Source organism: Anarrhichthys ocellatus, unplaced genomic scaffold (assembly GCF_004355925.1).
Source record: "Anarrhichthys ocellatus isolate YVR2014 unplaced genomic scaffold, GSC_Weel_1.0 scaffold10, whole genome shotgun sequence".
NCBI lineage: Eukaryota > Metazoa > Chordata > Actinopteri > Perciformes > Anarhichadidae > Anarrhichthys > Anarrhichthys ocellatus.
This window is the reverse complement of record NW_022280040.1, coordinates 9,904,542-9,967,824: the sequence shown is the minus strand read 5'-3', so window position 1 is coordinate 9,967,824 and position 63,283 is coordinate 9,904,542. Positions and strand designations below refer to the sequence as shown.

The 63,283-nt window shown below is 41.4% G+C and overlaps 1 protein-coding gene across 1 annotated transcript; it reads left to right on the top strand.

Annotated features, from left to right (window-relative positions):
- Positions 1-20,494: 20,494 nt before the first annotated feature.
- On the top strand, positions 20,495-47,372 carry LOC116384980 (cadherin-10-like). The gene is made up of 12 exons (XM_031850112.1): positions 20,495-20,657; positions 25,830-26,172; positions 32,864-33,158; positions 35,595-35,714; positions 36,919-37,086; positions 37,790-37,971; positions 38,723-38,976; positions 39,903-40,039; positions 40,180-40,301; positions 40,968-41,076; positions 41,963-42,214; positions 46,040-47,372. Exons 2-12 carry the CDS (start codon positions 25,954-25,956, stop codon positions 46,528-46,530), a joined length of 2,349 nt encoding a protein of 782 aa, XP_031705972.1. The 5' UTR covers positions 20,495-20,657; positions 25,830-25,953; the 3' UTR covers positions 46,531-47,372.
- The last annotated feature ends 15,911 nt before the right edge of the window (positions 47,373-63,283 follow it).

The window sequence follows — 63,283 nt, the reverse complement described above, 5'->3', positions numbered from 1 at the left end:
ACACATATACACATATACACATATACACATACACACATATACACACACATATACACACACACACACATATATACATATACACTTACACACATATACACATACACATATATACACATACACATACATACATATACACATACACATACACACATATATACACATACACACACACATACACATATATACATACACATATATACATACACATATATACATATACATATACACATATACATATACACATACATACACATACACATATACATATACACATATACATATATACATATATACATATATATATATATATATATATATATATGTGTGTATAAATATGTGTGTATATATATGTGTGTATATATATATGTGTATATATATATACACAAAAAACACTACCACAAACACATCTAAACCCAATTTCACTAATATACCTGAGGGGTGTTCCCTTTAAATCCTGTTTGCATGTATTAATGTTATATTATTTCTGATTTCTGATATCGGAATTCAACAAAATTATAACTTTGGGAAAGTAATAAAAAGAACAACATATTTCAGAGTGCACTCAAAAGTATTTTTGCTTGTTAGTTTCAGAGTTGTGTTGAAGCTACCTGCAAAGATAGTTCATATGTGAGGACCAATTATGTTTAGATGCTACTCGTTTTTTTTCATAAGGGTAAACAAGAACACGTGTTTTTGAAGCTCAGAGATCGTGTCGGGAGTTGATGGTGGTGATGGATGTCGAGTACGCGTGGTTAGGGTGAAAGCGCTTTGGTCAAATGAAATCTCATAGCGCTTACGTTTTGAAATATTTGGCCAAGACAACCATGTTTCCATAACCATAAGTGCTTTGAGTGCTTAAACATTCACTTAAATGTATGAATCGTGCCTCAGCAGCAACTAGAGTGACTATTACGTTTTCAGTGAACATTCTGCCGAAACTTTCAGCATCAATATTTTGGGACTTTGCCGGGACGCTCAGTAAATATATCAATATATTAAAAAAAGTGCAATATGTTTCTTCCATAACTTATTTCCTGTTGAAAATTAGAAGTATACTTGCTCAGAGAAGTGGTTGGTCAGTAAAGAACCAAAGCAACTGCTATATATTTTCCTCAGCAGTATGTTCATACACGTACAATGTGGCGTCGGCTTCATCTTCCACTACTGCATATTGGAATGATACATTTGCAAACTTGTTAATCAGCAGGAATACTTGCTCCAACTCCACAGATGCAGGTAGGACTGGAGTAGAGTGTGCAGCATCCGTCCCTGGTTGATGTCCGACTGCTCTGGAGGCCACGCCAGGAATCCAGGAAAAGAAGCGCTTTAGTTTCCCCACTGATGATATCGCTGGCAGCTAAGTTTAGGAACTGCTCACAGCTCACCTGATAGAAAAACGGAACTATTCTATAATTAAAATGAGTGAAGATATATGGAGATTAAATATGCAACACTTAATGACATTTGCTGTTAAGCCGTATCAGTTAAAAAAGTCAAGTTTAACCCGTAAGCAGCCTAATAGCGGAGGAAATAGAATAATCACCTCTAAACACATTAGGGCCACATATCTTCCACTCACTAATGGATCCAGACAGCTTGAATGAGGATAGATATGCCAATCAGCCCCGCCTGACTCACAATGATTGATGACTGTCATTTTTCTCTCCTTGCAGGTAAACCTACCTGAGGGGTCTAACCGAGTCACTGCAGCTCCACACTACAACAAGTTGAGTCTATAATATTGCTTCAGTACTATTTAGATATGTACTGTCGGGCTCATACTAATACACACAATCACAATTGTTTTGTTTCTCTAAAACGCAAAAGAAAACAAAGTATTAAAAAGGGCACACAAGACTGTATGATCCATTAGGGATTAAATGTAAAAGGGATCTACAGCCAATCATTAAAAGCTTTACTGCGTTTGCCTCGTATGCTAATCAGAATCAGAATCAGCTTCATCAGGGAGCACAGACATCTTCTATCAGTTTGTACATCACCACATTCCTACAGTTGTCCCAATACCGATACCAGTATTGGAAATACCTCCCGTGCAGAATACAAATGGTGGATCGGGTATATTTATTCCATTTTACATCCCTTATAGGAGGACATAAATGGAGGGAAGTAATTATATTATATCTTAACAAGACATGAATCAATACTGTATTGACATTGCATACCTTTCTTGGATTAAGAAAAAAAATCATTCTCACAAAGAATAATGACGTCTGTGGCCACCTGCTTTACGTTAAATACTGTGTAGAACAACGGTGCAAAGATGCTGTCCAGCTCAGAAAAATAGGGCGACGGTTGAGTTTGAATAATCCCCTCCCCTTCTTCTTGCACCTTGAAAGTGCCATTTCCTAAAATGCATATTAATGAGGGCAAAAGGTTAATATCCATCTGCGGCTGGAGCCAACCTGGATTCAATGCACTTGTGCATAGAGGTTGATAGAGCAGCAGATATCTTTATATTTGCAGATACATTAGCGCCACTTCAGATACATCAAAGCTCAATGTCAGCAAAATGATGAGATTCACATACAATTTAAGAAGCTTTATGCTTTGTTGGGCAGTTTTCTCTCGTTGCATACATGGTTATTGGATCGCACAGCACTCAGATGTGGTCACTTTGCTGATGCATTCTTCTGTGCAGAGGGAAGAGATGATGCACCAAACTTCAGCTAATCAAGGCCTCTCAGTCTAGAAGAAAGGACGAGGTGGTCGTCCATGCACATGTTGTCCGTTGAAGAGAATAACACAGGACACTTTTGCTTTTGGACACGGTCATCTGGACAGCTACGCCATCCAAGGATATTTTTTTTCCAGCCAAGGTCATGTCTGATAAGCCGTATATGATGGATTAGAAGCACTAGTTCGAAGAACAACTCCTCTGCAATCCCCCCGTCAGTAGGCCTGTTCAGAGTGTCTATGCTGCGAGGCTGAGCTTATGGGATTACAGTCAGAGTTCAGTGGCAGCTAATCAGAAACAACCAACAGATACTCTTAATATCCCACTGCGCTTGTTAAAACATTGTTGGGAACTGCCACTGCAAATGTGGATTAAGTAGTGAGTGGGTTCAAAGTTGGGAGACAATGCCTTCATAAAACGCTCTTCATCTTTTCTTCATTTGAATATTTTGACTGTGATCAAACCGACAGAAGGTCTACAATTCTAACAATTATGTAAAAGAGCAGCGAAAAAAATACATAATACTTTGTGTCACCATCTTCAAATGCGACTTCCTGTGACCCTTGACAGCTAATGCACTGACAAGGAAATAAACTGTCACGCTGTTTGAAACAATATGGCCCCGAAACAAAGCACTGGTTTGTTTATTTAGTCGAAAATTATAAGGAGAAATAAAAACAACGCTCTTTTTGTGCAGTGCAGCTTGTGACAGACTGATAATTGTAGGTTGTTGGCCAATGGGGGACAAACGTATCCTGATGGTGAACAAAATGAATGCAAAGCAAGACATTCTTAGCAGTTTCAAACAGGTTTTTTAACGTTTTGTATTTCTTAAAACACAATATCACCTTCAGTTCCACCAAATAGCAATCATTGGATATTTAAAAAAGACAAGGTGAAAAAGAAAAGAAGGTGTGCACAACACAAAAGCATGTTTTTATTCTTTTCATTGTCGATGTGAAGCGCAGCAGTAATCTCGACTCAGTATTAGACAGGGTTTGTTTGTTAAACAATGTGCTGAGTACTGAACAAAGCTGTGGATGTCAGTGGGATCAGCGGAACAAGCAACAATTTCATATTGGCACTCACAAATTGAGTAATAAAGAAAGAGAACGATTAGTCATGACGACCATTTTTGATGTTTCAACTAATAAATCCAAATCATGAGTCTCAATAGAATAGCACTGGCTTTCTCTTGACTAGGGTGACTTCACAGCCAGTCCAATTTTAGCTCGCTTGTGTTAAAATGATGGATTTTTGATGGTGTAGCAGATTATGCAACATGACGATATAGATGTTAGCTGTTAGCATGTGTTTATATCATGCGGGCTATGACTCCCTAGGGGTTGGTTAGCTTGCTATTGATTTATGCATCAGTATATTCATGTATATATATATATATATATATGAAAGGCCTGGTTCTGCCCCCTTATTAATCGATGCACTTAAATATCTTAAGAAGAAGAATAAATAAATAAACAAGGAGGGGATTGCTGACAGGTCACTCGACAGTCACATAAATTGTCCCTGCTCTCTTTCCCAAAGGTCCACGCTGAATTATGTAAAAGAGCTCTGCGGTCTGCACGGTACAGAAGAAAAAAAAATAATTAGTGCATTCAAATTGGTAATGTGTGCTCTCGATTTAAAACATGCCTGCTCTTGATTTAATAGCATATTGTGTTCGGCGTTGGACAGCTGCTTTCAAGCTCGGCCTCTCACTCTCCAAACAAAGCCGCATCACCACCCCTTAATGAAAAAAAGATGTACAGTAGCCACATGGTGAGCGAGGCGGCCTCCGCAGACAGGGCCGCGCCTGAACGTCCACATTCAAGCTCCAAGACAAAAGCAACAATCCACGAGGCTTCAGCTGCCCGAGGCACGCGCACACACAGACCTCTCCAAACTACAAAGCGCCTTTACGAAAAGCCTGATGTGACAACAATCAGGGCACAGGTATGAATGTGTACTAAGAGGTGATATTGAAACGTTTGTCTCGACGCAATGCATTACTGTCTCTTTCGAGGGCGCAAATTCAAAAGAGCACATGAGCAACAGAGCCACGGTCTGCTATCAACACGGGGGTCACAAGACCCCATCCCCTATGAGTATCACCAGGAACCCCGCCGGTCAGAGTGACCGCCGGGTGGCCAGCGGTTTACTGCATTGCTGAGGGTCCCGGGATCAGCACCTGATTTATGATCGACCTGTAAAACAGGAGGCGGGGATGACTCCTGATCTATTGATCGTCTTTCGCCTTCATCCAAACTGATCATTGTAAAACATCAGCAAAGCTTTCAGTTCATCGTAGGCGTGTTATCCAAAAGCCTGCAGGCAACCTGAGATGGGAAGTAAAAAACACACGGTGGACATAAGTGGGTCAATATTGTCTTGAAAACAGAACAAAGCTTTCAAACTATTTGTAAGCAACAGTGTTTTTCTTTTTTCTATTTCCTGGAGAAACTTGCAATCTCTTTGGTACAGATGATCTTCCTGAAGTGTAAAAGAGTACGGAACGCCAGGTGACGGCTACATATATTTAATAATCAAAATAAACAAACTGATTATTCGGTGACGTGAACATATTTGTAACATTTGCTAATCTAACAAATTACAGAGATTGTAGAGCAAAGTGAAAGTGCAATATCCCAAAGAGATTGTTAAATCAAGGATGTTTGGTTTTTTTCCACAATGAAACATTCTCGGCTCTTGAAGCTCATTAAAATAATATTTAAACAGAAAGATACATTTCCCAGACAATAAGGAGCTCTTGATGAGTTGTTTTTAACATTGAATGTACCATGCCATCCTTTTATTGCTAATTTGTTTTTGCTCATGAACATTTTACCAATGTCCTTATTCTGCTGACGGATTAGTTAGTTTATCATTTAAGAAATAACCAGTTCGTAAAAAAAAAAGGCTTAAATTAATTTATAGTGAAGGGAAATTAAGTCTGTTTAAACATTAGCATTTGTCTCAGGAATTGTAAAACAGTTAACAAGACCATCAATGTAAAACACCCAAAAAGTAATGATGACAAATTCATACACGTTGGGAGCCAGTTTAGGTGGATGTTTTGTATTGTATTGTAGAGTCTAATTGTGTTTGAGGTGTTCATTATTTCACTCAGTGTAACAAAAGCTTAGCACCAGCTATCACCTACTTTCTGCAGCATCAACCAAAAGTTCTTGTTTTTTCTGGACTGGGATAACCTCTCATGTATTATGCAAAGTTGTCACTTCAGATTCGAAAAAGTTGTATAATTCATCAACTTCACTGAATATAAATGTGTCCCAAAACCTAGCTGAGGAGTCAACTATAAAATTTTAATTATTCATCTGCTAAAGTGTCTGACATGATTTCAGTTGTTTGGACGCAGTTTGACAAAAAAATCTGCAAAACAGAAGTTATTTGTTTCTCAGGGATGGAGAGAAGCGTTCACCTTCATGTTTGTTTGGAGAAAAACAAGTATCCAGAAAAGTGAGGCGCAATATGCTGTTGGTCATGTTGCTCTTATCTTATGTTCTTCTTCACAGTAATAAACAGAGATGTGGCTGTGGTCTCATATAATGTCATGTCCATGCTGCTCTCTAGCATTGTGGTGAACTGCCACAATGCAGAGCACAATGCAGACAAAGACCAACAGTGATGAATGTACAATGTAATAACAGAGGTGAAGAAGAAAGTCCACAGTAGTGTACAATGTGCCTCTTGTATACTTTGAAGCTTGTGCAGTAAACATCGCTCAAACTAAAGGACAAGCTGAACTGAGGCTTGAGCTCACTGTCAGTTCTACCAAAGTACTCCGAGCTACATAGTTTATGTACTTGACTCAACTGTGTATGTGTGGGTATGCACAGGTAACCCAATAGCCAAACATGGCCTCCACCGACTACAATGCCATGCGACACGGCGGACAAGTGGCTTGGATTTTTGGATCACCATTTCCTGAGGCAGGAGCAACCTTTGACCCTGCTTGTATTGATCAGGTTGGTTGGTTAGAAGTGGACAGAAGGTAAACTAGATCAGTGTTACACAGGGCTGTCACATGCAATCACACTCATTGGATTCATTTTATACATTCATTGTGTTTGTGTCATTTTGAATGCATATCAAATATCTCAGTACTGAAAATGTGACCAACAGTAAATTAGGTTCTTTGAAATTCTTCAATATTGATGACATCGGATTGTAACTCCTATGTAGTGTTCTTTTGCTTGCTTGATTTCTGGCACTTGTATACAACAGACAATGGGGGTTTTTACCGCTCATGCCAAATATTCCATACTTGTATCAGCTATTGAGGGCAGTTCACACCATTTGAGAACATATTTTACCAGCCAGTGCACTGCGTGTTCACACAGAACTCAACGATTGGAGGCTGGTACTGTGCTGAGTGCTGTGGAACAACCTGTACTGTGGCTTCTATGAATTTGATCTGCGAGTTCCGCACATTTTCCTCAGCAAACCAACGCAGCAATTTCAGGTAGGCCCTGCCCCTTTGTCCTCCATCTACAACTGCCTGTGCTCTTCGTAAGAGTTTATTAAACCTCGTCAGTAGTCCTTGGATGATGAAAGAATAAGATGAAAGCTTCATGTAGTATTAGGGTTACAAACTTTAATTGGGGGAAATTAACACAGGTAATTAACTTAACATTGCTAATTAGATAAACTTTTCCTGAAAATGTAGCCTGGTTGCCTCAGAAATAAAAACAAAAAAAAAAAACGTTGTTTCAACAAGATTCTTAACCGAAACAACTTTTATTTTCATGTTTATTCCACTGAAAACATTAATACAAATGTGTTGGTTTGACTGCACTTCATGTTGTCTGAAAGGTTTTAGTTTTGTATAACTGAAATGTATTGGTATCGCTAAAAAATGCATTGGTTGAACTTAATAAGGGTGATTGACCACCAACGTATTAGAATGAAGATAAATGTCCAAACAACTGAAGATTATTAGCTTGCGTAACTCAGCATTTTGATGCTGTTGAAGCAGCTTGTAGGGAAATTAGCTAAAGCCTCATTTTCCCTTTGTGAGTAGGAATAGTTTCAGCTGCCCAGTGGTGTCGTACAATAGCATGTAAAGTTGTGTCTTCTCTTCAGCATGTGTTTATCAGTTGTATCAGCATTTACTGAACATTTAGCAGCCGGATAACCACCATCAATCGGCGAATGGTGTGATTATAAGTGACATTTCCCTGAGCCACTTTTCTGCTGTAGTTAATGGATTTATATGCATTTTAATCAATGTCATACCTATTAGAATGCATCCGTAGTCAAAGCCAATACTTGACATTCGTGTGTTAGATACCTCAGAATGAAGACAGATTTTTCTGTTTCAGGTTAAACATTTTTATACAACTCAAAGAACATGGCAGTGAACTTTACAGTGTGATTGTGAAAGTTTGTAAGAACATCATTAGCTGATTACTGCTCATAATCAGAGCATTGTAGATGTACTCATTGCATTACTGATCCATGACTTGTGGAAGAACTTGAAATACTAACATCCCAGTTCTCATCTCAATTACACTTCCGAGTGATTTCTATGCATCAGCCGTCTGATGACATGTTTTCAATTTGTGCCTGTTTTTGGCAGCAATGCTTCTTTTTTTTTGTCACTTTCTCACCGGATGTAAATAAATGTCAGTCCTTCTCTCATGTCTGTTAGGTTTCTGCCTTTGTCATCATCACGTTCTCAAGGGTTTGTTTTTAACTCCGTTATAATGACACAAATACATTTTCGATAATAACTTTCCAGACTGTGCATCATTATGATGAACTGTGCTAACACAGCAGCCACAATATCACCAACAAATTGCCCTTGAGGATTGGATGTTCTGCAATATATCCTACAACGAAATAAAAAAAGGAGCCATGTAACACAGACTTAAACTCATTGCCTAAAGAGTATCCTCACTAGGAATACCCCTGAGCCAAGGAAGCATCTGGTGGAGGAGTTAAATCCTTCCAGCAGGCACTGTCAGTGCAGGTCCCAGTGGGCCATGTGGGAACCAGTGATAGACGTCCACACCTCTAAAACACCTGGGTACATTCTGCCGTTAATCACGAAGTCAACCCACAATCCCCAAAACCAAAACAAATAGAAACAACTTCGTGAGTAAAGTAAAACAACTGGAGTCCAGCGTTCTGTGATTTTAGATAACACGGTGTGCTCACGGAGTCACAGTATTCTTACCAGCAGAGATGTGAATTATTCATGCTTCTCCTAAATCAATGAGTTATAAAACAATACGTTGAGTCAATGCTATTGTTCTTTCTTTATTATATATTTACTTACAAAATTTCAGATTCAGTTCTTGATTAAAACGTTTTTCACAGAAGACATTTAAAAACAACAACAACCTCAACCATACAACAACACCTTCACTGTGATACAGTGCATTATATACTGAATTTATTCAAATGTCTCTTCATTTTAAATGCAGACTCTGCCGGCTTGAATGTCCCTGAAAATACTGGAAGAGTAAAAGCAGACAGATGTCTCTTTTGTCGACATTTGTGTTAAAACTTTATAAGCGATGGCCATAAATCTAAAAGCAGTGTAGAGGATTGAATATATTTTTACACCTGAGCAGTCACTACAGTGATCCCTTTTTTCTTCTTCTCCTAGATAACAGCCATCTACCGCAGGTAACAATACACCATAACATACAGCCAAACTTGTCTCCCGCGTTGTCAGAGAAGCCCACTATTTGAGAACAGTGCTGTTCGATACGTCATGATATGATTTCTCTGCGTTTCAAAGAGAAATACTGAGACAGAAGAGAATGTTGGCAGCCTGGAGCAGAGAAATGTGAAACCTCCTCCTTAATGGGGGAGGAAAGATCGACAGTTACTGTGTCACCACTTGTCAGAAAGAGGAGTGGAGATATACTGTGGAGCTCGAGTTGCTCTGAAAGTAGTTTTACATGGTACCTTCTGCTAGCTGTCGGAGGGATGCTCGGGGAAAGGGGGAGTTCAATAAAGGATGTAGACTGTTGGCCACAGCAGCTGATAAAGTGAGGAAACAGAGCTGCAGTGGGTGTCAGACCTTATTAATTATTTCTCAGCAGGACTTCTTTTTTTAACTACAGTACAGATTATGGAGCGAGCTTAGATCACATACTGTTGTTGACTGGGGACCGAGCATGTTGTCACAATTATACATGATCCAAAGGTGTTCATGTATTTAAGTGAGCTAAATGTAACAGCAGTACCAGGACAGGTTAAGTGACCAATTCACTTGTTCCTAAAATGTTTCAAAAAGTTAATTTAAATAAAAAATTTTAATAAAAAATGATGACTTGCTGATTTTAGAGAATTGTTCATAAATTCAAAATATATTTGTTGATGTTATTCAGCCTTTCTTGCAAAGAACCGTCTCCGATGGTCCTGCACATGCTAAGGATATTGATTGATGTTTTGTTTACAGCTTGTTTGCGCATCCCCAAAGCAGCCAAAAGAGTAGTTATTACAGGTTTAACGTGTAGTATATTATTATGGTAGTATTGCCTCACAATGGTACATGCTCAACTGGCTGATACCACTACAAACCACAAACATCTGTAATACATTTAGTCAACTATGGATTTGATTGACACAGCAGCATAGTTTTTAAATACACTTTACAGTAGACATTACAACGTTCTACTGGACTTCTATGATGACGGCAAATGTGGTTGCCCGGGGATGTGTGTGCAAAGTCACCATCAAATTGTGAAGAAACAATGTCACAGCATGACAATCTGTTCAAAATTCCAACATTGCCATTGCATCTGTTGCTCGGCTTCCTTTTGGATTGTGTTCAGACGTAGCACATGTAGCCTAACTGTATACGATTCCTACTGTGTATATATGCTGAATGATGCAGTTGAAGTTCTGAAACATCCACAAGATAAATTATTGGACGAACAGGAAGCTTCACTCTCTTTTTAGCTTCTGGAAGTTTAAAAGGTGTTGTTAGTGTAAACACTTTGTCCGGTTAAACAACTCTTTATTCATAATCCATGTTTAGCGTTGGCTCATATAGGAAATCTCCGATGAGGGAATGGTACCTTCTTGTTTCTGGCCATGGACCAATGGCTTGCATTGGGAGACGCAACTATTTGCATATGGGATTGGTTAACAGTGAAATGTCTTGTAACAATAAAACACACACGGCCTTGCCTTTTTAGAGACTTCCATTGCTGTGCCACACTCTAGTCATTAATAAGCAATCGTGGTAATGATGGAATCCTCTGTTTTCTTATCGTGCTTGCTCTGACAGAGGGCAAGATCGTTAAGGAAGAGAAGTGGAGATTTTGAGAGGTTGGACTAAAGGTCTTCGCCATTGAAATGCCTCGCTTGTGTGCCCATAAAGGAATACCTCACACCCAAAATGATCATTTGTATATCGATGACTCACCCCTATTACTTTGAAAGTGTTAAGAATTGTTTTTCCTCCACTGTAAGCTAGGAAGAATAAAACATAGAAACACTTCAGTATAAACAGGCAAGCTACTCATCAGTGCAAGTACTGTTCATGTGAAAGGGTTTTAGTGAAAATGCATGTGTTTGGGACGGAGTGAGGACACGACGATAAAAGAGACCCGGGTTTATTCTTCACGAGTTGTGTGATAGTTTGTAAATGGATGTCTTAGCGTAGTTTTGCTGTTGTTTAACACAGCCCCCATTTACTTCTATTCATTCCCTCCGTCTTTGAATTCTTTGTTCACCGTGGAGGCATGCACGAATTCAAGGTAACACGGGCCGAGTAATTGATATATTCAAATGATCATTTAGTGGGTGAGGTATTCCTTTAAGTAATCGTAGGTTATCAAGCTTTATTCTGTGGAAATGCTTGCGTCCTTCAGGCAAAATGTGCTTGTGTGTGCGAATCTGTAGAATGAGTTTATTTTGAAAATAATTACTTGTAAAATAGGACCGACAGATGTGATTTGCACAGTCCGAATAGATTTTCCACCTATGAACGTTGTGAAATGTTAAGAGACAAAAACAGATCTACATGTCAACATTTCAGAAGCAACATTGTCCCTTCAGAATTCATTCTATTCTTCGAAAGCCAGGTGGTGAAATAGGATATGCCATTGCTTCTTTTAACTCCGTGCATGTCTTTGTTTTCCACAAAATACCACAGGAATAGGCCTCACAATCCATAATCATTTCATTTCATGTACTGTAACCTCTCCAAATTGTGCCATGGCAACACTGTTTCCATGTAATCCTCATGGGAAAACATGGAGCATAGAAAACAGAATAAAAGCAGGTTGGATACTATACAATGTCAGAGGGGATTCTTGTCATTATGCCATTGTGGATGTATAGTAACTGAATGCATTAGCCCCTCATATCGCCATGTTTGTGTGGTGAGTGTTGGTTAATTGGTTGTGGAGAATTGCAGAATTAATTAGAAATTGAATAACCTGGTGAGGGAAAAAGGTCTGTCGCATGTCAGTGTCACTTTTTAGAGTCTTTAAGATAACTGCAGCATCGGCAAACAAAAGGAAACAGCTAACGTCAAACCCACAGTGATGCACACGACTTCTGTAAAACAAATAATTGTTCGCTGGAAACAAAAAATAAGATGAATGGTTGTATTTATAATAGCCGCCCACCATATAGGCTGCATGCAGCCTGTCCATGTGAACAGTACAGTTCCCCACAAAGGGACGTTACGTAACGCAAAATCCACTCGATGAATAATAACAAATAAAATGATATGTGGGTCAGCCAATGCAGAAAGGGAAGACAGGGGAGAACTCCAGTGTCCTCCGTATTATTTATTCATACATGGACGAGATAGGACACGAAGCAGACACAAACACGGGTAGTCATGAGCATGGCACAAATCCATTTCCTGACTCATTTAAGTGGGATAAGCATATTAAAATGATTAGTCCACCCTCGAGCTATAGAGACATGCCTTTTGTGGATTTATAAGAATGAGCCGAACTAAACTTTGTCAACCTGTTGAACTTGACACAACAGCTGTTAATCCATACCGTACATATGTTGACATTTCAACCTTGGCCTGGAGAAAAACTGAAATACACCAAAGTGTATTTAGTAAGAAAAGACATTCCGGAGTCACTGGCTGTGAGTCTAGAATGATCACATTTCCTTTGGGCACTTTCCAAGAAGTTTCAAAGTCGTTCATTGGCATGGACAATGCAAATTCCCACATTCGGACACAGCAGTTGTTAAATACCATTGCTGCTGTCAATTCCCGCTCAGCTGGTTAATTGTACATAAATGAAATATAACTCAAGAAAAGGAATGTCAATATTGATTCTGCGAAACCCAACAGTATGTTGAATGACACGTAATTTGCATTTTTTGCGTTTTAACAATGACTATTTCTAAAAACAAGGAAACGACCAAGGTAAATATTGTGGAATAAAAGCTGTGGTCTAGGTTTGGTTAGAGTTGGGCAACAAAAACAACTGGATAAAGTAAGAGAAAGATTGTGTTCAAGGTTAATCGCAAACATTAATTGCAGGTCTGTGACGGGAGACAATTCCGGTCGACCTTCATTAAAGTCTGATTCGTAACGCGCCAATCAACCATCCGTCTACACGCTCCATGTCGGCCTTTTTTCTGAAACACACCCTGTGTTGGTGATAAAAGTTTGCTCTGGACGTAAATCACCATGAGCAGAATCATCCAATATACATTTGATTCCAACAAAAAAAATTTTCTTTTCTAAAACTACGTGTAGAATCAGAATGCGCATCGCAATGACACCAACAAACATGCTATTGATCCTATCAATCCATACATGTTCCAGAGCTTATCCAGAACTGTGGTCCACCCTCTCCCCTCATCTTGTAGCCCTTCTTGGGGATCCTGGTGTAGTCCTTTAGATGGGCTTTACAATAAAATCCATCCAGTGTGCTCTGGGCTTTTTACAGTCTTTCTTCCCGTTGGGACACTCAGGGTTCCTCCTTGTAGAGAATGGATGCCGGAGAACCATCTCAACTGATTCCTTCAAAGCGACAGCGATTAGGAATTGATTGAGCTCCGTCATTGCCTAAGTACCTCTAATATTGATTTGTTACATACTAGATACATATGACAGTAAAACAAAGCATTGGGCTTTACAGGCTCCATGTTGGCATTGTTTAGGTAGCACTGCATTACAATATGCATGCTCCCTTGCTCTAGTGTTAGACACACTGAAATTCTTTAAAGTGAAAAGAAAAGGTTTTTGACATTTAAATTATGGAAAGTACCACAAATCACAAAGTAAATAATATAAAACTAATTGGCAATCATAGTTGAGTCTTTTGTTGTTGTTTTGTAGCATACAAGGCCCCAGACTAACTTTTTTCAACATGATAATTTCAACCTTCCTAAATGTTATCCTTTGATCTTGTTATTGTCATCTATAGAGGGTATTTGCATAAAGACATTATGCAATTGTGACATTGCTTTGATTAAGAAATGCCCCTGGTAATGATGTATTAACATCTGCTTAGAGCTAGTGTTAAGAAGTTAGGTCATAATTCCATCTCTTACATACGGCTCTTATTACTGCGAAAACATCAACAAACAACTGTATTCATTCAGGTTTCTTGCCAAAAATAACATTTTCAAGTTTATATTTGAACATATCATGCTAGCATTATACTTTATATTTGCCCAATACTCATTTTTACTGAATAGAGCTGGGAAATATTTTTACCATTATACCATGAATATTGCCCAATCGTACTGGTAATGCCAGCACCATGTACAGATGCTCAGATAACGCTCCGTAGTGTAAGTCATCCCATTCTACTAACAACCGATTGGTGATAAAAACAATAATAAAAAGCTTTAGGGGGTCCTGGGGCTCTCCACTGGGAAAGTTGAGGATGCATTTATTTCTGAGTTCACCCTTTAGGGCTACATGTTCAACTATAGTTGGCAGCGTGTGTATTGTTTGTATGTCTTTCTGGTAACTGGCAACAATATAATCTGATAATGTGGGAAAGAGCAGGAGAATATTGGTAATTGAAGTTGTGCGTTCCCCTCTTGTTTCAACCACTTTCCAGTTACATAATGCATCTTCAAACATGGACTGAATTAAGATAAATATTAACAATTATTCTGCCTTATTCCACTTCCAAAGTTTTTTTAACAAACGTGTACAATTGCATGGGTAAATACCATCTGATTTAATTGTACTATTTACCTATAAGAACATTTGGTTTACTTGTCATTTGACAGATCCATTTTTGGATGTGGTTATGTGGTCCTGATCAGCAAAGAAAACCTGTCGATGTGCAGATTTCAGCAGCAAACAGGTCAACGAGCAACAGGTCAGTGAAACAGCATTATCGAAATTGAGACAATCTTACTTGGATAATAATGGAGTCTCTTCAGGCTCTATTTTCAAGAATGAGTGTGCGGTCAAGAGGAATGTGGTGTAACAGAGTTGGAGGAATACATTACTAGAGGGTTGTGTAGAGGCTAGTCTCAGTCTTGACCAGTTGAATGGCTTCTTATTCCGGCCCTTTGAAAGCAGTAATTAGGACTCCAACAATGAGATTGGAGAGAATGGTCAGGAGGAGATTTGCCACAAAGCCATCTTCCAAGATGAAAACAACATCCGTGGTGGGAGGTGTAATGTCATGACGAAGCACATTGGAAGGGGATTTTGTTGGACACATTTATTTTATTGTTTTGCCGTTGGTCCCCGGAGATTCACTGCCTGACAAACAGAACAATACAATTATGAAATGGGTGAAATGGGTCAAAGAGGCAATAAAGAACTGGAGGTGGACTCACCAGACAGTGTGACTGAAGGAGGGCTGGCGTCCGATAGCATTCGCCAGTCCCTCACTGCTATATAGGATACAACCACCTCCATAGTTCACACTATTCATGACGCACAACAACTAAAAATGCAGCACCATAATTAATCCTTCACACTGTAGACTCTTCCTAATCATTGTATTGTTACACCTTTACATATCTCAGAATAGGATGGACTCCACACCTTGTGATCTTGACCTGTTGCAGTTTAAGTGTATTTACAAATCCACTTCAAATGAACATGTCATCCACAGAAAGGTTGGAAGATTTTGAGCGTAACATGGTAGAGCCACACTTACTACACAGTAGGGCTTTGATAATTGATCATTTTTGATATTTGATACATCTGTCGATTATTACTTTGATTAATTGATTATTATTCAGATAAAAAAAGAGCTGCATTGTATTATTTCCAGCGTTTTAGTCAGAAAATAAAACCTCTTCCTTTTCTTCTTTTACAAAGTCCTTTAACTTAAGAATGAAAGAGAACTTATATATTTGATCAGATATTGCTCAAGTTTCCTTCATGAAGAAATAAAGGATCTGCCTTCTGTCTCTTTTGGGATGGCGATACTGTTATATTTAAAGTAGCTTTATCAGGAACATTGATCCATCACCAAAAAGAGATAAAGGTTGAGGAGATTATTTGAAGATGGGGATTATTACCATACCTTATGTTGTTTTTTAAAAGTTGAATCAGCATTTGCGCCTGCATTAGTCCGGAGACTAAGGAGGGAAAGTCATTTCCTGTAATTATTCACGTGACCTACCTCCCCATTGGCTACCCCCACTTACTGCCCCCACATGACGCTGCTGCAGCGTGTGCTGTGCATGATGAAATACACCCAACTAAGAGATGATGAAATTCATTGCCAGCCATTTTTTATAATTCATTTGAATGAGATGACACAAGTGCAACCCAGTAACCCTTGACATCTAAAATTGTTTCCAAGATTGCTATTGACATAACCCCGACCGGTTCTCCCACTTCACTTTGGTCCAGTTCAAATTAAACTGCAGAAATATCATTTACATGCAAGACAAAAAAAAAAAAAAAAAAGATAAGTTTCAGGAAAATACTCCCGACTTGGTGCAAACAATCATAAAGTGTAACTCTCCATTCATTCTCAGTGTGTTTCTGTTGCTGCAGTTTCCAACACAAACTTTCAGGATGACCTTGTGTACAAAATCAGATTTGTGAATTTCAAAGGGAGCCCTTCATGACAATGGTTGGCTTACAGAAAGGCATCCATCCATCCATCCATCTGTTTTCGACCGCTTATCCGGGGTCGGGTCGCGGTGGCAGGAGGAAGAAAGGCATGTTGAGGCCAAATAAGGGGTTGGGTGCTGCAGTGAACGAGTAGAAAGGAAGCTTTATCATTGGTTGTTACAGTTTCAATGACAACATTATTACGGACATATTTCTAGTAATAACTATGTGATCGCAGCGAGTTCCTTGTCAACTATGTTTCTTCAATATATTAAAACTATTGATTTGTGCTTACTGTTAAGAGAAAGATGTGACAGAAAAACGCATTAAAATACAGAGACACTACGCAAAATCAGCAGAATTATTTCTCCAGTAATGCATGAATCATTTCCCCAGCTGAGCGCTGCACTACAACATTCTGGTAAATGCCCACGAGGAGGGAGTGTACTGTGACATTTTTATGATGGTGGATATTTAGTCAATAAAAGCAGATGTGCCGCCTGCTGAGCACTTCCATAAGAACGTGTTCACAGACTGAGTGACGTGTCACCACGTTGGATGGGACAGGAGAATCCTCGGGGCTTTTCTTGTGAAACCATCATCTAACACTACTTCCCACACACCACCTCGCTCCACACCAATGTCACTGTACATTAGTGTGGATTTGTGCCCACCAGTGATGGAAGTTTCCTCCAAAGTAACATTTGACAGATCAATTGCCAGGAGTTATACGATACAGTTAGTTTTACACAAACACAAACGCACACTACCGGTAAAGACTTGACTCACACATTTGACTGAAATATCAGTTGAACATGAGGTAATTATTATTGATATGAGGAAGTGGAAAAAAAGTAAAGGCTATTCTTTTTTGTCTACAGCTAACCTTGAATAACAATAAATGCAATATAATTAACTAGACAGAAAAGTAAGTAACTACACAGTTCAAAATGCCTTGACAAAACCATCAGTCTGTTGACAGTCAATATTTCAGCTATTCAACCAAAATACAGTTTCCACTGCAAACAATGCTGTCAGAGATGAAGCCAAGACAAAAACCAGAGCGCCACACGTTGAGCTGAATATTCCAGTCAAGGAATACCGACTCAAACTGGATGGATTTCCTTTGACTTCAGGTTATTTAGCAAAGTGAACGACTGACATCTTTTCACCATGTGATCAAACCCCAGTGAACCAGAAGACACTTGGCTCAGACGGTGAAGAGGCAGGTGGACTTTGTGTCCAAAGTGTTTCCAACATGCCCGATGTCAAAGAAGTGAATAGAGCATGAATATATTCCTATTACTTTACTGAGCCCTCCTCTTCATTCAGTCAATTGAATTGATTGATTTCAAACATATAGAAGGCTACTTGCAAATGTATTTTGTTATGGTTATGGTAAAAATATGAAGACATTTGCATATGATAGTGCTAATCTCGTATGTGTCAGAGATCAAAGTTGATGTTTGTATTTTCTCTTGCGTGGTTTGGAAAGTGGATCAGAAATCTTGAATGCAAATAGTTTTCTTTATCAAATAGTAATAATAAGGGATCTTCATGTTGCCTCGAAAAGCAGCAACAGGAGACGGCATTCGAGTTTCCATTGCTCAGCTGATGTGGTCTTGTCATTGCCACACAGAGAGCAATCTCAACATCCTATCAGCAGCTGCAGTTGCGACGCTAGCACGGCAAGCAGTGGGTAGACACTTGAGCGATCCTTCGGGAAGGCAAAGGAGATCAGAGAGCTAATCAGCGGCAGCTAGGACTGTGGAGGTGAATGCAAGTGCAACAGGAAAGTGATGCTGATGGGAGCTGACACTGGAAATTGGGAGAGGATCAGGAGACACCCTTACTTAAGGAAGCTGTTTCCTCAGCCTGGAAAACTTTGATTTAATGTAATGGAGTCCTCATCAGGAGGGTGAGGGAGAGAGGGAAGAAAAAAAACATGTGAATGTGGATATTGTTTGCCTGGAAGAGCTGTGAAATTAAACTGAGAAGATTGGAATTTTTTGTGGGTAAAAAGTGGGAGAGAACTTCGGCTCTGAAAACACGTTTCTGTGTTTCCCGGAACAGTCGGGTACAATGCTTGTACTTGTTCTCTGATGTTTGCACAGAGTTGTTTGGGCTTGCGTAACAACAGCGTTATTAACGTCCCAGGGGCGTAGATAGCAGGTAAATTAATACTAATTCTATGCAGAGATGTACAAATTAGCCTGCTTTTTTCCCAGTGGCTTGTTAGTGAGGAACAACACACACACATACACTCAGAGACACATAATAGCATCCATCCCGTACACATATGGGTAGAAGCAAACATGACAATCTTCCCCTCCCCCAGTCATACATACAACAAACCAACATGTGCACACATGAACACACACACACACACCTACTTCTTAATCTCCCAGCACCACAAACACAACGAGGGAGTGAATTATGAAGTGTGAGGACTTGGCTTGGTATCAGAGGGAGGCTACCTCGCCGCTTGTTCGGCTGTTAATTAGTTTGGCCTGTTTGCATTTTTATTTATGGGGTGCAGGGAGTTTGAGCTGATAATCTATTCACACCGATATTGGGAGATAAAACTTGAGCTCGCATGAGGCTGGCCGGTGAGAAAAAGGGGCCGCTTTTCTTAAATTATTCACTGACAGCGCAGCTCTGAGTGGCATCCTGTGCATTTCAAAGTCACTTCAACCTGCCGTTTATCCGCTCAAGGTGCATGTCGGTGACGGATATCGGTGGGTAATAACGTATCGCTCCCCATCCCTCTCCGTCTCAAACCTCAGCATCAAACACCTTCATGATATATCCCCCCACCACCACCCCTCCGCACTCCATTCCCTTCATCTGAATGAAAATGCCATTTCGCCCTCAAAAGGCACAGAGTGCATGGAGACGTATGGATATGCATCCGTCATGGAGCACGTAATGAGAGGCGATGACAGAGTGCCTGGACTGCGGGGTGCACCTGCCACATACTGCCGGCCAAGTCAACGGGACGATACGCGAAGATGAAGATGAACTGAGCAGCAAAAAAATAAAAAAAAGCTGCCCCCCCCCCCCTCCCACAGCCGTGTGGCTGATTTACAAGTTATGGCCTTTTCCTCCTTCATCCCACTGTCATTGAAAGAAGATTAGATGGAGCAGATTACTTTAGACATCAAACATCACACGGTCGATCCGTCATAGCGGTCGCTTTCGGCGCAGCCTCTCATGTGGAGGGCTTTCTGGATGCATTCACAGTAGGAAAAAAAACACTCTGTGCCTTCCTGGCGTCCAGACTCTTCTTCAGCCTCTAACCTCCCCTGTTTCTCCATCCCATAGTCAACTGATGCCCCCCCCATCCCCCTTTCCCTGCCTTTCTTCCCGTTTTCTCTCTCGCTCCCTTTTCTTTATCGCTAACTTGTGAATGGCAGCCAATCAGGGGCAGAGTCGCCTCAGCTTCAGCCTCGGTGACATCCACCGCCAGAAGTGATGCACTGCTAGAGAAAGAGAGAGGTGGGGGTGGAGAGAGGGGAGGGGAGGGGGAGGGAGAGTCACAGAGAGAGAGAGAGAGAGAGAGAGAGAGAGAGAGAGAGAGAGAGAGAGAGGGAGGGAGGGAGAGAGAGAGAGAGAGATGATAGAAAGAAAGTGGAGAGGAGGAAAGGGAGAGAAGCCAGAGAGTGGGGAGGAGAAATCGAGCGAGGGAGGGCAGAGAGAATGAGACAAGCATAGAGAGTGAGGGAGGAAAGCAGGCGGGAGACTCTCTCTCTCTCTCTCTCTCTCTCTCTCTCTCTCTTGCACACATACACTGCCATACACATTCACACCAGCTGTGCTGTTGTCAGTCTTGGAATGTAAGCACTGCCGTGAGGAGTCAGATTCTCCACCGCTAAGCACTGCTAAGGAGTAGGGAACACAGTACAGTGCACTCAGTGACACGGATGGATGCTAAGCTGTGTGAATCTAAAGGTAAGGGCTTTTTTTCCTGATTATTGTTTAGGGACGTATTTATATTTTGTCTGCCTCAGGACTCCAGAGGATGATCTGCGGGTATATATATATATGCATATTGTTTTTGCACTGTGACAAAGCCAGACTAACGCAGCAGTGTTGACATCTGATGAAAATAAGTGTTGCAACTTCAAAGAGGTTGATAACGGCTAAATCGAGTGAACCGGGGAATGATTGGATTTGCTGTTCAATACTCTGATCTTGAGATATGTCTTCAAAATGAACATTAAAAAAAAACCTGTATGCGGTAGTACCACTGTAGATTGTCAATAGTCAGATTTTTGGGAAATTTCAACTTTGAGCTCATTAAAAACGTAAAAATGAGTACAAGTAAGTATTTTTTAAGCATGTGTTCATTCCCTTTTAATTCAATGATAGATCATGACACCTGTCACACAGTGAATACAACTGCATTATGTAACTTTAGGATGAGCAGTATATTGCTTGTGGTCATTCTGTGCTTTCTAAAAATCAGCATTAACTTTGTCACCCAATCCAAAGTGCTTCACTTAACTAAGTGGTTTCCGGACTCCATACTGTCCATCAGTGGATCGTATTAACATATGTAGATGCATGTACTTGTGCACGTATGCAATATATATGAATGTATGTACGTCTGTGTGTGTGTGTGTGTGTGAGTGCATCTGCTCTTGTGTGTGCACCTGTTCAAGTGTCGATGCCAAGCTCTGTGTGTGTGTGTCGATGTATTGGCCTGTCTGCTGAGATGCACTGAGGGCGAATCATGCTTGTGATGTGCTCTGGGCAGATTTGATGGAGAGGCGCTGTACCATTCCTATCTCTAAAAACGCATGGAGGTGTTTATCGCGGTGCTGGAGCAGAGCGCGGCGAGAGCAGCCGGCGGTGCTGCCGAGTATGTACATGTGCATATCCTCCGCGGCGCAAACTTAGTCCACCCCTTAACTCTTCTTGGCTCCTTCTAAACCGCCGACAGTAGTTCTCGGGTGTGCCGCCAGCATTACAACCACCAAAGTGATGTATTAGGGTGTAGTAGTGTGCACCGGGTCATCCGTGTAACACCATTACTGTTTAGTGCAAATTAGCCACGAACGCGCTCCCTGAATTATTGTCAGATATGGAGTGACCTTTCAGTGGTGGGAATCCATCCTCCCACACAAGCACAGAGGCTCTCGTGAGCATTCACCCAGCTGGTTTTAAAGGATTAAACATGAATATTTATTAAAACAAAACAAAAAAACAGCTGTGCATATTCTTGAGGGAAATAGTGAACAAGGATGGGGATTGAATAATAATGGAATTAATACGGACATTTGAGTCATTTTTAATTAGATTGCAGCATCTTTATATTCTAACGGTATCTTCTGTCAGTGTGTATGTTTTGTGGTTTGGCTATGCTGAACTGGGAAAGACTTTCCTTTACATAGTTCTTGGATATCTAGTGAGACAGATGTTTAGGTTAATTGGTTATTATTACCTTGTTAATGCATACACACGACTAAAGTCCTCCCAATGCAAGCGATGCGTTTTTTTAAATAATCGAGTGGATTTCATGTTAAAATGTCACTGTCAACAGAAGGCCCTCCATCCCTTTTTAAAGTAGCTTTTCAGCAAGGAAGTGTGCACTGTATCACAAAATTGCTTAGAGGATTTCAAAACATGAGTAAAGCTCGCTGAGGTTTGCCAAAGACTGCAGCCGGCAGGCAGGCTTGGGAAGGTCTAGGGCTCCACCAAGTGGAGGTTTGAACGGCTGCTGCGTCTCGGTACATCAACGCCCCTCATGCCAGATTTACACTCTCGTCTGTGCTGCTCCGTCAATACCAGAAAGCAATCACTGGAGCTACTCAAACTGACAATCACAAAACACTAGTTTCTCGCACCCGACTCACATGTACGCTTAGTGTTCGCTGCTGCAAAAACATGCTGCATTCAGCGGCCGTAAGTCAGTTACTGGACGGACGGTGCCGGTCCTGATGATCCAGACTAATCATGGCACCGGTTTTATGACCTTGCAAACCCTCCTTTGCCCTCTCTCCATCTTTGTCTCTTCCTCTGCGTTTATTTATGGTTCTCATACAATATAGTCACCTGTTGAATTCCTCCCCTGAATGAATGAATGTGATATTTGTGTTCAAGATGGTCGATGCTTAATGCAGCGCTGCATCTGTGTATTAATGTGTGTGTTGCTTCTATGATGTAAACCAGAAGGAAAGTTATAAAAAAATGGCTGTCAAAATATGACTTATTATGACTTAAGTCCACTGACTTGCTTCTGGGTTAAAGTGCAATGTTGGGGTGAACCCATGCAAACAGAGTGGTATGTTATAAACACTGTCTGAGCCAAAGGCTGCACCAACATGACGCACAGATGGTCAGTTTAGGTGTTTGTATTCTCCTGTGTATAGAGGATTATAGATTCAGTATGCGAGACCTCTTGAAAAAAAAAAAAAAATGTTTTCCAACCAGACTTCTGCTGCACATAATCACTGCCCCACTAAAGTCAGAGAAGCCATAAAAGTGCTTAGTTGCACTGCTCGGTTTAATGTTGGCGGGAGAGCTTGAGTGTGAAATTTGGGGATGCGTGTGCATTCAAATTTTGAACAGACTAATATGCACGGCTGTGCTTTTCTAGGAAGAATATCCTGATGAACAGCTAGTTTATATCTGATCAAAGATATTCGTATTCAGCAAAACAAGAATGTATAATTTTGTGGATTACAAAAAAAATGGAGCAGAGCGGAGCTCCTGCCAGAATATGTCTTAGCCAAGATTAAGAATAACAGCCCTCGACAACACTTTAAAAGCATATTTAACTATTTGGTCCCTTCACATCTCTGGTGTTAATGCCAAGCCATATAAACTGTCTGCTACTTAATCTAATCATAAACAACTTTTTTAATAAACCTCCACCATTTAATGGGCTGAACGAGTTGAGATAATTCAGCTCGGGTCTATAGGATCTGGCATTGATTCAGCATGCTCGCTCATCCTTTAATGGAGTGTTCGGAAGGATTCTGAAAAGACACACTGGCCCTAATGCTTAATAGGCACACCACATCAAAGATTAATATCCAGAATGCTATTAAAACTCAAGGACAGGCTGGAATGATAATTAGAAAATGCAATCACAAGCATCAGACTAGATTAATTGCAAGGCGGCGTTTCCTGATTTTCGGGAACGCACTTGTCACACTCGTGCCACATTATAGACATGCACGGGGAAAATAACATAAGAAATGTAGCACGTATCAACACAATCTATATTTCATCTCTTCTAATACTGAAGCAGTAAAATGTTAAGACATTCAAATGTCTGCTCCGGCGTCAGAGCGTTGTAATTCATATTTACGTCATCTTGTTTGATACGTTTATTGTAAATCGTATATTGATTATCGGAAGGTTTGATCAGTTCAACCCTGCTGCTGTCGCTGGGACCGAGACATATAACACATGTCTGCACGCTTTACTTTGTCTATAGTCCTAATGGCAACGTTCAGATTAAAAACTTTGATCAACTCAGTCAAAAAGCTTCGACTGAGGGAAACTGTCTGCGTGACTAAGCTCGAGCTAAATGAGCAACATTTTCGTTTGAGATCTCATTAGCTCACTTATTTGATTTTGTAAAGAATTGCATTCATTGATATGCCATACTTCACTTCCTCCAATGGGACCATAGCACTGATTTCTTCATCGACAGTAGCAGGCCTTGTGAAGACTTCCACTGACAATGCGGTTTGTTATTTAAGAGCTCTGAGCAGCAGCGGAGGAATTGCTAAAGCAGCATGTGCCTCTGAGGGACACGGCGGACGCCTGTCAGGACGACTCTGGAGCTGCAGCCCTCGTGCGGTGACCCTACTAAACGAGCCCTTTTTAGAACGAGAGGCAAGATTTATTAGACTACCAAAAACACATAACGCCTTATCACAGCGCCAGATACCAGGTGTTCATTCTGGTAATGAGTCACATGAATGTACAGTTCTCTTTTTAGAGTACATCACAACATAGACTCTTAGAAATAAAGGTGTAAGTTTAATCATATATAACGGTTCTATATAACAGTTTCTGGGTCTGGCTGTGAACGTCTTTTAACTCTTTCAACAGTCCTTGAAGAACTTGTACTTCCTTCTTTGACGAGAACCCTTAGTCTTACAAAAAATCTTTAAAAATCTCTTTAATCAAATATCGATCTTGAGAAGAAAATAGTTAAGAGCAGAACCGTAGCCCTTCAGGAAGAACCCTTTTGGAACCCGTATTTCCAATTGTGTATTGGGAGTAATAGGAGAATATGGAAGTAACTATCAGTAATGTATGCATGGACAAAGTGAAGGTGAAACCTTGGAGGAAAATGGGTCAGGGGGCTGAAAAAAAGAAAAATTAAATAAATAAATATAGAAAGGCAATCCATCTCTCCACACAGCAGCGGAGGTCGATCTGTAGCTCTGTAGCTGAATGAGTGTGAAGCGGGACATAAAAATAAAAACTGAGCTCCAGTCGAGTGTTTTACAGTGGCGCCTTGTACTCTCGTCAGAAGCATTCTGCTGTTCAAATACACTCACCGGCTGTGAAGCACTGTTTGCGAATCATCGGTAATGCGACTTATAATTAGTGTAGTGCTGCTCACTCTTTCACTACTCAAACACAAGGGAGCCAGGAGACATGCCAGGGAGCTGGAGCTGCAGTGAATACACCAAATTTGACAAATGCAATGTGGTGATCGCAGGCTTTCATTGATACAATTACATTGCAATGTTTTTTTTAAATGTATTTTAGTCATTAATCACTTCCATAGAAGTGTGTCTAATGACTCCCACTGCATTAGTTTTGCATATATGATTATTTTACCTTGATAGATATATGTATATGTTTTAAAATGTTGTTCATGAACCTGTATTTTTCATTTTTCCGTTTCTGATCCAAGACAAATCCAATCACTGAATTGGGACTTTTTAGCTCTCAGACACTCTCACAATGCACATTTGCTGATTGCATAATTAGCTGTTGCCACAGTGAAGCACACAGAGAGAGACACGGCATACACACGTGTTGTGCACAGAAGTGTTGCCCTATTGTGGTCTGCATGCTGCCTCAGTGGCTCTTCTGGTTGTAAAGGTGATACAAAAGTGCTTCTTCACTAAAGATGTCCTCTTTTCACAGGGATCTAAAGGACATCAAAGAGAGGAATACAATGTCTGTACTGTTGACACTGCCTTCCAGTGTTCATCCTACCAGAAGTTCATTACCATAATTCAGACGTCGTCCAGGACATTTCCCAGCTTGAATGGATACCATGATAACCAATCAGGTCGTGCTCCTCCTGATGCTCTCTATCCTGTGGCCCAGCACTGCTCTGCCTTTCACACCTGGGAATATTGGGAATCTGTTTGGGATGCCAGAGAGTGACGGGAGGATTCTTCAGCGGTCCAAACGTGGATGGATGTGGAATCAATTCTTTCTGCTGGAGGAATATGCAGGAAATGACCATCAATATGTCGGCAAGGTAACGTGCCCAAACGCATTGTGTGCAGACTAATTATAGAAGGTTTAGCTTGTTGAAGGAGTGTTTGATGTAATTGGCTGAAGACGAATGGGCTGCCAGAAAGCTGGCTGTTACCGGCACAGTTAACTGGAGCTCTCAGATACACAGCGAGCAAACATGCAATTCCCTCTTTTACTCCGGTCTCCAACAGTCCTTTTGTGCACTACTTTTCTTCATCACGTTTTCTGCTCAGTGAAAAACATACTAATATATCTTAAATCAAAATGCCATTCATTTCTTGTTTTGCAGATGCCATTAATGTAAAAAGAATATCTAAAACAACAAAATGTGGCATCTTTAAGGTTACATATTAAGTTGTTTTCAGCCTGACAAGCATCATAATCACCGCTCAGATCAGTCAATAACACCAAGGGTACATGAGTCATGAGCCAATTGAGCTGAAACGTCCTGCTGGCAAGCTCTATTCAACACCCTGGATATAAAAGACTTAAACACTTTTCTTTATTTCAAAATGACGCCAGGAGGTGGTGTACGGGCATCACGGTTAAAATAAACTCAAATGGAATAAGTGGCAGGGCTCAACAATAACTTTCAAAAGTGGTTGCCAGGCTGGTAATTAGGCTGGAAATATGGTTGCCATATTAGTTGCCAAAGATGCCTGTGTGCATGCAGCATTGTCTGGTTCCAGTTCTGACTAACAGCAACATTTAAATATCACATTTTTGAATGTTTGGGGTGACCATTTTCTATGTTTTGCTGCCCTTATTTTTTCGTAGTTATTGTTCAAAGAGAGCCCAATAATCGGTTTGTCAATTACCTTAAAATCACTGTCGAGCCGTGAGGAGAGGGAAACGCCCATTGCTCAGTTATTGAGACTAAACTCTGACACTCTACGGACCCTCAAGAGTTCAAGACTATCATCGTGTTTTACAGGCCAACCAATAAACAAAGTGAACTAATAATTAAAATAAATGCACCCAGTATAAGTTTGACAAAGACTGTAATTCTATGGTGATTTAAGAAACACCGACAAGTTAAGGTTGAAATGCGATAATCAATATCAGTTCATGGCCATACAAATCCAACTAAAGCCAGTCTCCGACAACCGTAGAGTGCTTTGAGACCAAATTATAAAACTGCAGCTCTTGCAGGACATTTTTCTCCTAAAAAACCCACAAAAGAAGAAGAGTTCCGGGACAATGCTCCCCCTCCACACCCACCCAGATCAGAGAGCTTCTTGTCAGCTCACCCATGCTAGCGCTATGAAGACAGGTGTGATGGGGAACGCTACCGTTATAACTCCAGGGAGGGAAATGAGGTGACTGTCGACAGCCAATTTTCTCAGAGGAAGCTAGCTTTCATCACACACCTCATTCTCCGGAGTAAACAAGTGTCTTGTGCAAGGTTGAGTAGGGGGGGTATGACAACTTCTTCTGCAGAAACCATCATCCTGATGTGGTGAAGAGAAAGGAACAGCACATTTTAATGGAATATGGAGAAAAGGAGGAGGGAGAAAACATATCAATCAGCGAGGCCAATGAAATTCACCTCGTTGCGTGATGTGACGAAGCAGCAAAGCAATCGCTAACTATAAATGGGGCCATCCATTGATATGTCAGTGACTGCTGCAATGTGGCTTTCTTCTCGAGTCTTTGATGCTCTCTGGCACCAAACTTCTGTGGCATGACAGCAATCACATCCACCAGCTCCCTGCTCTTCCTGTGTCCAATATCACTCACCATTAAACTGTCAGAGGAACATGAGGCTGTAATAAATTACCCAGAGAAGAATACAGGGCAGACCCACTGCCGTTCGGCTTTACAGAAGAAGCTGCGGCGATCCGTATCACTAATTCAATCAGTTTAACGTTGGAGTCCTCGATACAGAGACAGACTGCGACGGCGGCAGAGAGACGGTTACACAGAGAAAGAAAAGTTCAGGGAGAGATGGATGGATAGAGACAAAAAGTTATCTGGTGGAGAGAAAATGAGAAGAAGTGCAAAGAAAACAGTAAGATTATCTGTTAATCGTTTCATTATCATGGGCTCTGAGGAACTGCCTTTCACTATTTATTAAATTAATCAAGAAAAGAGCGGGCAAATTAATCAATAATGAAAATAATCGTTAGTTGCAGCCCTAAAAAAAACAAGCAAGAAGATGAATGGACGGAGAGAAAACAAGTCGATGGATAGATATTGGAGTTGGATGATTAGTCAACTCATCGATAAATCCATCCACGGAAAACTAATCTCTTATGTTGACAATTGATTAATAGGTTGGGTCATTTTTCAAGCGAAAAGGCCAAACTCCATCTTGTTCCAGCTTCAGGAATATAAAGATACGCCGCCTGCCTTCCGTTTATATATCATTGTAAATTCAGTGTATGTGGCTTGCTGTTGGAAAAACAAAGAAAAAGTGTTATTTGTTTTATTAGCTGCAACTGTAATAGATGCAGCAATAGATACACGGAACTATGGCTGGATAATGACGACGGCAGAGAAACAAATGAGAGGTAAAGTGAGGGAGACAGAGAACAAAGACCACATGCATAAAACACGTTCACGTCCAGCACAGAGCCATCAGAGCCCTGATGGCCGTCCTCCTAAAGATTATGTAATGGCCTTTGCAGTGCACTGTGGGAGATCTTGTTTATTTCACATTCAATCAAACCTCTCCAATCAACCCCCCCCCCCCACACACACACACACAGAGCAACTGTCACTTGAGGTTGATTTCTCGATGACAACAATCTAGTCTGATGTAAAGACAGCGCTCTAGTATGGCTCGCTTTGTAGCCGGAAAAGGGAAGCGGTGCGCCACTGTGACGGCGGCGGATAATAAATGCAGCTCACTTTGCTTATCAAGGTGCTCAAAAAGACATGCTGCTTTGAAGCTTACATGCCAAGCGGTGCTGACGGGTACCTCACAGAATGATAAGAAGAAAAAAAAAAAAAAGAGTAACTGCATTCGTTAAAGTAAGGTTTTGAGCACTTACTCAGCTGGTATCGTCAGAGAGCGTAGCATACCTCATGACTGTAAATGTGCCGTGCAGCGGCTGTGCACGGATCGAGCGCTAGGGCGTCAAATCTTCCGCGGGGGCCATTAATGAGTGCGAGCACTCACTGTGTGCAGCTGCGGTGCCCTACTTCTTAAGCAGGCCTGTGAAGTGTGAACACTTGCAATGCTGAGCAATACAACCGCAAACTTTGGGTTCTGGAGCATCTGAGTGGCGTGTTTGAAGTGAACCAAATCCTATTAAGCTCCTGCAACACTGTATTGTCTTGTGCCTTGTAAAAGAAAATGTGCTGCTCCAAATTAGAATATGCAAGTTAGCTCACTTTGTTGTGTTAATATTTTGCCGAATGAGTATCCTCGAGGCCTTGTCCGACACGTTGCTGCATCAATTGTGCAGAACTTGCAACGGAAACTGCAGATCACATGAGATATACCGTAAGCTTCAACTTTAACCTGCATAACATACATTATAGTGTTTCAGTACGATGGACTTCTTGTCTATGTCTTAAGAGACCGAGGGGAAGAGGGAGGACGAGTAATTCTGTATCCATTCTGCACTCCGTTTTGCTATCTCCTCTTTGCAGCAGCGAGCAATGCTTAGCAGAGACCTGAACAGAATTGCCAATGATTTTGCCGCTTTACTGACAATTCCTCAGTGTTTGTGCAAGGCGCTTTAACTCATCAAGGCTCTCTTCTGTGCTTCTGTTGTAAGGCCTTGAAAAGGCTGGGTTTGTGCTGCGTGGCCTTGAAAGGAGAGCAACTAAATCTTTGCAAATATAGAGTGGTAGTGCGAACATTTGATTCTGTTAAGGCTGTGTGCAAAACACTTTGTGTCACACGCAATATCAACGCCAGTTTTCTAGATGTAAGAGATTGACAACACATGTTAGATCAGCATATATCACTCGCTTCTGGTGTATGTCAATACAAATCTATTTGGCTTGGTTTTCAACATCTCAAGTAATAGTAATAGTGCTGCTTGAGTAATGCAAAAATAACTCATAATCAGGATTATTTTGGACAAATAATGTTTGTTAACGTTTGCACGCCCCTCACTGACTTCAAAAGAAATACTGCATCGATCTAGTGCACTTTGACATTTAGATAAATGAAGAACTTTCTGAGTTAGGCAAGGTCTGACTGAGGGTTGCTGTTAAGCGCCACCTTCACCCTGGTCCTTTCCCAGCCGATCTAGAGCAGGTCGCTACACCACGGAGGAGATACGCCCACCGAGGGCCAGCCAGCGCCGGGGAAACGTTCCCACTGGGGGATCCTCGCCCCTGAGCCGCAGTAAAGGAAATTCATACCCAAGACCAAAACGAGAGACATTGTGAAACAAAATGCGACACAATAATCGTATATCGACTTTCTTGTATTCTCGGGGAAGCCAGAACAAAGTAGAAATTCCTCATCCTATTTCTTTCATTTTTCATTTCTAAAGCACATCCCTGCAGTAATCAAATAATGAGCCTCCATGTTGCTGGCTTATTTATATGTACAGGCCCACCATTGTGTTTAGAGGGTATACTGTCTCATATTAACTAGCGCAGTTCCACTCAGTAGGAAATCTATACGGCCACGGGAAGAAGACCCGTTTACCCATATGATTAGGGAGCTGACGTTGTGTTGACATCCATTAATTACCAAAGGTGCATGAGGTAAAGGTTTGCATCCCCCTCACGTAGACTAGGGGAGATATGTAAAATACATAGCACAAGACTGTGAAATTGCCATTATCATTATTATCATTTAGACGGCTCGGCTGCATCGCGTGCAGGCTGCTTTGATGGCTCCAGGTTTGTTGTTTTTCGCTGCTCGGGTTCAGGATTAACAACCAGGACCAGATATATATGGTTATAATCAGATGAAACCTACTGAAGAATACGATCAAACCATTTGGAAAAAAAAATGCAATTGTTGTGGTCTGACTCGGTCTGAAATTGTCGTGGTCTAATTATCACGCTGGGAGCAGAGAGGTGTGTTTGAATGGTATCAGTAATGATGTATGTTCAACCATTGCTTAGTGAGCATGCTCCTCTGCTTCCTACAGCGCCACTCCATACACAATGCATTTCAAAGTAGAGAAAAGGTGACTGTAACAACATTCAAGATTTTTTTTTTGGGGGGGAAATGTGCATAGCACAGATATGAAGCCAATTCCAAGACAAAAAAAATCAACCTGCTCACCAAAATTAGCAGCATCATTCATAGTCAAACGCAGTAGCAGCCTTCAAATACATAACACGTGATGAATCCTTGGCTCTCCTTCGGTTCAGCTCAGGACTGAATTCATATGAATAGACCGTGCCACAACACAAATATATGTGAAAATGAAAGCTGAGTGATATTCCTCTTTGGATAATGGAGTTCACCGGCATGAACATATTTTCAAATACTCCGCACATTGTTAATTTGAACTTGACAGCATCTCGTTTTCATTTGCATCCCATTTCTTTATTTATTGAGGAGAGATGGCAATACATCTCAGCATTCCATTGAAAGTTGTACTGTTGACATCACTCTTCCAACTGCGGGAAAGAAATAATTAGTTCCCTCACAGCACGCAGACATTAATATTAATATGTTGCTGACGTACATTCTGTGTCCCTAACTACTTGTCATTTAAAATGTGAACCCATGAGATAGCACCCTAAATAGAACTGCTGACAGATCCAGCACAGTAATGAGCTTGAATCAAGTGTCTGTCACAGTGAGCCGCCATTACTCCTCCTTGACGCTTGGAGACGCTTCAAGGTGATGGATGGGTCAGAGGTGACTAATTTTAGCAGTTGTTGCTGTAGGTCAGGTTTTCATAATTTTTCAAAAGGCACAATTTGGAAGAAAAATGTGAGACTAATTTGATCTGAACTAATGGAGTGGGTCACTCTCCACACTGTGGCTGCCAAGGCCATGTTCTGTTCTGAGACAGAGACAGATCTGACCCCCGGTGGGTTCACACCATCAGTGATCACAGGAATATCTCAAAGTCTTCATACATCTAGAAGGCCAAACAGTATCTTCAATGTATTCATTCCCAAGGAGGTCGTGTGGCTTGTACTGTTTATGTACTGCATGTTCAGTCAATTAACTTGGGGGCATCAGAATACAAACTTAGTGTAGTTTAGGTGTCGAGGTACAGTCGGAACGCTAGAAGAAGAAAATAAAAAATGTAAAAAAATAGCTAAACTGGCCAAACGAAGGCATGTGAGGAGACGAAGGAGATAAAACGTACCTGAAACTGATGCTTGCAGTAGTTTTCAATTAAAAATGAAAGAGGGGAAGGGAGCGAATTGGCAACTAGGGCATAAAGCTTAATTTGGAGATATGCAGGGAAAGCACATTTTCTCAGTTTTTTTTTAGTTTTTTTATTTGATTTAATTGAATTTTATGTATGCATGTTCACATTTTAGACCACACTAAAAAACAGCACATAGTATTGCAAATAGACTTGGTGTTTGCAACAAAGAAGGAAATGACTTGTTATTATGTGGAGAGGTGTTCAAAGGCAATGAATAGGTCTTGTAAATATGCAGCATAACTATTATGACCATTTTTCTGTAGATGTTGACTTTACACAGCAATGCAATGTTGCCATCTTGTCAGAAGAGAGTGTAATTAGAACTCCATTGAGCAAGAAAAGTTTGACTCTACAGAAATGTGTCTCTGGCGTTTTCAGCTGCACTCCAACATGGACAGAGGCGACGGCATTGTGAAGTACGTTCTGACCGGAGACGGGGCCGGCAGCCTGTTCCTGATCGATGAGAAGTCTGGGGACATCCACGCCACCAAGCGGCTGGACAGGGAGGAGAAAGCTATGTACACACTCGTTGCAAAGGTGCTGGACAGGAGAACCAATGCAGAGCTGGAGCCCGACACCGAATTCAACATCAAAATTCACGACATCAACGACAACGAGCCAAAGTTTGCGAAGGAAATCTACTTCGCCAGTGTCCCCGAAATGTCTGAAGTTGGTAAGTTGTGGTTGATATTATATTCGAGACGTTAACTGTTGATCGGGCTGTTAGTTGGACGATATATGCAACTTGAAGAAGTCACTCTTGACTCGAGGCAAATATTGTATTGGACTTTTTCCGCTTTTTGTTATAGTTGTATTTTTGATGGTTTAAACAAGTAAGGGAGAAAATAATTGTTTAAACCTATAAATTCAATGGTAATTGGTGTATTAATGCAAAAGCATATGGGAATATATAATTAATAGTATGCTAGAAGGCAATTAAGGAAAAGCAAAAGACTGAACAGTGTTGTTCATCCGTCAGATGGACCGGCCTATTGCGACACTGTATTCACTCCTTCAAAGTCATTTACTCTTTTTGTGATTATTTGTTTGGCCAGGCTCATTGGCCATTCATAACAAGTAGTGCCATTTGCCATTTTTAATAGGCAGTAGAAATATTGAAAGTTTAGATTGAGGATTTGGATTTCCAATTAAGGATTTGCTTCATTGCGCTCAGCTTCATTCCATTCAAGTCATATAAATAAACCAATTGGCACGAATATAAACAAAGCTTATGAAAATAATGTGTGCTGCATGAAATCAACCGTCAATTACGCAACCAACAATTAATACACAGGAGCAATCAAGGGTATATCAAAAGCCAATTGTCTATATGAGACACAACAACGGCCTGTTTGGAATTCATAACGCAGCGTTCTTAGAGTTCTCAGCTGCATGGATACAGGAAAAAGGTGGGTCAGGGTCACCACTGCTCGTCTCTGGATCTGCCTTATATGTTCAGACTGAACAAACTGGTTAATAAAGCCAGCCAGCCATGAAGAACCAGCGGCTCCCTTTCATGCCATCAGTGCTGGGACTAAGTGGGACAGATGTTCAAGGGTTCATTAGTATGCACGGAGACAGTCAGAGACCCCAACAGGACACGGCAGAGGTCTCCTGAATGCCAAGGACAGTATTTGAAGCGTGGTGTTATTGAAACGCTTGGGTGGATTATGCGGGACTTTACTGGGAAGTGACTCAATGACAGGATATCAGAGGGAAACTGAGCCCTTTCTACGACTAAAATATGTATTAATCTGATCATTTTTATTCTTTTAGCACACAGATGGCACATATCCAAGCACCTATCACTTGGTCGTGGAGGCTCGTGTGTATTGTGTGTAAGGTCCAAGTGGTTGGAGTTTTAGTGATAGTGTGAGTGGTACTAGTTTCATGTTGCCAAATAACACTTCTAACACCGGGTGCTGGGTGTAATCCCAGCAGGAAATGCGAAAGGCAGCGTCCTTGAGCACAGTAATTCTATTCCAGGTCCTCAGCAGAAGCTTGTCAGTATTTATCTAATGTTGCCACACCTCTGACTCTGACAACAGAGGTCAGGGAAAAGTGCATCAGTAATACGACCTCGCTCAGCTAAAAGCAGCAATGCTTGTATGCAAAATGAGCAACTCTTTCTTTTTGTATTTATATTTTGAACAGTATTCTGCAAAGATACACACTGTACTTTCCAACTTGAAACCTACTGATAACATTTACTACTAAAAAACAACGAGTACAACAACATAGTGTTTTGTTAATTGAGTTGATGATTAGAAATATTTAGCTTAAAGCCGCCATGCAACAAATGTGTAAGGGTTTTGTTCAATGTAAAAATGTGATGGTGCAATGGATCACAAAGCTCACAGTTGGGATATGAGAAAACCTTGGCATTATTAGTTTCAATGATTTATTATAAGCTGCTCAGAGCTTGTGTTAGGAAGGTAAACAGGTCATAATTCCCTCTCTAATAGCTTATTTATATTGCTGTGAAAACACCTTCAAACAACTCGATTTATTCAAGTTGCTTGTGAAAAACTACATTTTACAAGATTACATTTAAACACATGATGATAACGTTTTTTTGAAGGAAAATAATATACTGCATAGAGGTTGAACACATCATAATGGAACTCAATGGAAGCTCCGTAGGTTAGCCGTTGGCTCCGGTGCTGCAACGTTGTACCTTCACTTCAAGTCTCGACGATGTAACTTCCAGTCTCACTGACATTTAATAGATCCATCTACGAGGACAACGGGGTTTAATCAAACAAATCACTTCCATCCAGGTGCCAGAATAGAGCATGCATTAGCTTATCACGTTTGATTCACAGTTTCAGCAGCTGCATCATCTACCTTGTTGTTCTTCTCAAAGCAATGACCAATGTCCCCGATTGATTCCACTAAGATGTCACTGCCTTCCTGTAGCCAACTAATTACATTTAATGAACATGGAATTAAAGATTAGTCAGTTTAACTTACTGCTTTGCTCAAAGGGTCTTTGTGGGTTAATCCTCTCCATATGAACAAACAGTAAATAAAACACATGCAGAGTCAGTCACTTGATCACGTGTCACTGCTTCGGCACTAAACTTGACTTTGCATGTTCTCTTTGTAGGTACATCTGTTGCCACAGTAACCGCCAATGATGCCGACGATGAAACGTACGGGAACAGTGCCAAGCTTGTGTACAGCATTCTCCAGGGACAACCGTACTTCTCTGTGGATTCTGAAAATGGTAAGACAAACCCAGCAGGATCTCCCGGATGCAGTTGCTAACGTCATGCAAGTCTGTAAACAGATGTAAACAGATGTCTGTAATACTCAATACGTGTTTCTGACACTTCAACAAGCAGCATAAGGACTTATTTGCATCCTATTGAAGTCAAGATCTGAACACACAGAGTAAATTCCCTTTCAAATCACATTGATGGTTATTTATTTCAGCTGAAATGACAAATTGTGTAAAAGTGTGTATTTGTAATAGTTGTAGTAACATGTGGATATGGAAATATGGACAGAAATCCTTTTCTGAATGTGTGCATAATGTCCTTCCTCGATCCATAGATACGAGCTAGCGTCAAACTAGCGGGGTACTAAATCAAGTGGCACCAGTGCTACCTACGGCAGTGTCCAATCAGGAAGCATTTCATAACCTAAACATGAAGTCAACTGCAGTGTCAGATCCCTCATAATGTTTGGAAACATTTTTAAATGACAAGTGATTACAAGCATTAACTTGCAATTTCATCTTAAAGGCGAGTGTTGTCATGCTTTGTTTAGAAATAGGATAGATTTATGGATAGATTTATTTATTTGATGGTTACATTGTTTCATTGATTCAGATCATCCGATCTGTTGCAACCTCACCACTAAACGCCAGCAAATCCTACACGCTGGCAAAGGGAAACGGGTAGCCGATGTCAAAGGTCCACTCCAGCAACTGCAAACTGTCTTAAATACACATTGGATGTGCTCATTTAACATGACTACAACAGTCAGAACAATGATGTTTAACAAGACCAAAACTGCTGGGCTCCATTTACATGCAGCTCCGCAGAAGTCCCCTTTGACCAAAATGCCTTTGTTGTTTGACATCATGAGTCCTGCGTGTGGTTAGGTTCAACATTCTGAGCCCTGCAGGCACATCGACCCAGACCACCTCCTACGACTTGGATTCTGAACATAAACCTGACAGTGGGAACGTGTTGCCAGGGAACAGAATCCAGGCAGCAATTACAGTTCCCCTTTAAAATGTAATTGGCAAACCAAATTAGAAGTATATAGATGCAATTTCCGAGGAGACATGGTTGAGCACAGGGATGAAATTGATCTTAATCTTATCTCATTTTCAGTAAGATGGAAGATACACTTTTCCAAAGTGAAGTTTTCCATCAAATTGGCAAAAGTGGTGGGAATAACATTGCTTCTTTCCCCACCAGGCACCATCAAGACAGCCCTGCCCGGGATGGACAGAGAAGTCAAGGAGAACTACCAGGTTGTGATCCAGGCTAAAGACATGGCCGGACAGATGGGCGGGCTCTCCGGCACCACGACAGTCAGCATCACCCTCTCCGACGTGAACGACAGTCCGCCGCGCTTTGCTAACCGTAAGAGTCCAATTTAGACCCAAAATAATAAAAGATATCTTAAACCTCAAAACAATATGTTAAGAGTTTGGTCGTTTTCTTGTTCTTCTGGTCCAGTTTTTTGTACAAACCAGTTGCCAGAAAAACAAAAAAATTTTGGTAAACCAAAGGATGCCTTTAATGTCGATATTTCCAAACCGAAGAAAAATGTCATACTTTCACATCAGTATCGCATCACGCCTGTAAAAAGGCACATTGTTGTTAACGTTATGAACGATTGCTTAGGTTTACGCAAAAAAACACTTGGTTAAGGTTAGAAAAAAGCTCATGGTGTGTGTTCAAATTATAACATAACTACCATAACAATGTAACTATATAAATATAAACATTACTTAACAACAGGAAATTCAATATTAAATTTTAATATTCCAACTTGCATCGCATCATGGCAATGCGTTTAACGAAATTTTATGTTGCAATTTTTATGTGCAAACACTGCAGGGAAAATACAAATCATGGCGTAGTCATTGTGTTCCACTCGGGAGCCGCTGATGAGTCAAGGGGGACACCTAGTGGTAAAGTCCAGTATACTGGTCTGGTGTTCAGCTTAATATCAAACTGGTTTTGAAAATATCTAAGCCAGCCCAACCCGACATAGCCTACTCATGAGACGAGCGTGCACAAACGAGTCTCCAATGACTTTGTTTCACCAACTGTCACATAGATTCCTTCCGTGTAACCGCCGTGGAGTCTACAGAGATCGGAGGTGCCATTGGACGCATTAAGGCCGATGATCCAGATGTTGGGCGTAATGCTGAGATGGAGTACAGTGTCGTCGGGGGTCATGACACATTCAACATTATCACTGACCAGACCACGCAGGAGGGAGTCATCATAATCAAAAAGGTAATATATTGCTGGTGCTTGGGAGTCTTCCATTATGAGCTTTACTGCTCATGCTTTGTAGTCTGCATCCAGCATCAAACGCAGCTGTTGTGAGCGGTCATGTGACCAAGACTTGATTGACAACGGCTGTGCAATCAGACAAAAACACTTCTGAGTGACATGTTTTCATACAGCTGCAATGAATGGCCTTCAATAAATGTTGAAGTGTTCCACAGAAAGCCTTGAAATGAAATACATTTTAACAAATGCATCAAGTAACACCACCTGTGTGAAGAAAATATGCCTTTAAAATCATCATTTCTTTAGTAGTTTAAATATTTCACCTTCAGGGGTTTCTCTTCATGCTTTAGTATATGTTTGAATTTGATCTGTCCTTTTATATTGACTCAATATGGAAGTTTAACTTCAATGGAAAGACAGAATAGTACAGTTTCAGATGACAAAAAGCCCTGTGATAACGTGTATTCGTGTGAGAAAGACAGAATTTATTTTTGAACTGCAGTGTAAAATCAGATACGCTAAGCCTGTGAAATGAATAATATAAAGCAGTCTTTTGCTAGGAACTCTTTTTAGATTCCTCCTGAGATCTCCGAGATATTCCTCACATGGATTTGTAACTTAGAATTGAAAGGATGAATACGATAAAGGCGGACAAATGGAATGTAATGAATTGCCTATCAAAAATCCTGGAGGCGGACGGAATTTCATGGAAAAGTCTACAGCTTGACTTCTGATGCTCTTTCATCTCCAGGCACTGGATTACGAAAGCAAGAGGGACTACGAGTTCAGAGTGGAGGTGAAAAACACCTACTTAGACGCCAGGTTCGTCCACGGTTTGCAATTCAAAGACTACGCCACGGTCAAGGTGACCGTGGAGGATGTGGACGAGCCCCCCGTCTTCACCAGGAACCCTTACATCATCGAGGTGCACGAGGACACGGCTGCTGGCAGCTTCGTCGGCGTGGTGTCGGCCAGGGACCCCGACGCTGACAACAAGCCAGTCAAGTATGCACCACGACACAGCGGGACCAGGCTGCCAAATCTGCTCCCCTACAAACTCATTCTCCTCGGGAATTAAGTTCTCGCTATTTAGTAAACTTGGGAATGAATCAATGACCTGTTAAGCAAAGATTTCCCCAGCAACCAAAGTGGAGCAATGCTGTATTGCAGTAATGTGATTGTTTTAAACTCATTGTCCCAGCTTTAATTATTCTAGTATAAAATCAATAAGAGAACAAGCAAACCCATGGTAGGAATACAACGCCTCCTATCAGTGTTTTTAGCAGGGAAATGAAAATATGCCCACTAGGCTATATCTAATCCATCAGCCTAGCCATTTGTCAGTGTGGAAGGGGGGGGGGGGGGGCATATTATTCATGGGTCCCTCCTGGTTATTTCCCAGTGGATGATGGCGGTGGCCCTGTGAAGTGAATACAGACACTGTTTATTTCCCACAATTATGTAAGCCCTCCGTGGCACAAAGTCAAAGTGAAGGAGCCTAATTTGCTGTATCGATTCACACAGCTCCACACATATGGCACCTGCCCGTCTCCTGACAAAGGGATGTGCCATTCTCGGCCCATGCCACATGGCGTATTGTGTTGCAAATTCAAATTTCAGCGGAATATGAAAGTTGACTGTGACAAATGAGCAGGCATGGGGAAAGATGTATCATCTCTTCACAATGGGGAGCGTGGAATATATTGTCATTCGGCGACGAGTGATGTACTAAGCAGAACACATTTTTATGAAGTAAAGAGCTACTTTCGTGAGTTTGCCTTGTGAGGACAGATCCGTGCAAGCAGAACAGATCTTACATTTTATGAGCAATATTACAGGTATGCAAATATCACAGAGACGCGTTCCCTCGGCATGGGGTTTCATTATGTGTTGGTATTAACGACAGCACGTCTGTGTGTTTATTCTTTCAGATACTCTATTGATCGGCATACAGATCTAGAGAGGCTGTTCAACATCGATTCTGTAAATGGCACCATCACAACACTGAAAGCGCTGGACAGAGAAATGTCCAAATGGCACAACATCTCTGTGGTGGCCACTGAAATAAGTAATTTAAACTTCTAAAACTAGTTTTGTATTTTATGTTCCTCATATATGACCTTTACTGACTTGGTGACATTGGTGCTTTTATATTTTGATTCTTCAAAAACACGCTGATGTCATTGTTTTCTTTCTTTGTTATTTCAGATAACCCACGGCAGACAACTCGAGTGCCTGTGTTCATCAAGGTGCTGGATGTCAATGACAACGCCCCTGAATTTGCAATGTCCTATGACACATTCGTCTGCGAGAATGTCAAAGCAGGACAGGTGATTCAAACTCATGATCGTGTATATGAATCGGGGTGTAACGGTACATATAATTCATGGTGTGGTTCCTTCTCTGCTTTAGGGGTCTTTTTGAGAGTTTGTTACAACAGGAAAAAAAGGAATTCATAAGAAGAATATTGAAAGCAGGATGTGTTCGGCTCAATCCTTGCAGTGTGCACCGTGAGGTTGAGGTCTTCGGAGAACCATTGCTGACATTAGGAGGCAGCTCTCGGTGTTATTGGGCAAAGAGCCAAACAGGAGTTGGCAGTGATCATCTATCAGTCACTTCTTAACATTTGCAGAGGAAATGTCTGCATCCACCGTGCTGCCTCCATGTGCACGCTGCATACTGACGGATCTGTGTCGGGGCTCAGCCATTCACACAACGCAACGCGAGTGTTTACAGCTCTGGTGTTTCGAGAGACAGCAAATCCTTTAATTATCCAAACACTCCTCGCTAATTGCAGATTTGTCTACAATGTATCTGATTGGCCCCAGTTTACTCTTTTTTTCACAAAAGTGAGCATGCAAACAGAAATAGAAAAAAGAAGACACGCTTTGCTCTGCATCACGTGTTTTAGATTAGTGCTTGGATAGGATTCCTCCTTAAGCATACACATTACAAGCTTCCATGTGTTTCCTCATACTTCGCTCTGTTCTTCGCAGCTGATTCAGACAATAAGTGCCGTTGACACGGACGAACCCCTCGTTGGACACAAGTTTGTCTTCAGCATAAGTGCCACCAATCCAAACTTCACTATTGTTGACAGGGAAGGTAAGATACACATTCTTTGGCATTTTTACTGAATGTACTGATGTATGTTAAAATGAGTCTAAAGATGTTGATATGATGAAAATTGCGAGGACTGTAACTTTAAAGGTGCCAGAGTGGAATATCTATTGCCTCCACACGGCTCACGACACGGCGACGGCAGAGCCGGCGGCTAGCAGCTAACGGTGCTAATAGCGCTAGCAGTAGTTCAAACAACGGCAGCAGTGGTGACAGAGCCAAAGGTGTTTTATGTGAAGGGGGAACTGGAGGGTGGCAGTTACGATGCAGAAGAGAGCGGCGGCCGGGAGCTAGCCCGTGGGGCACGCTCATATGCACTAACGTGCACTAAGAGGAACAGGCGGCCGGCCCGGCTATGTGTACAAAGAACGTGTTATGTTACAACACACAGAGCGATATAGGGTGCAGAAATCATAAATTAGAACAGAATACAAAAAAATAAATACATTTTATATATGTAAATAAAGATTGATTAGCATTTTTCTATGCTGCATTTTGTTAAGGACAAATGCTAGTTTCTTAGTCTACAAAAAAAAAATATGTTCATGAAAAAAGTGGTATAGGCTAATTGTCCCAGCCTGTCTAAGAGAGAGAGACATACAGAGCTTGTTCAGCAAGCTTGCAGGAACTGATTGGAAAAAAACGTCAAATGCTGAATCTGTATATTGGCTCTCTATTTAGTTTTAGGATTGAATCACAGTAAATATTAACGAAAGCTCCTCAACTACTGGAATGTATTTCACAAGACGAAATGAAAAGACTGTAGCGGAGCTAAACTGGAGACGAGAAATTACACTCTGGAATTTTACAAACAAACCTGCGTCTGCTTAGCTGAGTGAGGCATCTCATTACTGACGAGCTTCACCCACAGATAACACGGCCAACATCCAGACGCGGAGGGGAGGCTTCAGCCGGCGTGAGATGAGCATGTACCTCCTGCCCGTAGTGATCTCAGACAACGACTACCCCATCCAGAGCAGCACCAGCACGCTTATCGTGCGCGTGTGTGCCTGTGACAGCCGCGGGAACATGCAGACCTGCAACCCGGAGGTCCTGCCCTTCTCTGACGGTCTCACAACCGGAGCTCTGGTGGCCATACTGCTCTGTGTCGTCATCCTCCTCAGTAAGTCCCCCCCATGTATGAGCATGTAAATATCAACCCTCTTGTCTGTCTTGCAATGTTGTTTCTTTCTTTTTTTAGTTAGGATTGCAAATTGCTGCTTTTGGCAACAAACTCAATTCAAGTCAATTTCATTTATATCGCAGAGAACCAAAACATCCCAGATTGGCCTCACAAGGCTTTGCTGTATACTAAATAACTTCATACTTAGACTCTCCAACGTTCCCTTACTAAATCCTGCCCCCTTAGTTACTGTTGCCATGCATTTTGGGATTGCACAGATACAATTTACAGCGATAACAGAGGCAGATTTTGAAAGGTGTAGTTGTAGTAGTATGTGCATTCACACGGAAGTTAACAAAAGCAGACGTGTCATTTTCTTGCCAGCAACCGTTTATTTTGCTATGATTACTGATTAACTTTGTCTCCGTGAGTTAGTTGGAAACTCCATCTCCAATTATTATGTATTTGCTTTGAGCTTCTTAAATCAAGACCCTGTTAAAGGGTCACTTGACTCATGAAGACTGAGGCTAAAGCCACATGGTCCGAGGCCAAATAGTCGGCATCGTCACCAGTCCACGACTGAGGAAGACGTGTAAATACAGAGACGCCTTGTTCTTGTACGGTAGCTAGTCAGCCCTTCTATGATACTGTGTAACACTATTACGCATTCCAATGCAGTCAACATAACACTGTTTGGATGATAACAGTTTGCAATACAGAGGTTAGATTTAAGATTTATTGTGTCAAAGGGTTGTATTCACAAGAAAACAGCGTCTCTGTGCTCCTCTGCATGTATTTCATTTAGCTAATATGCAGACATTTGTTGCAAAAATTGTCCCCTATCATGCAAATGAGCCTAATTATAAAAACAGTCCGAATCACAAAGATCAGCGCTGATAGCCACACGCAGCTCCAGTCAAGTTATTAGCATCCTCAGAGTCGGTGGCAACTGAAACACATTTCGAAGTGATCAGTGATCCACTGATCACTGCATACTGAATCCCAAACACTGTTTCTCTCGGTCACATTTAAACATACTTTATTTATCTGTCTTGGCGCAAAGACAACATTTGTACTTTACAACATGGATAAAAACAGGGCGTATTGCATTCAGCCACTAAGACGTCACGTCTGTGTTTGCGCTGTATTACCACGAACGTCTCTTGTAAAATTGGCCTTGAAATGGGGAAGATAGCGATTGTAAGTCATTCACAATTCAAGGTGCTATCAGCGGCCGCGATCCATACTTTGTGAATTGCACTGAGACATGAAAAGGAAGGATGATTGGAGCGTCACTGTTCAGGGGGTGGGGTTTAGAAAACAGTCAATTCTGTCAACTCCAAAGATGTTGCCACTTGTCAAACATGTCACTTTCATCTACAAGCAGACATCTACCTGACATATTAGCTCACATTAATGTCAGTAGCGTGTAATAACTACAGAAGCATATATCCGTCAATGTCCACATGGACCTCCTTTGCCACCATGACTGTCCTCAGAACCAGCTGTCCTTTCAGTATGAGCTATTGGTAGGACAAGAGCCAGAGAAATGATCTCAATGACCTTACCGCAGCGCACATTCATCTTGATCTTTTTTAATGTTGGTGATTTTTGGTGAATGGCCTCGACACACAGGACATCAGCACTCCAGGCAGGACTTTCATATGATCCATGCTGCAGCCAATCCAAGGGGCTAAAGTCGATAGCATGGTGCAGAGTGAGTTGCTTTGCTCAAGTGCATGCTGCTGAGTGCCCACACGGAGAGGAACAAATGTGAATACGTCTGCTCCAACAGCTTCTATCATTACAAACAGGACATCGATTGAAAGCTTTCCCAACTCACTGTGATCAATAAAATGTTACTGAAAATATACATTTCTGCCAGCAGTCCCCACTCTGGCTGGCACCAGCTCTGAATCTTAATGTATTAAAACCGTTATTGTGACATTTAATACTTGTTGCCCTTAAACAGGGCTATGGTATAGTATTCCAAATAATGAACTGGAATTAGTCAGTCTACTTTATAGTAAATCACATAATATGTGAATAGTAAAGAAAGGTTGTGTTGGAAGGCACTGACTTTCTATGTGGCCAAAAGAATAATGACTCATCGGGACACTCAAACTAATTGGATACTCAGTGAGAGGTCTTAGTCATACCTACAATAAAACTGGGTCCACTGTATTTAGAGCTGGGGCTGCCCCCTGAAAGTTGAAGAAATGTGTGCTCTATTTAAAATTGAATCCTGAACAGATTGGTTGTGTGTGAATTTTGATGACAACGCAAATAAAAAACCATATTGAAAACCAAGTAGGGTTTGATCGATGAGTGAACGACATATCTCTACCTCCTGAGCCGTGGCCACATCTGTACACATATGCACGGCAGTTCTCCATCAGCAAAGAGCGCTGTGGTTCTACGCTCCATTCGTTAGCAAATAAATCCACTTTGTGGAATGTTCGGTGCATTTTCTCCGGTAGGTTGCGTGTTAATTCCTGACATGCGAAAAAAGCACCACTTCAGCCCTCCTCGTGATCTAATGCGGTGTGTAACAGCACACGGGCCACAGCAGCAGAAGTGCCTATCATTTTACCCAGCAAAAAGCAGAAATGCGTAGTGCTCATGGTCAAGGGCGTATCAATAAGTAATGGGTTTCAACTGTCATTGAGCTTTACCTCGCTTGGCCGAGCATAGTGCTCGATAGGAGCATTTATGACGAGACATTGTGACTGTAGAAGTCCTTACATACTCTTGTTCAATGAAACTGTCCTTGTGGATGTTTAATGTGCTGCATATGAGCCTCTAACCATGTCCGTGAGTTCCTTTAGAATCCACCTTTCTTCTGTCAAAATCAGTTTTTTTATTTGCCATTTGATCTGCACCCTGACCAAACAAGTGGGACAAACATATTTGACCAGCTTTTCTTCCATCTGCCTGTTTTTACCTCCGAATATGAAATTCCCGGTCTGGCGTCGGGCAGAACGTCCCTCACATATCGAGTGCGGCGAAGGTTAAACTCTGCGCTCTCTCCTCTTGAGCAAAATATCATGACATCTGCTCATTATCTGATGCTTTTTCGCACAAGAACCCCCCGACAGACTGCCGCATTCACCTCCGCTTGACTCCGACGGCCAGGCGCTGAGTTGGAACGGCTCTTCCGAGCTGGTCCACCTCATTGCAGGCCTCTGCGCTGTCTAAAATGGTGGCACTGGTCAGTCACAAATGTCCGTAAAGAACCTTATAAACAGACACCTCCACCCCCTGTACAACCCACATTGAAGGTGTTGTAATTAACACCCAGGTGGGAGGCAAGTAGACAACTTCAGTACCCACAGTACCTGCTGGTAGGACCAAATAAAAGGTAAAAGGAAGGAGTAGAGGTGAAGCAGGATTTGTGCTTGTCCTCAATGAGAGATTGCTTCCTATGTGTTTATTTAAAATGTGCTCCCACACAGTGCCACTCTCTGGAAACATGCTCACTCTGCAATCTCCGATTGTCTTTTACTGCTGAAAGAGAATGAATGAGATGAGATACGAGGCTGCATGCTGGAGAGAGAGTAATAAGAAAGAAGGATCATCTAACCGCCGTGCATTTCATACAGTGAATGTGCCGTTCAAGGGGGAAAGGAAAGAAAAAGCTTTTTCACTGAATCTTTAATAATAGGAGGTGAATGCCTGAGGCAGTGTTGGGGATTCATCACTGGTAGCAAATATGTCTCCCCTCTGCGCTCCCGCTCCCCTGTGCTCTTTAATGCATGACACATGTTAGGAGGCACACATCTTATGCTGAGCTTTCTCTCCGTCTTTCCCACTATTTTTGTGTAGTGATCGTGGTGCTGTTTGCTGCCCTGCGGAGACAGAGGAAGAAGGAGCCTCTGATCATCTCCAAAGAGGATGTCAGAGACAACGTTGTCAGCTACAACGATGAAGGGGGTGGAGAGGAGGACACTCAGGCCTTTGATATCGGCACGCTGCGCAACCCAGAGGTGATGGATGCTAACAAGCTGCGTCGGGACATCATTCCCGAAATGCTGTTTCCCTTTCGGAGGACATCACCTATAAAGGATAACGCCGACGTCAGAGACTTCATTCACGGGCGGCTGCAGGAGAACGATACGGATCCGACGGCGCCCCCCTACGACTCCCTGGCCACGTATGCTTACGAGGGCAGCGGGTCACTGGCGGAGTCCCTCAGTTCGCTGGAGTCTGCCACCACCGAGGGGGACCATGACTACGACTACCTCAGCAACTGGGGACCGCAGTTCAAAAAGCTGGCCGAGATGTACATCGGGAAGAGCCCCGACAGAGAGACCTAGGCAGAGCCATGACACGCTCTCATTTGTTCAAGTCCATATTTTATGTCTGTTTATCTAGCTAGCTAGCCAGACAGCCATTTGTCTAGTTTGTTAGCTAGCCAGCTAGTTGACCGTCTGTCCACCTATCTATCCAGCTATCTATCTGTTTATCTGTCTAGTTTGCTAGCTAGCTCGCTAACTAGTAGTCTACTCGATTCACTCAAGGTTCCCTGCAATCCACTCGTGGATGCTGAGATGGAAATCAAGACTTGAACCGAGTTGAATTTTTTCTCATTAATGGGGATACAGTATAATTCTCAAAGTTTTACTGTTTTTGATCATAATCAGTAAAGATGCCTTTGAATTTTAGGATTCTTTGTGAACAATGGTGTGGACAATGTGTTTTGTAATTGACCTGAGGGATAGTAGTCTTGTATACTATCAATGTTTAATGGCACTGGACAGGTTTAGGGGGGGGGGGGGGGGGTAGAGAAGGAGTCAAGTGGTTTTTCCAGCCACCTCCATTAAATACTGTAAATGTACAAAGTGTTTTTAATGATGGACATCCTATATACTATTTGCTATCTTTGTTTGACAAGCAATGTTCATGTGAGTGGTTGGTGCAGTTTATTTGTCAAACTGTGAATTCATTTCATCATTTAGGTGTAATGTGTAATGGAAAGTGTATGTTGTAGGAAAGCTGTCATACACTGGCAATTCATGCTGTTTGAATGCTGAGTCATACTGTTTTATATTTATATTTTTATACTTATTTTCTTAATAAAATGATGTAAAAAAGAAGCATAGCTTGAATCCATTGCCTGATTTTGGTTACTGAAAGCGTGTTGCTCTTGGTCCGTACAGATCTTTTACAGGGAAACGCCGGTGAATTTTACATTTCCGATGTTTTTGCAAAGGTCTAGGAGAGTTCTATCAGTATTTGTTTGCGGTGCAACGGATCATAAAGCTCACGGTTAGGATCATATCACGGATCAGAGATCGGATCAGCACAAAAGAAAACCTGAGTTACTTGAAGAGCACTCGTGAGAGCACTCATCTGCAAGTGTTCGGTTTTTCCACAGAACACTTGCTGATTAGTGGGCAGCTGTGGAGATGGCAATACCTCCAATCACATCACATTCTCACGTCGTTTCACTTGATTTCGAATCTGAACAGCTGCCAGCTCACCGTTTCAGCACTACACATGCAGCGGCTGTCCTGTTTTGTGATGTATGATTCTTGAAGTACTTCCAACATGTGCACCATACCCAGAGGAATTCGTTGCAAAGTTAAATTATTGTTCTGTTAAATGTCTGAGTAATGATTATATTTACTGACTGCGTGGAAGCTTCTAGTTAAGCCGTTTGGATCGTTTTTATCGTATCATTGATAATTGCTCCGATAGTTGTCACATAAAATAAAATTGAGTATCTCAGAGTTTGCTAACAGCAAGTTCTATTGATGCATAACCAGCTGCGACAGTGTTTTTATTGTGTTAAAAACTTTCAAAGTGAAATATTTGTTTTGAGTTTGGCAAAACCTCATGACTATTCATGTAGTTTGTCTTACTCCTTCATTCACTCGTCATGCATCACTGTTAAAAAGAAAGTCACGCTTGATGTAGGAATTTCAATTCATAGACTTAATGGTGATAAGGAACACCTGAGGAACAGGGCTGAGTGGTGACGCCACAATATTCTGTCACAATGTTGGTCATTTCATATCTCGAGAGAGAGAGAGAGAGAGAGAGAGAGAGAGAGAGAGAGAGAGAGAGAGAGAGAGAGAGAGAGAGAGAGAGAGAGATATATATATATATATATCACGATATAGCATGTTTTATGGTAGTTCAATAAAGAATGACAAAATGGCCATATATGGTAAATTAGGTTTCTGTTTACAAATGTAATGATTGAAGTATTTTCTCAATTAATTAAAGACTTTAGTGTAACATTAACATAAAATGTTCAAGTTAAATTATGGATAAAAAAATAAAGAAATGTGTTTATACGCATGCACACAAATAAAAAAATAATCAGATTAAGACAGCAGTATGATTTAACTACACGTGGGAGTTCTTAGAGGCAGAATTCTTATCAATTCAGATTTTCTGTGGTGGTTATGAATTTAGACAGATGGATGGTCACAGATTTTATCACAATATAATTCCATTGGAAAAACACTATAAATCATCATATTAAATTATTAGCAAGACCTACCTTGCATTCTAATGCCAACCAATGCTTTGTGAAGCTCTTATTGTCCGGCCATCACAGAGAGCTTCACACCAAACATTGTTGAGCATTTGAAGGCTTTCGTTAGTTTGTGCAATACACTGATACGAGTTCCTGTGGTTTTGTCCAGCACGACTAGAATCACCTCTCCAATGACGCAGTCAAACAACAACATTCACCAACGCCGACTCAAAAATGAAAGAAATGAATTAAAATGGTGTTTTAAAATGATGAGATTCACAAAGACAGTTGTGCAGGGCTGCGATGCATTGTACTCCACAGTTGTTGTTTTGTATTGATTGTGCATTCCAAGGCGAGCAGCTACACGAGGGAGCAGTGGCCGAGCTTCTGTCCACGGCGGTGATTATTGTGAAAGTGAGAGCCGGCAGGAGAGGCTGGATATTGACTGTCCTGCTCTCCGTCACCTGCCACAGAGCGTACCTTCCCAAGACCAGGGAGACTACTGCGTTTCCCACATTGATCATCTTTCTGCTACTAATGATGATGTATGTTACCAAAATATTTCAGCATGCTGCCGTCTCATGGCGAAACAGCTCGGTAGAGAATAAACCTGATAAAGGGTGTTATGAGAGTCCACTGTTGTACGATGGATGATTAAAGAGCAGACTCTTTGGGTAAGTCAGTTTATGTTAGAGAGTTTTTGTTGTTGTTTAGGGCTGTATTCGACCAAATAAATCCTCAGTCATCTAACACTCGTGCAATTTTGTTGAATAATTGATAAGTTAATTTAACTGACATATCTGTAAAACTCAGTTGAACCACAACAAATCACACAACAGCACCACTTTCACTCTTGTGTTTTACCAGACTTGTGCTCATAAGTGTCTTGGAAAGAAGTCATCCAGCACAAAAAACAAGTAATCGACTAACAAAATCCACGAAGACTACAAATACCTCTTAGTCAACTAATTGACTAAGAGGGTGGAAACCCTAGTTGGTAGGTGCTCCAGATGTTTCCACACTTTTCCCCTCTATAAGACGTCACGGGTCATTTGATGTTTGGTTAACATAAACCCACACAATGTAGCTATAGATCATATTTAATTTTGGATACGGTGAAGGCATCTATCTCTAATGAACCATAAATTGAATTCTCAATATTGCGACATCTGTGCAAAGACATGGAGATCATGCATGATATTCTTGCGTTAGAATCAGTTCAGACTAAAGTGAGAATACATGGAGTATTAAATGTGGATGAGTGATGTGTTTTGCAAAAGAAATATTACAATGGTACAATACATAAATGTGTGTTAGAGTCATGGGTGCTGATAATGTATACACAAATGTGGAACACTAATGACACATTTGGTTTTTCTGTCCAGTGGGATGAATCAAAGGAAATGTTCGAAATTTGACCCGCTGTGCATGGCCACAAAGGCCCAGTGAGAGGTGATTATTAGTCCATCAGTTCATTGATGGCGTCTCCCCATTATGCTTCATGTCTTGCCACTAATTTGACCAGAGTGACCCGCGTTCAGCAGTGCGGCCTCTGTTCTCTTCGTGGGTCTCAGTTGGCTTCCTCAGCAGAAAACAGAGAATCCTCTCTGCTCACACCGCTAACATGACGGCGTGATGAGAGCTTAAATAGAACATACTATGTTTGATGTAAGAAAGCCATCTGCATGCAACACGGAACGATACAAGACAGATAAGTCCTGATGGGAAACCAACTCTGTGGCTACTGCGGTTTTATTATTGCGGTGCACAAGAGGAAAAGGACTGCGGATAATTTGATCTGATGGACACGGTTACTGGTTGTAGATTGTTTTGCTGTTTCCGTTGATTACTGACATGAAACGCAAGCAAAAAGAGTTTCTTTCTGATGCAAAGACGGCACATCCACGACAGGCCGTTCAGCTCAGACTTAAACCGGCTTTATTCCAGATCATTTATGTGCAGCTGCTCCAACGCGATCACAGACAGACTTCAGACGGCAGGTCGATGCCACTACTTGAAGCCTTTCATTTTTTAAGGATGTTTGTGTGCAACCCTGCCGGGCGCGTGAGAAGCAGGCCTCTTGTCAGGATTCATAATGCATAATGTTCCGTACGGGTCTACTGTGGCTGGAAAAGACTAACAGATGTGAAGCGCTGCAATCAATAATGCAGGTGAAATATTGGTGTACAGACAAGATGTGACAGCCCATGCGGGGCCACCGGAGGCTTCGCGTCTTGTTCTGTGCCTGCGCTCTTTAAAATAGGCCTTTATAGCACAACGTTTCCCCAAAACAAGTCGCAAGCGGATACCCGGTTTTCTATCATTCCCTCCGCATCAGCTTAATGTGGCTAAAATGTAAGCGAAAGGGCGTTATTTTTAACACACATTGATTACATAACTGTCCATTTGGCTGCTGTTAAAGCCTCAGGTACCAAGCTTGAGTGCAGAATTGATTTTTCCATAAACTGACCTTTAGAAGACCGAAACCCTGACGTGCCAACAGGAAGAAATGTGCTGTAAAATAAAATATGCTAAGTGGAATCATGAAGCGCATGGTTTCAAGCTGCTAGTGGACAGCTACGGCTATATTTAGAGATACATATTGACCATTTGGTAACAAGTCAATCTCTACTCCTCGTACCGTCCTGTTCTTGTCTGTTTGGCAATCACTCACATTTCATCTATTTCCTGTCTTTCATATTGTTGGTCTGACTGCCGTGTGTCTGGGGTCGGCATGTCCCACCCAGTTACAGCCAGCTTGCACACCTTAGGAGAGATCGTCACCTGTTAGTGAGCCAGACGAGTCACAGCATGGCCAGACAGGAGAACAGAGGTCTCTGAAGCTTAGTTTGAATCCCGGAGTCTTGAAGTGTGGGGACACCTGTTATGTATCACACACCTTCCATGACACAATGTTTGAAGTACAAAATATACATAAATATATAGATTTTTCAGAGTGGAACCACATATTGAAAAACCCAACTCTGTCTCCTTCAACATCATGTTCAACATCAATACAACTAAACTGCTCTCTGGAGGGGGAGATTTTCTCACAAATCATTGTCACAGTTTTTAACCATTTGAAGCATTTCATTAAATTGTAAATTGAAACGAAACACACTACAAAACTATTTAGCTATCTTTAGGAAACAAACGTACTTGGTTCACATGAGACACAAACAGCAGTCTGGTGGCTGAACGCACTTTGTTTGAGCAATCCACCGGCCCCAACACCTCATCCCTATGCAGACTTCTGCACACTCATTGGAAACTTGTGATACGAGAAAAGCAAATATAATCCACGACAAAGTAACCAAAGGCATCGCAGAACACCCAAACAGAAGGCATCGCAGAACATCCAAACATGTGTGGCAGTTTGGGTTCACATCAAATTCTGAATTCAAACCTGGCGCTCAGAGAAAGCCTTTTTATTTATTTATAAAGTCAACATTCAACCCTTGAGCTGCACCATCTGGTATAAATTTGAACTTGTTTCTGTACATGTACAGTACATCGATATAATAAGTCTTTACCACATTGTAGGTCATGTGGGTGAATGTAAAAAACATGCATCCAACCAAAATTAAGCAATTGTTATATTCAAAAATTAGCAGTGCAAAAACTGATAACATTGCAATACTGCATATGTATCACTGGCAACAAAAAAATTAACTACAAACTTAAGGGACAGGATTTCATTGAAAGCACAACACACAAACTGGATTTAAATACTTAAGAAAACAAGTTCAAAGCAATGCATCCTTTAAAATGAGCATTTTAATCATTTCTTTGTGATGGTAGCAATTCCAGCCAATCCTTTACCGAAAAGATATTCCACTTTCCACAAAACGATTACACTTTATTTGCGATAGCAATCAGAACACCACAGGGAATCTCATGACAAAAACCCTGCTTTGACCATTTCTTTCTTTTTTTTATTTTGGTAGCAGTTGCAATTTGGGAACCACTCTTCCAGGTTTGAAGCGATTTCAGTGCTCTACTGGCGAGTAGTTATGGATGCGGGCTGAACATTAAAAAAACACAAGGCAGCTTTTTTCCCTCAGGAAAGGAAAATTACTTCAGAGCACAAAGGGAATGCATCAGTGGCATGGCATACTGCCTAGTTTGTTATAATTACAAGCAAAAGCAGCTCTGAATAGGCATCTTAATGACCAAACAAATTGTTGCATATTTCAAACCCATCTGGATCATTTTCTTAGGGTAAATGTAATTGCTGTTCAGACACGGTGAATGCTATCTTTGTTGTGGGGAGTGTATGCACACACAAAGAGCACCTGAGAAGATGCATAATGCCACTTCCTTCGCTGCCAACGAATTGTTACCCTGTCAGGTTTCATACAACGCAAGTCCGTCAATTAGGCCGAAATGGTCTATTAAAGCTGGAGAGCTGATTTTACTTGTGTGTGTTATTGCACATTATACAGCAGACATGATGAAAAACAACAGGGACTCTATCACAAACTGCATGAACACCGTTCCACATAGGTTTGCATTGTGGTTTTGTCAACGGTCTACTTCCAACATGTTGTGTTCAGTGTGCTTTAAGAACGCAGTACCGCCCCACTGACGGCAGACTTCTTTAATTAGTATGCGGCTCCATCTCCTGGAGGTCTGAAATCAGAGCAGGTAGATGCTTTTTATTTATCCTCATTCTCACAGATTATGTTTTAAAAACAGATCCTGGATCATGCAATAGTATAGAAATTGCTAGATGGTCACTTTGTTGAATTCAGTTTGACCGAAAACAGAACTATAAACATGGCATACAGCTGTTTTATGTGCAGGAAATCCTGTTCTACTAATAGAAAATGATTAGAAAATATGTTGGTATGATTGGACAGTAAGCTCCTTTGTAAGTATGAAGCTTACACAGTATTAAAGTATCTGTTATCAGTGTGTCTGTATACACATAAGGTGTATACAGACACACTGTATAAGGGCTGTTTGGTTTGACATCTTTGACTAGCACACCATCAACAGAGGGCAGCAGAGATCTTTGAACAAGCAGTTGGAAGCTGGACCAAATGTTTTGCTGCAACACTCAGACGCCAAGGCATTACACCACAGCACCTCCAAAGATCTCAATTATTCTTTCACAAGTTGTATTACAATCCAAATCTTGCACCCAGAATATCCACAGTACAATTCTCCAAGCCACTGATGAGGTGTTCGTATATACGTAAAATAGTTTTTTTAATATCTGTATGCAGAACTCTTCAATCATCTGGAGAGAGTTTAAAAGGTGGAAACAATCACCTGAAAGGATTGCACTTGATGGCAGTAAAAGAAGCTTCTAGTGCCTACGGTCTCGAGAGTGCACATTTTGTTTTACTGGACTTAAGAGAGGACCCGTCTTTTTTCTTGAAGGTAAGCATATAAGGGAAGAAAGGTTAGTAGTTGCAGATGTAGATTACTTACTGAAACAAGCATCTTTTTCCTGGCGTGGAACATTTGTCTGGCAACCAGAGGTGAATTGTTGCTTCTACTTCGGTATGTTTACAGATTATAGCAGATGAGAGTTAGCATGTTTCATGTTTTCTGTTTTTCATGCTAAGCTAACGGTTCCCTGGTTACATTCATTTTATTTTACAGTGATGTTCTCATCCGAGTTGGCAAGAAAGCAAATAAACATATTTTAAAAGTGTCTCTCTCTTCCTTTAATGGATGACAGTTTGTAGGCCCACCTCACCTATAAATCCACACTCCAATAAGGGAATGCTTCAGTTACCAAATAATGCGAAATATCCCGCAATACAACATAAGGTGCTGAAATGACTGCAACAGTTCTGGATGCTTTTTCATTACGTGTGCCGTATGAGTTGCACCATTCAGTGTTTATGATCACGGTCATTGCATTTCCATGTTACACAGATGAGATGCTGCAGAAACCATACACGGATGATTACATTTCTTGATTCAGACTTGTCCTTGCTCTCACCCTGCTTACAATGAAAATAATCTAAAAGGCTGAGAGTGCCCTCTGTCATCAAAACAATACGTGCACGGAACATCTGGGATGTAACTTTAATCTAACCTCTCTGACTCTGTCCACAAACCAATCACCGCTGCCCCATATTTAACTCCTTAATAACCAACTTGAATGAGACAGCCTTTCCCATGCCCAAAACTCTGCAACAAATCCATGACAAATACAGTGGCGTATTAGAAACGACCATTGTTTTTTGTATGTGTATTTTGCAGTGCCAGCATTTGCAAGATTACAAAATGTTCATACCAGCCCCTTTAGATAATCTGCGTGACTGCTGCCTCTAGCTTTTGTGTACCGAGTGTGTTCCAGAGGTCAGCAGCGATCTCATCTTCTACTTCCTACGTTCGTTAAGCTCCTTTCTGCTCGGCGTGTCCAAATAGGGTAATTCTGTGTTCAATTAAGCAGGGCAGACACAGGACATTCAACACAATGTCAATGAGATGCCACTATGAGTGAGCTATCAATTTGATAGACAGCCAAGAGAGGTGGATAATAAGCCGGTGCATGTCCCCTGATTCTGCACCACCCAAGGCCATCCCTGCAATTGAATTTCACCGGTACCTTGGTAAGTCACAGTTGATAGGGCCTCATGCATTGCAGAAAGCCACCTTGCAGTGACTGACTGACTGTGCTGTATAATTGTGTGCTTGTCTGTAGCTATCATGGCACTGTCTTCCTACCAGCCACGGCTATGAAGCTGGTATAAAGAGACCCGATAGGCCACACAAAGCACTGCAGTTGTCCTTAGGCAAGAGGCCAGTGAGAGAGAGAGACAGAGAGACAGAGAGAGAGAGAGTAAGTAAGTAAAGTAGGGAATTAGGGGGATGGGGTGATTCTGCTATGCACAGCGAGCCAAATATCCCCGGGCCACAAGCCAAGTGGCCAGTCACAAGGACGCCGTGCCAAGAGAATGCCATCCGGCCAGGTTGCACAGCCAGATAAAAAGCTCCGCGGGTTGCCCGTAGCTCAACACAGAAAAACACCCATAATACAACAGTGTCTTCTCTTCTCACCAGCAAGCGCCTTTCCCAGAGAGCAGCTCACAGCAATGCATATGTGCTGCAAGCACTGCAGAGAGAACCCAACCGAAAGCACAGCGCCGCTTTGATCCTCGAGATAACTTTGTCCAGGTGTGAAAATACGAGCTTATCACAGGGGTTTGGCAAAAAAAAAAAAAAAAAAGAGAGAGAGACAGGATTCAAAGCTTTGGTTTTGTTTAGTCACAAAGCCCGGAGCCGATGCACTGACATTACTTTTGTTGGGCTTAGCTAGTAAGCCTCTGAACAAAAGTTCCTTGGGGTGTTGGGTATCTACAGAACCTACTGTATTCTCAAAAGATGCAGCAGAGAGGTGGATCAAAAAAATGTTGGAAAAAAAGTTACACCGTGCTCCAGGTTCATGACTCAATAGGCTGACGGCTGTAGACTACAATAAGTGCAAGCAAGTTCCGTCACCTCATCCAATCCAGCGAGTTCAAAGAAACGGTAATAAGGCTGTAATAACGATTACTTTGATTTTCCGTCACTCTGGCAATCATTTCGTTGATTGTTCAAATAATGTCCCAGATGACATCTTCAAATTGCTTCTTTTGTCCGACCAAAGGTCCAAAACACAAAGAGATTTCTGGAGTTTGCACCAGTAAATATGTTTTTATTCTATTTATCGTAATTTATCGATATGAGCTACAGTAACAACCAGCAATTGTGCAGCATCCCACATGTTAATCTAATGGAGATAATTGGTCAACCTCTACACAGTATCCCAATCTACAAGTGCAGAAGAAAATATGCACTTTCATTTCATGCAGCCAGCAGGCATTTCCAGCAGGGTAAGTTGTTCTTTGTATAATTGCATTACCGTTGCAGAGTGAGCAATGAGACAGCAGGTTACACAGAGACATTAGATGAACTGAATATATTAAAACTAAATATGAAAAGAACAACCAATGTGAAGACGCTACGGTGTGTGTTTTAAGAACGCTGTTAATGTAAACATGCAAGGTGATTTAGTTATTTGATGAAAACATCACCACACAATGTGTTATAATGATATAAAAGGTTAGCAGCAACTGAACTTGATTAATCCTTTCAACATGGCTAAATCACTCTCTGTATTGTGTTAGCATTTTTGTGACTCAAAGACTTAATATAAATTAGAATTGTGTTTTATTGCTTGGCTTGAAATTGCTTTCATTGTGAGCAAACAAATGAATTAGTTTATGTTAATAAGCACATCTACCTAGCATTATTATTATGCTGTGTATTAATGAATGGACTGTCATTTTCTAATACCCCGTGTTGAAACATGCAGTGCAGACTTTACAAAAACTATCAACATGTGCTTTTTGTACGCTGACCAGCCGGCCACCTACAGCAAGCAGATCCTCACAGCTACAAAAACCCAACCTTCCATTTCCAAATGGGGGTAATTTGCATAAACTGATTGCACATTGGTCATCTAAATGGAAACTTCCCCACCTGAAAATTGTTAAAACTTGTTAAAAGTAAAGGATAATTAGGCCGGCGGCACAAATCAAAGTTATTGCACTTCCACTGTAAAAGTAGTAGAAAGATAAAATGCAGAAGCCCCATAATTCAGGGCAGAAATAAGGTTGTATAGATATTGTTTTATGGAACTAGATATCGTCTTAGCTATTGGGTATTGAGAGGTCACATAAGTGTCATTTCCTGGTTTGAAAGGCTGTTTTAAAGGCTGTTCTGTTAATTGGCTTTTCCCATCAAGTCTTTATATCCACAATACTGATGATTATTCAGCAGAAATCGTAGTAATAGTGGATCCTACAATAATGATAAAGGTATAAGCCCAACACATTCGCACCAGTGATCTAAAATGCAATGCATTTAGCCATAATATTTAGTCAGAAGAATTAAAACAGTGCGTTTCTTGTTTTTATGGTTGGATTTATTGGAGTGAGAAAAGGTGGAGGATGAGTGCCGGGATGAAGCCAGGAAAGCAGCTCGGTGATCCGAGGGGAGCAGCAGGAGGGTGTAATGACAAAATTGGGTATGACAGAAAAGTGACAAAAAGGAGAAAGCAGGGCGTCGGTGTAGGGAATAGACCAGAGGAACCCATTTGTTTTTCAGGAGTACAAAGGCACCATGTGCTGCTCATAATGCTGGTCGTGTGACGCATAGTATATACAGTGAGAACAACACATGTTCACTCTCTGAAAGGATTAGGCAAAGGAGATACGACGAGGTACAGGTGAAAGCTGAATTGAGCAGCATCCTGGAAAGTAAGCGGATGGATGTTTGCATCCGCCTGTCAACTTCCTGACTCATACCTTTTGTGAATGAAGGCTTTATTATTTATTTAGTCATTACCACGGGAGATAATTATATAGCAACTTCACCAGATGTGCAGTGAATCATGTTGATATCTTGCATGTCATGTATGGGCTACAAAGTAGGGCTCTCAAAATTGGTCAGAAATGACTTGTGGATATTCTTTCCAAAGATGGTTTGGTTTGAGCTATTCAAATATAGATTTTTTGGAGTTATCCATATGAAACCTCTTCATTTCACAAAAAAACAATATAAGGTGTCTGCTGGCTAGAGGGAGAATGCCAGTGACCTGGAAGTTCCCTACTTCCTCTTGGTTATATTGTATGTCATTTCCAGTAAATATGGAAATATAAAACATCTGTTTTCTGTTCAAAAGTACAAACGACTGAGGACAAGTACTACTCACCCATCTTTGAAGTGGTTACGTCTCCAGTCTGATCTCTGACCCAGCTGATAGGTACATGCGTAACTGTACTTGCTTGCTGTTAGGACATGGTGTCTCGTTCATACACTTTTTACAAGTGTCTTGGACGTTTGTCACTTGCACGTCTCACATTACAGTCTAACGTCACGTCTAACTCGAAGCAGTGAGACGCCGTCTACTTTTGTCGTGTCAAGTGATGCATGATTTGATTAGACAGCTGTCTAAATGACACAGAAACACAGGCCATGTGTTTACGGTGGTGTACATGCACTGTATATGTCTTTTGAACGTATCAACTGTATTACCATTGATCGATCACGGCTCTCAGTCCGTCTGATATCTCTCCGGTTTCACTACAGGCAGATTCCGGTCACCCGCTACGGTGGGAGGGGAAGTCAAATCAATAATCAATATGCGTGCCTACAAACACTGTTGATTTCTTCCAATGGAGCCGTCATGAAAAGTGTTTTGGTCCAGTAAATGTCTGCTGTCAGTCAGCCTGGTGAAGGCAGGTCAGCGGGCCGGTACGTTTACTAAAGACGGACTCGGTGTGGATTGGACGACAGAACGCTGACGCTCTTGCTCACGTTTCGCCTCCAGTCGGGATTCCCAGCCATCACATTTCATTTGAAATGAATCACAGTGACGTTGGGGGACCCGCGTCATGCTCGACATCCAATGCACACGAGGCAGAGAGCCGCAGTTGTGCTGCCTTTTTTTTTGTTGTTGTCACAATCGAATATATGTTGATTTGTTTTTTTACTCTTCGAATACTTATTGCAATTAAAAATATCCGCTGACAGTCCTACTACGCAGTTTACCTCTTAAACTGAATATAGATCAGATTGTAGGCGGAAGGTCACAAAGACATTATTTAGTGGATTGTATGTTAAGAGATTCTGACCAGCTTTTGCTAAAAAGTGTCTAAACCTAACTATACCTTTACGATAGCAATGTCATATCACAAAACCTTTTTTCCCCAAAGAGCATTTTGTAAGGCTGATATACATTTTACAATCCTGCCAAATATACTAAATTTGAATATATATATATTTGAATAGAAAAAAAAAAAACCTGGGCCATATTTTTCTATTTGTTTACTAAATGATGCTATATATTCTTTAAACTGCACTACCATCTGTGCTCTACAGCCCGATTATGTGTCAGTACTGTCAGTAGTGTGACACCAAGTCTACTAATAATGTCCACTGAAAGAGTCAAAAACACATCCGTTTATCAAACACTTATTGGGAATTATTTCTAAATGGTCCCTAAGCATCTAAAATCTAACATCTGAATAATGAAGTTGCACTAACGTTTGTCTGTCAGCAGTGGGAGCTTGATTGGTGGATTCTTGTCTTTGACCCTGGCAGTAGTAACACTATTGTTTCCTCAGTTGTGTACTAAATTCGATATCCGTGTAAGTTGTATTCCTGACAATTCAGTGTAGTGCACTAGACCCGTGTTTAAGATTGTTAGTCGTGATTTACAACACAACCATTAACATGCGTTAGATTCATGGGACTGGAAGCTGTTCTCTCGGGGGTCACAGGCGCTCCGAGCTCTGTAACTAGAGTTGCTTCGTGGACCATTAATCTGGCTTTACATGTTCCCCCCATGAGTACAGCAACTCTCCGGCACCGTGACTGGTGAGGAATCACCGGGGCCGAGGAATGAAATCATCGATCCAGGTGATGATTATCTCGAGGATGTAGCTCAAAAATCATGGCATCCCTTGGAATTAAAATAAAAACTCCTCTTCCATTTCCAATTAAAACTTATTGAACGAGTATCCTGTGCTCCTATTTTTACGCCAGCAGGAGACACAAATAACAGACTTGCATTAGGCCGGAGCTGCTGTTCATGATATCAAAATCAACACGTGGCTAATGTGTCCAGAGACCACATATATCTTATTGCTCCGGGTGTTTTGTGATAGCCATTATGGAGAAAGCATCTGAAGCCCATCACTCAATACGCCCAAAACATACAGAGGTCCTTGCGGCAGAGAGTCCAATAACGGCAGAGAGTCCAATCCGTTTTACAGTCATTACGGTAAGTTGTGTTTGGCTTAAGCCCAACATCAGCAGGTTTCACCTTCCCAGGATACGCGTACGAACGCGACCTCCAGAGGCCCAATAAAGGGCAGGGATGATGGAGGACGCTTGTCTGTTGTTTCACTGGAAGCTCTCCGGCTGATGACGGGTGCCAGCTCGGCTCGACCTCGTCAATACAACTCATATGCTTGATATTTATAACCTCCTCTCCGTTTTAGCCTAAGAGCCCGCGATGCATTATTTATGCCGCCAAGACGATATTGAATTTTGCTCTGACACTTCAGTTAGATACAGTCCGTCCGAACTTAAGAGGGCGAATCACAACATCCGATTAGGAGCATCAAACCCACGGCTTTGTTGTGATTTCAGCTAAGCCTCAATGCATTTTTACGGTAATAAACCCTCATTCTGACATCGACAGGCTCAGGTTGTTTCGTCAAGTGACTTTACATTGGTTTCCAACACGCATGTCCAAAACGCAGTATTGACTCATTGTCCTTTGCCATGTTTAACATTAAAGGTCCATGAATTTTTAATGACCAACACGGCAACAGTTGGGCTCCAGTATCGGCCGAGTTCTATCTTTAGTGCTCGGCGCAGTCGGGGAGGCAGAAAGGTTGGAGGGAAGTAATATGACCTTAATGTGTCAGACCCAAAGACCGCGCCTGGCTCAGCGCCTGTCAATATTACATCAGGATCAGCACTTTTTGAAACAGCATAGCCCCCCCCCCCACACACAGCTGACTCTCCGCAGTGGGAGGCGGAGATCTGTCCTCGTCCTCTGTTTACAAGCACCACTGCGTATCTGCCGCCGATGTGCTGCGGCTCATCACAAGAGTCTCTTTCATGAAAGACACTGTTTCAGGCTGGACACGATAAGACTGCGTCAATAGAAGATTTACTGGCGACAGGATATAAAAGGTGCCGCAGCAAATGAGTCAGGTGATGCAGTGCGGCACCTGCTATACATCATGTACCCGTATCTCCAACCACATCACATTGTGTGTTTGATATTATACTCCAGGTCCAATTTTACGAGCGGTTCTGTGGCACATATTTAAGGTTTCGACCTTGGTTTGAGTTTCAGGTATGTTTCTTTAATGCATATGTTATCTCCTAACCGTCAGCCGTGGTCTCATTGATATGCTGTGTGTTCTTGCGCTCCTATCATTCTCATAATATGTATTCTCATGTTTTATAGCAAGCGCAAAATGCCCCAGATTGGAATCTAACTTGTATCTGCACACCACATGTTTAAAGATGTACACATTGCCTGCTACGGTATCGCTTCTGATGAACCTAAAAGATAAGCATTCTCTTGATTTTGGGTTTTAATGCTCCTTGACCTACTGAGAGGACAAACAATGCGTAAACAGCTACATATTTGTCTTGTGAAGGATTTAATGTTGGAACTGAAAACATTCCAAATAGATCATAAAATATGCATTTAATATAGCACGCACATCTGGAGATGATGTTGACTGATCCACTCACACAATAACGCCAAAAGGCCTTCCAGTTAGGAATACGATACTCAACAGAACCATCCACTTAACGGATCTCGCTCAAACAGCAGAGTGTGCTGTGGGACATTTAGAATCCAATAGTGACTGTTACCTGAGAGGAGGTTAATGCCGTACAGATGTGTATTTATGAACATGCAAATCAGCAAACAAACAAAAACAGATGACGGGATCTTTAGGAGACGAGTCTGTGGAAACACCTAGGCTATACGTTACTCCACTGTGCCTCACAAACACATGTGTTTACCAAGCAGGCGTTTTTATAGGGATATAAAGGCTGTGCTGAAATTAAAAAAATTGAGCCTGAGGCGAAGATGCCCGTGGCAGCAACACCCCCTCCCCCACACACCCCCCTTCCAAGTATTAAATCAAATAACATCTGCTTCAGTTAACACCACCTTCACTGCAGCTGTGTTGATTCCCCATAATCCCCGAAGAATATAAACCCACAGTATTAATGCTTCTGCAACTGTCAGGACGGTTTCATCAACAGCAAACAAAAAAATACAACATTTGTTTACGCTCAGCCCCTCTTTGCTATTACAAAAGGCATCAGAAACACTTTATAGTCTGCAACCGGGCAACAAGTTGCTGGCCTTTTAAAATCTTGTGAGTAGATATCCCCATGCTACAAATGATCACACTGGCAGACTAAAGTCTAAACCATAGGTCTGCATGTATTACCTGCTCATATTGAAAACGACCTAATGTGCGGCAGCATGCATTTGGTGTCTACTTCTGTGAGGAGATCCCACATAGGGAGTGCAGACTGTACTCTGTATTTCTTACACTTAATCTTGGTCCACTTACCTGAGCCACCAAGGTTACAAGACTCTGACCTCCATTTTTACAATCTCGAAAACATTTTTTGCAGCCGCCATCATGTGGCCAAAATAGCTTTTTCTCTGGAACTCCCGGTCATCCATGCTCAACGCTGAAAAATGATTTGACAAGCGGGGAGCCCAGCAAAGCTAATCTCTGATAAGCTTGCCCATGTCCATACCACCGTGTTAAGTGTGAAATATGCTGGACATCTGATATGATATCCTATACTGGCATTCTGCAACATCCAACATCCAACAAGCAGGAAGCTGGGAGATATGGGTGTGTTGCGATGCCCACTGCTGATTACACCTCGTATTTGTGATGCACTCCGCTGCCTCAACAGGCAGTGAGATCCCAGAGCACTCTGTAAATTGGACAATCAGTAATGGTATTTGATGACATTAAGAGTGGAGATGAAAGGAAGGACACTCCAGTTAC

Bases quoted from the DNA above. Each gene is read 5' to 3' on its own strand.
- LOC116384980 (XM_031850112.1), top strand. From the start codon at position 25,954: ATGGATACCATGATAACCAATCAGGTCGTGCTCCTCCTGATGCTCTCT. The intron at 26,173-32,863 runs GTAACGTGCCCA...TGGCGTTTTCAG, and splicing joins ACCATCAATATGTCGGCAAG to CTGCACTCCAACATGGACAG. The intron at 40,302-40,967 runs GTGATTCAAACT...TGTTCTTCGCAG, and splicing joins AGAATGTCAAAGCAGGACAG to CTGATTCAGACAATAAGTGC.